The 59,915-nt window shown below is 40.5% G+C and overlaps 2 protein-coding genes across 8 annotated transcripts; one reads left to right on the plus strand and one right to left on the minus strand.

The window, feature by feature from the left end:
• The first annotated feature begins 209 nt into the window (after positions 1–209).
• On the plus strand, positions 210–20,258 carry akna (AT-hook transcription factor). Of its 6 annotated transcripts, XM_086300190.1 has the most exons (25): positions 242–256; positions 643–757; positions 6,347–6,952; positions 7,897–8,656; positions 8,741–9,044; positions 10,149–10,223; positions 10,564–10,626; positions 11,626–11,746; positions 11,959–12,053; positions 12,163–12,222; positions 12,323–12,441; positions 12,558–12,729; positions 13,210–13,379; positions 13,486–13,638; positions 13,797–14,037; positions 15,176–15,279; positions 15,467–15,732; positions 15,824–15,968; positions 16,495–16,647; positions 17,074–17,213; positions 17,466–17,591; positions 17,772–17,882; positions 18,067–18,165; positions 18,411–18,555; positions 19,040–20,258. In XM_086300190.1, the coding sequence occupies exons 3-25, from the start codon at positions 6,586–6,588 to the stop codon at positions 19,290–19,292; spliced, it is 4,242 nt and encodes a 1,413-aa protein (XP_086156316.1). In that variant the 5' UTR covers positions 242–256; positions 643–757; positions 6,347–6,585; the 3' UTR covers positions 19,293–20,258. The 6 variants fall into 6 exon arrangements, with proteins under 6 accessions (XP_086156320.1, XP_086156315.1, XP_086156318.1 ...); XM_086300194.1 differs by having other exon boundaries at positions 210–757; positions 18,736–19,084; XM_086300189.1 differs by having other exon boundaries at positions 211–757.
• On the minus strand, positions 20,018–59,681 carry stxbp1a (syntaxin binding protein 1a). Of its 2 annotated transcripts, XM_086300195.1 has the most exons (20): positions 59,541–59,681; positions 46,772–46,821; positions 41,765–41,846; positions 41,593–41,669; positions 40,500–40,578; positions 39,740–39,843; positions 37,001–37,149; positions 36,814–36,898; positions 36,199–36,329; positions 35,999–36,106; positions 35,846–35,906; positions 35,636–35,701; positions 35,476–35,556; positions 35,196–35,334; positions 34,681–34,790; positions 32,746–32,847; positions 31,827–31,912; positions 29,141–29,295; positions 27,997–28,154; positions 20,018–22,025 (listed from the first exon to the last, which is right to left on the minus strand). In XM_086300195.1, exons 1-19 carry the CDS (start codon positions 59,575–59,577, stop codon positions 28,045–28,047), a joined length of 1,812 nt encoding a protein of 603 aa, XP_086156321.1. In that variant the 5' UTR covers positions 59,578–59,681; the 3' UTR covers positions 20,018–22,025; positions 27,997–28,044. The 2 variants fall into 2 exon arrangements, with proteins under 2 accessions (XP_086156321.1, XP_086156322.1); XM_086300196.1 differs by lacking the exon at positions 27,997–28,154.
• Between the last annotated feature and the right edge of the window lie 234 nt (positions 59,682–59,915).

Below are 59,915 nucleotides of genomic sequence, written 5' to 3' on the forward strand. Positions count from 1 at the left end.
GCTCCTCACTATTGCCTGTCAGGTTTTCACTGGTCGCAACAAACGCTTTTGTTCAACCACTGAGTTTAGGCTAGGGTGGAAAGCGTTATCATTGTCGTCAATATCACCTTTTAAAAATGGCCAAGTTATGCACGACGTGGTTAGAAGAGAATAAAATGCCTGAAGTATAAGCTCAGGGCTAATATTTCCCCATGTAGTTCGCCTCGAGTAACTGTTCTTCCAGCTAAATCAGTGCCACGCTCCTCCAACGTCCAAGGTTGATAATTAGCCCTATAATTATCAGAAAATTCAGCTTTTCTTTTTATTGGAGAAATGAGTGTAGCAGTGTAACTGCGTCGGAATTAACCTGTCAACATAATGTAGCTGAAAGTGGTCGGAGTGTGGGTTTTTTAGGTTTGCTTTAACTAGAGAATAAGGAGTTAGTGATAGTAACGATAACTAAGTTCTAAAACTGGCAGTGACTACTGTAGAACTAGCTTACATTTACTAACGGTTTACTCTCAACGTTACTCTAACAGCGACGAACCGTGAAGTGAGCTGTTTAACCGTTTTCTAAAACCCCCAGAACCCTGTTTACTGATGGCGGTTTGTTGTGGTGTGTGTGCCATGGTGACACAGGGGTGGGTCTTTTCTCCTCTTTAGTTTTGCTGTTTTCAAGGCAACCGACCCATGCTGTGAAATCTGCCCATCATGAAATCCCTCAAGTCTTTTTGGTCATCTCATCTCCAGTATCGACCCATTACTGTGTTTGTACGAGGTAAGTTGTAATGTAATGCTGTTAGATTTCTTCACAACGGTGGTTCTTGCTCTGTGGCTCCCACAGCCCACCAGACTGGCTGGTAGTACTTGGTTGTTTGTATATCTGAACAAGTTTTTTCTTTATAGTACTGGAAGTCCTTGTTGTAAAGCAGAGGTGGTTAGGGGGGAAAGGATATTGATGCTGCCTGAAACTGTGGATCAAAGGAAGACTGTAGATTTCTTACCTGGCTTTCCCAAGGCACGAAGTTATGTTTTTACAGTATCTCTACAGAATCAGCTCCTTTTGGCAGCACTGATATTTGGGATACAGTGAACAGCAAAGTGGGGTGATTCCATGCAAAATCAGTTGCTCCTCCCAGTTGAATTCTCACGATTAGCTGTTGTTTTTAACATCCACTAGAAGTGTCACCACCTGAACCCAAACTTTAGTTGTTTTTTTTTCTGTAACTGTCATGGAATATATGATAGTGTTAATACTGAAAGTGCGTTCATTTAGTCTCATTGACATAGAGTAACAGAAACAAGGATTGGTACACTGGATGTTGTATCTTTTTATCTGATAATTCAATCGTGGAAATTTTAAAAGTATATTTTGGGTAAACTTCCATAGATCATATCACCATGTGCACGGTGGCTGGTTCAAACATGTTTCATTTTTGCCTAGATTTTTAATGCAGGATTACGTTCTTGCTGTGTTTAGGCAATAGCAAATTCTTTGTTAGGTATATAAAGCCATAATCATGGTTAGGGTTCAAATACACTAATTGACTTTTCATTCAGAGCTCTGTTTTCCAGTTTGCCATGGTGACATGCCCCCTCTTTGTCCTCTCTCTGTCCCCTCTTTTGAATGAAAGAAGTGTTGAAGTATACTTCCTATTGTTTGCTCTGAGGCCAGGCTGGAAGAAACCAATAAAAAAGGCAGTGGTTCCTCTCTGACCTCTTAGTACCATCTGCACCAGTATGTGCTTTAAGTTCTTTGGGGAGAGGTCTTTTGTCTGTTCCTGGGGTTAGACTGAAAACTAAAGAGGCCAGAGCATTTTTTTAATCAAGGCTATGAAATCAGTTGGTTCAGTCAGTTCTTTTAAGTCACATTTCAAAATATACTTGTATAAGAAAAGCCTTACCTGATTTTACTTGATCTTAAGTCCCTTAACATTTGAATTCTGTAATTATTGCTGTTGTTATTATTATTAACATATACTGCTATACAGCTATACTGTACTGTGATTTCTTAACAGTTGGTTTTTAGCACTGCATATTATTATCATTTTGCAAACCTTAGAGACACTGAACAGCAAGTTAACAGCACTACTGGGGTGATGTGGCTTAGGCTGTAGAGTGGGCCGTCTACTAATTGGAAGGTCAGTTGTTCGCTCCGGGGCTATTCCAGTCTGCATCTAGATGTGTCCTTGAATCCCAAATTATGCACTCCTTTCAGAGTGTGTGTGTGTGTGTTTGTGTGTGTGATAAAAGTGTTTCAGTCTGTTCATGGGTTTAGCTTGTAGTGTAAAAAAGCCCTAAAAAAAAGTGTTTAGTAAGTGTAGATGAAAATTATACATGCACCAGTCTATTTACCCTTTTGTTCTGCCAGAGGAAGCTGAAAATGTTGTTAGTATGTCAATATTATTGAACTCAGAGTCCGCTGGGAGTATGAAGTAAGAAGGTGCATAAAGATGGAAAACATTGTAACGTACAGGTTACGTGCAGGTAAGGCAGAGTATTGAGGCTGGATAGTCAAAAGCACATGGTCAAAATTAGGTCCAGACTTGTTGCCAGTTCTGCCAAAAAAAATCGCCTTTTTGCTTACAAAAGTTGCCAATGTTTTGCTCAATGAATGACAGCGTATTTTGACACTGCACAATTTAGTCAACCAGTCAACAGTCATTGTGGGCAGTGTATTATAATCTCATAGGAAGAAGTTTCCTAGTTCAAATCCCAGCTGGTGTCCTTCTGTGTAGAGTTTGCCTGTTTTCCCTGCCTTTTTGAATTTCCTCTTGGTACTTTTGCTTCTTCCTACGGTCCAAAGACATGCTTTGGTTAGGTTAATTAGCACTTTTAAAGCACTGAATGAATGTATTGTTAAATATGGCTTGTAGTCTAAAGTCCAATGCCAGAGCATTCCAGTTCAGTAGTATTTAAAATAACAGTAAAAATATTAAATCACTCTCTTGAGCGGCTCCTTCTGCATATTCATCCTGTGTCCTCAGTGCTCCCTGTGCCTCCTAAGGAGATTAGCTGCCATATCTTATTCACTAGGTGTTCCTAAACAGATCGGTGCTCTGTGGGGCAGCTCCACCTACACTTCTGTTCACTGTGTGCTCAAAATTCAGCAAGTGTCACTCTGTGAAAACATATATATTCCCTGTTGATTTTATGACAGCTTTTCTTCTTCTGTTCTCTCCTCTTCCTCCGTATCATCTATCCTTTTTTTCTCTCACGCTGTCATTCCTCATCTCTGTCCTTCCCGAACATCCAGCTTACCTGTGCATCATACATGTATTCTTGGCTTGCCTCACCATCTGGTTGTGATTAGTTTGTCTGTAGCACCGAGTTTTTTCAGTCTCGTGTTCTGCATGATGATTATTGTCTCTTTACAATCGGTGAAGCCCCCTGTCAGGGATTTAGAGCAGCTTACCCCATCCCCCCCCCCAAATCTGGCAGCTGAGTTAAATACTTAGTTCTCCTGGGCATGAACATGGAGTTATGAGCAGAGTAACAGGTGAGTTCTTTTTGTGCTTCTTTTTCCTCACCAAAATGAAGCTCCTATAGATACAGATAATGTAAAAGCTTCTGAATTTAGGAATTACATTTTATGCTGTCTTACCTCATTTTAATTTTATTATTATTTCCTCCCATTACATGGATAATTATCCTGGAAGCTCTGTATCTTTTTAGTTTACTTTTCTGGGCTGACTGCATGATTAGTTGAATTATTAAAATTCATAATAATTGTATTTCGACCTCAGTCCTCAGTAGGAAATGTGTTCTTTTAATAATATTCCCCACCTTCTTTTTCTCCAAAATGGTTGTAACTAAAGATCTTTATCTGTTCATCGTCTCTCTACTGACATTTGTGATGAGGTAGCAGGTAAAGTTTTTCTGATGATTCTTTCATGTAGAACCTTTTTGTACATAAATGCTGCATGAAAGGAGAGCTGTTGCTACTGTGTCAGCTAAACCGTCCTCCAAGCACTTTGCAGTCACATCAGGGTTTTTGCTTTATCTTTCTTCCCAGTGAATGTGCAAATCTTTCTTGACATCCACAGTTTTATTTCTACATCACATTTCAGACACTTTAAACTGCAAGCTATTGCTAAAGCATCAGTAAGCTTGACTTTCACATACAGTTTTCTTAAAAAATGAACAAAAATGTAATTTGACCACATGTTTGCATGGCTTAAATAATAGAATCTCATTTTGTGTGTAAAATCTTTGGTGAAGAAATTTTTATTATGGCTATGAATCTATTAAAATAAAATGAGCACTAAACTGTCAGGTGATACATATATTTGCATCACATTAATTTGTGGCTTGTGCAGTTTCACTTCAGCAACAGCCTGGTGGGGATTTGGTCCTCATTTGCCTGAAAATTCGTGTTTGTCCAAGAAGGAAGAAACCTTAGAAATAATACCATAATTACACTGTGCGCTCTAAGCAATTCTATTCTGAAATGACTGTTGTTGTAAACCTACCTCTCATGTTGTTTATGCGCAGAGCTGCGTGCTCTTGTTCCTTGTGGTCTAGTTTAAATGCATGGTGAGTTTGCCATGTTGGCCTGTGTGGAGAGTCGCCAGTGATTTGTGTATGAAAGGGCTCAGCGTGATGCGAGTCTGTGCATGCGCGTCTGTGGGTAAATCTGAGTGTGTTTGTGTGTAACGTTTGTATGTTAGTTAAGAGATGAAAGAAGCACCAGGCTTCATAATCTTCTTTTGGTAATCTGGGATATTGATGAAAGAAGCAACCAACCATGGTTACCACTTTTCTTAATGGAAATGTGAGTGCTGTAGAGTGTGTACTTTACTTGCGCTTTGTTTTAAAATGTTAATTGCAAGACTTTGCTTCTGTCATTGATGCATGTTAAAGTCCATGACCCGGTATGCAGTTGTTATTTCCTGACCTGCTGGCTCAAAACCAAAATAATCAAGCTACATCATCATTATGAAATAGCTGTTCTGTAAGTGGAAGTGGAAGTAAGTGATAATTACACAGTGTGACTTTGCTGCTCAAGCAATCAAATCCAAATAGCTTAAAGTTTAAATATGCATGGTCTTGATGTTCTTTGAGACCTGTTGGCAATTAGGAGGACTGCACCACCAAGTTGAACTCAGTTCTGCTCAGTATTAATTGTATCTTTTTATAAGCTTATTGTTTTGGACCTCCACAACGGTCCCAGTTTCTCACGTGGCCCCTTGGGAAAATTAATTGCCCACCCTTGCTCTAGCACATTGAAATGCAGCTTTGGGAGTGAGCCACTGGCTGTATAGCTGTCAGAGATGTTTAACTGCACACTCTGAAAACACAACTTGAGCTCATGTTGTGGAGTTGCCATAGTGAGTGTTGCAGCTCCAAGCTAATTCTTGGGAGACTTGCTATGTGACATTTTGAACTAGCAGACTAATCGAGGATCTGTTACCTGTATACTGTGTTTGTTTCCTGTGAGTTAAGCAACTGAGATGAATTCAGTAGTGTGTGTAAAAGCTGTACGGTGTGAGCAGATGGTACAGGATTTGAGCAGGGGGCAATAAAAAGAATTCTAAATCAGTGGTGTAAACACAAAGTTCATGTCGCCTTAGAAACCGGTCCATACGTGCTGCATTGTAAATATTCTCATGATATCCTAAAATATCACGAGTCAGTGTTTGAACTGCACATTTTCAAAGGAAATAGTCAGTCAACTAAGCTTTAAATAATCAGGAGCCTTTTCTTAAAGGTAGCAGCATCTAGCTGGTAGATTATATGTGTATTCCCATTCTGTCATCTATGATTACATTTATGAACATTTTTAATTATGTATATAGTAAAGGTATTAAGTTTTGAATTTACTGATTATTATTATCCTGGTCAAGTCTGTTTGTCTGTCTCAGAGTTTGATCAGTGTTAAAACAGAGTAAAAAAAGTCGTGTAGATGGCATTAAAAGCTCTCTCCAATGAGTTTGACTGTATTGTTTAGTACAATGCAAATAAAATAAAATACAAGCACTGATAAAGAGAACAGAAAAGCTTTTAGACTGAAGGATTAGACAATTTAGAACTTTAATTTTTGTTTTTTGTTTATTTTAATTGGAAATAATTGCCGTTACCTAAACCAAGCAAGTAAGCAAATAAAGAGTGTCGTAATTTCTTTCTTTTTTCATGGCTTTATTGTGTTTGTTATGTCTAGGATGTTTTTTGTTTGTTTGTTTGTTTTTTATCTGTGACATGATTTTTTTTTTTGTTAAATTATTTCAATGGAAAATAGATTAGGAATTGGGGTTAGCCTCAAATCTTCTGCATTAACAAATCGTGCTACTCAAGGTGTGTTAACCTTGATTCATTGCAAAGTGTTACATGTAGTGAAATAAGTATCGGTTGCTTGTTTGTGTTTCAGGTATTGCATCCAAATGCTTCCTGTTCCTCAGCACTGAAGAGTAATCACTGAGTCTGTAGCTGTTACCTCTGGACTGCCACCAGCTCAATGACTTCTACCGCAATTTGTAAACTTCCTCCACCATGGTTTTGAAAGTGGCTACAGAGCCAAAGAAACTAAAAAAGATGCTAAAGGTTCCCAGGCCTGGCTGAAACAGTAACTGAAGTCAAAACAAAGAACTGAGGGAGGCTGCAAGGTGAATGGAAACAAGACAGAACACCACAGCAGGGGTTCTGTTCTGGACCCCTGCCCCGGTCCACTCCTCACCTAATAGCACTGCTATATCAGAGGATGAGTGGGATGAAGAGGATGAAGAACAGGCAGAAGAAGAGGATGACTTTTTTAGTCAAATGGATGAGAATGGTATCATTGGACTGTCAGAGGCACTTGAAAATGTGGAATTGGAGGAATGCAATTCAGATGGGTGCCCTGGATCCCTCACCCCAGAGGAGGCAGATTATAGTGTGGCTGAGAGGGACACACCGTCTGAGGAGATGATCTACAAGCTGAGTAAGCATCTGTCGCACCATAAACCAACAGAAGAAGATACAGGAAAACTGTCATCCTGTGAGCATTCATTTATAATTTATTAACTTTTTTCTTGACCTTCATTTCTTAGTTTCCACTCTAAAGCACTTGAATACACCTAATTCTGAGACCTGTTTGAATAACAATTGAATAATTGTTTTCATTTTTTTTGTTTTCTCATATTTTATATTTTCTAAAACCTAAAAATAATATGCTTAAGATGATAGAAAACAAACAAATCCTGACAACTGAAAAATGTAAATTCTGTCTTTGTTCTCGAGATACTAATTATTTTGTCATCAGGTGATTAAAAGAGGTCCCTGCTTGTTTGGTTCTACTGTAGAGAGTAATTTACAATTGTAAAATCTTTACAAATACACACAAAATTTTGCCTGTCTCCCCGTCATATTAGTCTCTTTGGGCAATTTTGAGAAGTCAAAACAAAACGGGATTTAGCCAAATCTAGTGAGTAGGATTGTGGTGAACACTGACATTGTTCAGAATATTTCCCTCACACACCTTGACACATAACAGTAACACTTTTAAAAGGTCATCGTGAACAACCGAGTGAATCTTGAATAATGGCATGGATCCCCTTGGTTCTACTCCTCACATTATGTGCCACCTTGGGCTTTAGACAATAAGGAACAAACAAGCAGTTTAGTACAGAGTTGTGGTCTGAGACAAAGCTCTCGTCACTACTGATCCGTGAACCTGTCTAAAGCAGAGAAAGCTAAAAAATTGCAGAAGCGCTGGCGAGGTTTTTGGGGAGGAGGGGTCCCCAACATGATGACCTTAAGGGAAACTGCCAAATTTAAAATAAGTTTGGTTGTTGATGGCTGGAGTCATGGAACTGATTGCGCTTGAAGACCAAAGACGGTGCACATTTGTGTGATTCATTAAAACTACACAGTCCTTTGTTGCGCAACACATTTTTTGCTTCCTTATTATTTTTTCATGCCTTCTTCTTTTTGTAATTATAGATGAGTTAAAAACGTGGTCAGAGGATATGGAGGTGAGGCGGAGAATGGAGGAGCAGGTAGCAGAGCATCTTTCTGAGTGGAACAAACACCACGACACGACGAATGATGACAAAGATGGAGAAGAGAGAGGGAGGAGTGATTGGAGTAAAAAGAAATTTGAGCACACTAGAACATCAGGGGAGCTTGGAAGAAAGCTGGCAGGACTCGCTGAAGGATATCGTGATAAAGAAGAGAAAAAAGAGATCAGCTCAGGACAATCTTCTAGCGTTCAGCTGCATGCTGTGGACAGTGTCTCCTGTCCAGCCTCCCGTTCTGCCTTACCCCATCGTCTGCATTTCACTGCCGAGGAATTAAATACTGCCCCAGGAATTGAAGCTGAAACCTTTCCAGAAATAAGCTTTACAGAAAGTTTTCAAGAGTCTAACAGTAGCCACGTGAGCCTCAACTCCAGTCCTCGCTGTCCCGAGATAAAGCTCAGGGCTTCGCCTCAGCCAGCAGCATTGTTTTCTGAACAGGTCATCTCAAATCATTACAGGAGATTAAGTAATGGCCCTGGAAAAGAATCAGGAAAGAGAGATAAGGAGCATAGTCACCCCACTCCCACACCAAGAAAGATAAGGAAGCACTCTCCTGAGGCTGCATATTCAAGAACTCATTCCCCCGGCACAGTCAGGCCCAACAAACAACAGAACACACGTCGTGACAGGGACGTGGTAACGCCTAGAACCAGGAGCAATGCTGTTGCAGAGGACGAATCTAGGTAAAACACATTTTATTAACCATTTTATTTGGGCTTTCTTTTTGCTCTTTTCTATTTTCATACATCACAATTCTCTTTTTCCAGAAAGGGGCCTCTGAGTTACCACACACCAGACTTCTCGAAGGTCGAACCCAGAGTTCATTTTCCCAAAGGCGGCTACAAGCCCCCCAAGAGCAGGTCCTCGTTAACGAGGAAGTCCTTATCACCCGAGCCACCTATAGTCTTCAAATCCCCTGCTGATATAGTGAAAGAAGTCCTACTGAACACCGCTGGTGAATCTCCTACCTCGCCAGATTCTGACGGACAGGCAACCAGTGCAATCAACGCTATTGTGCCTCAGGAGTTCAGATGCCACCAGCAGGCCACCACACTGGTCAATCAGCTTCAGGTACTAGTAGAGACTAAGAGGTATTTCAGTTTGGAAGAGTTCTCTGTAAAATTACTTTAAACCACTAAAGTTGATTGAGATGGACAGAAGATATCTAACTTGTCCCAGTATTAAAATCAAAGTTGTAGTAATGATGGCTGCATTCTGCTTAGGGGAGGTTCTATTTCTGTGAATACAGGTTCACTGACAGGGTCTGCTGGGACACGTAATTGAAGCTTCAGTAATAAGATCTGTGCTTTTTGTACTATAACAAGTCAAAATGTCATGAAGAAGTCTGAGTTTTTCCAGGTTAGTGTGAATGCCAATACTGACTGGACTTAAAGTACGAGCTTTCATTTCAAAAGGCGAAAACGTCCCACAGGACGCACTTAGAATTTAATAATGTGTGAACATCAAACATGGATATGCCAGAAGGGACTAATATATTTAGAAAAAGTCTCATCTCAGCTCCCAGCTCAAGGTTTTAAAATGGGAAAAATAGGGGAAACGCATTTAAACACATGGCACATGAGACTCGTAGTTTTAGGGTGCCCCACTTTATTTCCTCTTTGTTTTAGTGTCACGGTTCAAATCAAACTCATCACAGTGGTGGAATCTGAATAATGGAGACATTTTGTTCATTTTTTTATTGAACGTGAAAATAAGACACCGATTTCTCTTCACTTAGTTTTAACTATAATATAACAACAATATACAAATACATTTTCTAGAATGAATTTTGTTTAATATTATTACCCAGAATGTCACTGTCTGCTGTAGCGTTTCAGTTACTATACTGAAACTGAGCATTAAGACATCCATCCATTTATTTGGACAGCCAACAAAAGCAACAAAAGCAAATCCAAAACCAAAGTACACAGAGATATTTTGCCTGGCTGTCCTCATATGTTCAGCTTTTGTTTACGTTTGACAGCCTCACAGGATGAATTAGACTAAACTGGACCTAAATTCCGCTCCAGTCTTTTAGTCCTCTCTTTTATCGCCACCCCCATTTTTGCTTTATTCCCTTTCATTTTCATTTGTCTCACTTTTTTTTCCCTCATGTCACATTTCTTTTGCACTGCTTCTCCTCACTTCCTTCTCCTTTATTTCCTCTGGCTGCAGGAAGACTACGACAGACTGCTGACTAAGTACGCTGAGGCAGAGAACACCATTGATCGTCTGCGTCTGGAAGCCAAGGTAGTTAATCTAGAGATCCAGCTATAATTTATCACCTTTTAATGGTGTGGATTGAAAAACAGTACATCTCACTATCATATGTAATTATTAGTGGTCTAACCATTAAGCCACTATAAAATATTAAAGTTAATACCAAACTTCAAAGTGATATACAACTTATTTACTTAAATTTTAGGCATTTATTGAATTTTTCTTGTCAACAAAGAGTAATTATGTGGCTTTCGATAGTTGAACAGCTGTGAAAGTACTTTCAAAGTAGAGCTTAAAATTTGAATCATTAGAATTATGAAATAAATTCATTATGTCACAACATTTATATGTCTATATTTCATTTTTGCAGGACAGAAATTTAGAGAATCAGCATCCCAGGTCCAGGCAGGCTCAGCGCATCATAGACAGAGCAGTATGTCATACAAATGATTACAAATCTCAGAAAAGTGGGATTTGAAATAAATACAGAAGAGGCAGGAGTAGTGCTGAAGTGTTCGGAATTGGGTCATTTAAAGATTTGGTGGCTCATTTCTGTTTGTGCTGCAGCGCTTCACATTCAGCACTAATTGAAATCAGCTTACTGAACTCCTCACCTCCATTTTCTCCCATCTCATTCATTACAAACTGAACCACCATCTGTTCTATCCTCCCCTCACCCAGGCAGGGTGGGAGGAGTTCCTTTACAACAAAATTTGCAGATATTTGTTAGTAAGTATTTTTTTCTGATTAGACATATGTTCCAGTAGATTTACCTTTTGTAGCTGAGCTTATAACCAGTTTAATAAGAAATCTGACTGGTTCCAGTCTGATTGATGATCTGAATTTAGGTTTTAAGTGGGGTTTTTGTCTTTCTGATTAATCTCTGTTGTCTCTTAATTGTATATTAAAGTGTCCCTGTAGGTGCCATGCAGCTGTTTACTTTTGCAATATGTAGGCTGTGTGTGTGTGGGGAAAGGGCCTTCTGAGAGCCGTTAAAGGTCATAAAGATTTACAGCTTTGAGTGACTGTCAAGCTCATTTTCACACTTTGGTTGGCTGATGACTGACTATGTTTAACTCATTTTTTTCCAAACTCTGTTATTCTCCCCTGCCCTTAATTACCTCAGTACCCTCCTTATGTGTTAGTCAGAATAGTTGTGAGGCCTTAGTGAAAGCTTACAACCTGTGGACACTAGATGGGAGTGTTTTCCTGCTGTGTGTATACTGTTTTTTAATCTGACTCGCTTCACATTTCTAGAATGAGAAATTAGAACAAACACTGATCAAAACCTGCTGAAGTCTCATTTTGTATGGGTAAAAGTACTATACAGTGAAACAGTGTGTCTCTTACAAAATGTAGAAGTCCACATACAGACAGGCTAGGTATTAATTATTGAGAACACGTTTGTTTTTGTTTTTCATGTTTCTTCCAGGTTAACCTGTACTCTGACCCACCAAATCCCGGCCACTGCGTGCAATCAGGACTAAACTGCGGTGCTTCAAAGTTGCTAAAATTAGATTTTCCTCGGGCTCAGAAACCCACGACAGATCAGGGTATCTTCATTTTATTTAATGGTTACTTCTTTGCTGCTAAATCTTGTATTAGTCAGTATCTTTAAACCGGGCAGCTTGCACCACAATTATCTGAATGGAGAAATGACTCTGCAGATATTTAGAATTTTTGGGTGAACTGTCTCTGGCTTTGATGATTGTATACAACAGGCATTGTGTGCATTTTCCTTCTAATCTGTTTGTCCATGTAACAGGAAGTTCAGCTACCGGTCCTACCGAACCAGGCTCTAAGCTTGGACAGCAGCTAGCCAATATTCTGTTCAGCCAGGCCAAAACATTTCTGCAGCAGGTAACTGGCCAATTAAATCTTTAGAGATGAGAATGATCCGATTTGCTGGCTGGTAATAATGGTCATTTAGGAAGTTAATCAATGATAAACCTTTTGATTTTTCATTCAGCTGCAGACGTTTGAGGATCTCCGTAAAAGCAAAAAACTTCAACCTTTTGAACAAACTGAGGTAAAAGCAACAAAAGCACAGCAGAATTCTCTAGGTTTTTAAACATCACATCTAATGGGAACATATATTGAATGGAATACATAAAAGTTCTTTCTTTTAGGGTATGGCTCAGCTTGCCGAGGGGCTCGAATCTTTGGAGAGGGGATACTTGTTGGCGAGGGATGAGCACAAACTCCTGCAGCAGCGAGGCATAGAAATCAGCCAGTTTGACCCAGAACGGTAATGTTGATGTCCAGCATTACATCTGAATACATTTTATATTTTGCATTTATGTGTGCTCATTACTCAGTTGTTTTGATTCATTTTTCTTTTTTAACATGTATGTTATGCATCAGGGAGTTAGAGGGGCTGATCTTTCAGTGTGGGCTGCGTACGGACGAGCTGAAGGAGCAGGTGGAACAGATGCAACCGGATCAGCCCACCTGGATTACTCCCCCCTCTCCACCTCCTCAACCAACCACACCATCTGCCCTCTCTGTGGATGTTGTAACCTTCACTCACCCACAGGTAGCAACAGCATCATTTTATTCTGTGTATGGCCGGGATTATTATGACTCTGTGAGCAGCGTGGGAAAATTGTAATAAACCTAGTCTGTGTGGAGGAGGTATGTGTTTTTAGTGCCCTTGTAGCACAGTGAGTGTAGGGAATTGCATTCATTCACACTCTAGTTACAAGGCAGACATCTGCAGAGTGGTTGATTACCACAAATCAGAAGGTCAGTGGTTAGATCCCAGCTCCTCCAGTGTACTGTTATATGGAACTGTCCTTAGGCAAAATGGAAAAAGCTGAAATTGCACCTGTGAGTGCTGTGAGTGTGTTATACATAACGTGTTTAACTGCTTAATGTGGTTTGTAGTGGAAAACTTGCATTTTTATTTCACAAAATTGGACTATTTTTGGTTTATGATGAAATCCCTGTTCAGGACAGGATCACAGCTTTACCAGACTTTATCTTGTCAATTACTTTTCTCTTTTTCTCTTTTGAGGTCCTGCCTGTGCCTCTGCTCTCTGGGGCAGCGGAAGCAGAAGTGAGCTCAGCCTGTAAAGAGAACGATGAAGAGAAGTCCGAGGGAGAGGATGAAGAAACTCTCTACCTCAATCCTCTGAAGGGCAAAATTAAAAGTGTTGCAGAGGACTTTACCATGGCAGTGAATCAGTGAGTAGCTATATTTAAATGCATCAATATCATGAAATCTGATAAATAAGGAGCCCTGCAGCTGGGACTTTTTAATTATTTAACTGTTTTTCCTCCATCTGTTTAGCTACCGAAGCATCAAGGAGCTTCCCAAACTTCTAGAGCGTAGCCTGAATGAAGCAGTTCTCTCCTCTCCTGCTTTAAGAACTAACATGCAGTCTGAACACAAGGACAGACAGGAAACTGGAAACAATGAAGTCTGGAAAACTCTCTCTCAGAGGTTAGTCTCAAAGTAAAAGGCAAGATGGTCTGCATTTTCACCAGCAGCAGTTTGTTTTTTCTATTGGACAAAAAATTGAGTAAAAAAAAATACACAATTGGGAGGAAGCTAATTTCTCCGACCACTGGACTAAATTCTCTCCAATTATCTGTTAACAGGAATGCACAATCAGACCATCAGGGCTATTCTTCTGACGTGAACAAACAGCAAAACAGCAGGTCCAGTCCTCGCCCGGCCTCCAGCCGGCTCATGATGTTTCCTGTTTTTCGTCAGAGTAACATAAAGAGGGTAGAGGTGGGAAAGTCTCACAGCAGCAGTCTGAGTAGCCTCGGAGATGTAAAAGTGTCAGAGGTGAGGAGCTCCGAGGTTCAGGCTGGGGGCAGGAGAGTGTTTTCTCAGGTCAGTGATATTGATGGTCACTTATCCTGTATCAGTTCGAGTAAAACTGTTGCTTTATTATGGCCTGTATGGTGTATGGTTCTACCAAGCTTGAGTGAAAATGGGCTGATCATTTTTGGATTTGGAGCTGATAAATACTGAACAACAGTTAAATTTTACTAAAAGGAAGAACCTGGTTACATACACATATTGTTGGCACTATTAAAGCAACATACTGTCATATGTCTACACTGGCAGAATACTATTTATTGCATTAGCATTTTTAGCAAATTAGTTAGCTAGGTATAGCCTATTATATATTGTTTTACTCATGCATTTTCCTTGTGCTAATTAATATATTGTATATAATATTATTATTACTAACAAGCTGACAGATCAGCGCTAGTGATGTGCGATACCACTGATTTCCTTTCCGATCCGATACCAAGTAAAATTCAGGGTGGTATCGGCGATACTGATCCGATACCGATACTTTGTACAAAAACGTATTTTATTTATTGTATCTTTTATTGTATCTCAAATTACAGCTTCATAATGATTAAAGGGCATCAGATTACTTGTTCTTATCACTTAATAATGCACAATTATCATATAGAAATAAAAAAACTGAAGTTGTGCGCTATCGGAACATGTTGCCTGCCTGCAGCACTAAAGGACTCCGTGAGAGACGTCTGTCTCACCCTAGCAGCATCTGTCCCTCTCCTCCTCTTCACTTCGCCTCAACATAAGCTCGTCATATTCTGTGATTTGTTTTTGCATAGGCTTAGATTTAACAGTGTCAATTAATGACCAATCAGTGGTTTCTCTATGGGTGACTTCTTAAATACAGCTGATATATAAGTGCAAAATGCTCCCTATATCCTTGGACTAACTCAATCAGTGTATATGTGCACTATTTGAATTGCCTCTTTTTAACATGCCAAAGTTTAATTAGTTTCAAAGTAGCTAAAAAAATAAACTTTATTTAACAGCAGTCGCCTCAAGGTGGTTTATGCTATGAGATAAAGACCCTACAATAATACTAAAATATTTCTGTAATGATTAACAAAACACTTTATTTTACTAAAGATTTGACATATTCGTTGCAGCTGCCTAGTGTGATGATCAGTATTAATGTTGTATAACTTCTGTTTTGTAGGATGGTATCATCTCTCCAGAGACAGACAGCGGGTTTGTTGGTTCAGAGAGCAGCCGTCTAACTCCTGCAACTTCCAGTCCTCTCCACCAGAGGGCATTAGAGAGGTGAGTCCAACTCGGCCTCCCTTCCTCCATAGTGATTTACTGGACTAATAATTTCAGCTCAGGTGCCATCCCCCACCCCATAACACACACAACACATTCTAATGTGATTTTCTATTGTTTTAAAGTGATTGTTTTTTTTTCTTTGATTAAGTCTTCTGTGTTTTTGTTTTTGTCCATTATGGTGCAGCGGTGTTCCAGTGCCTCAGGAAGGAAGCACGAGTCTTCAGACAGGCCGAGTCTTTGCACCATCTCATTTTTCCTCACCGTTGCACAGTCATACAGCTAAAGACCTGATTATGAGCTCCCGACTTAGCCTCAGCCTCGACCAACCACAGAGATGCAGAAGGGCAGTGAGGAGACGCACCTCCTCCTGCTCTCCAAAGCGCTGTGTCAATCTGAGACAACAAAGGGTGGCGAGTGGCAGCAGTGAGTTTGGACTTGAAAGTGACGGCAGTGAGTTTCCAATTTGATTTACTTAGTAATCAGTAGTGCTCTCTCTCTCTTTTTGAGTATTTAAGCTGCTGACCTCCCCTTATTTCTACAGCTCGCATTGACTCTGAAGGTGAAAAGACTGACCAGTACAGCAAATCTATCAATTTCCTCGACAGCTCACACTCAAGCTCTTCCACCACTACTCAGCACCACCTTTGCGATTCTCCACGAGCAAGGAGTTCCAGTCAGAACTGCATGTGAGTGTCTGGATGGGACTTGAAGCAAACAAGTCAACAGTACAAGTGGAGAATGTCCCAGAAACACAAAGCTCTGAGAGTGAGGCAGTAGATAGTCACTCTACAGTGTCGCTGTGAATCCTAATGATTTCTGATGAATGACAATAACTGTTGCTACAATAATGCAGTAACATGATCACGCCAAAAACTAGTTGTAATGTTTTTATTATAATTTTCTTTTATGTATTTTATTACAGAATCGCCTGCTGTTGAATCAGGTTGTATATTAGGAGCTTCTGTTTCCTGCACGGTGTGGTGTTTCTTGTTTCTTTTCAGAATGCGAGTGCACCTACATCAATATTTGCCATCCATTTTTTACCAGCTGAATGGTTTAGTTGCATATTTTCCACAGTAAAGCATTTTAGAGGTCACATCACAATATTTGGCCACAAAACTTGGTGTGGTATGATAGTGCATTAGTTCAAGCTTACATATGAACTGCAAAGGTGGATTATTTTGTAAAGATCCTTTTTCTGTTTTCCTCTAGTGATGCAGTCCAGATACTGCAGGCTGAGGTAACCAAACTGAAGGAGAGACTAGAAGATAGTCTGAGAAACAAGAAGCCTATCAGCTCTATTAGATCAGCTCCATCAACTCAGGATAACAGCTCTAATCAAAGCTCCTCTTCATCTTGCTTCAGGTTGTTTTTGTTTTTTTCTTTTCAATGCTCCACATAAAACCACAGAGTCAGTCTACTGTGATGGATTATACAGTCACTTGTCTTTGCTGCCAAGTAGGAGCACTAAAAACCTGATTTGTGTTTGCTTGCTTTGGGTGATATTCCCAAATTTTTCAAATTATTCCAGATGTCTAACAACATCTGGAATTTATGACTTTTTATCTGATGTGCTGCACTTTTGACTCTGTCTAGAAAGGTGCTGTATAAATAAAGTTTTATTTATTTATTTAATAATAATAATTGTGGATGCATAATGAACTATGTGATCTTATATTCTACGGCCTGATTTGGAAATTTCATAGTTATGTCACAAGTGAAGTTTTAAGCATTTATAGCAGACTTGCTTTTTGTTGCTTGCTGTTAATTTAGTTTTCTTCCACTTCTCAGGTCTAGAGAGCAGCGGAGTGATGTCAGTGCAGGGAAAAGAGAAACACAGATGGTGGACGAGGTTGCGGAGGAGTCCACACAGAGACGAATAGCCAGGAGAAAATCTGCTATAAACCAACAAGAGCCACAACATGATTACTGTGAGTTCATCGTGATTAACAAATGATCATTAAAATCAAGGAGGGAGACGGAGTGATACCAGTTTATTCATTTCATTTAGCCATTATGAAAGCTTGTATGGTCAAACCGAAGCATGTTCACTCACAGGGACTAACAGTGTCGTCTCCTTTAAGGTTCTCATCCTGTTTTTGATTCTGAAGCCTGTTATGCTCATTAACTCCTATTTTTAATGGCAAGCCCTATCACTTATTGAGTCAGTGTTTTATTTTCAGTGACAAGATCGGCGCTGCAGCCCTGTGCACCACAGCCTCAGGTGTCCAGATGCACTCAAACATCTGCAGCACTAGACAGCTGCTCTTCCCACACAACTACTGTCTACAGCAGGCGAACACAGCACAGTAAGAACACCTACCACACCACTGGAGACACAAAGACAAATTCAGTCAAATACAGCTTCAGAAATTTGAAATTGCAGTGGGACCTGTTCAGACATGTTAAATAAATCCATGTAGGTTCTCAGTCATCTACACTGCAGTCTTGAGGGTTTGAGCTGAGGGAAACCTCTCTCTGTATTGCAGGGAAGCATCCTGTTGTTTCTGTGTCTGAAAAAGGAGATGAACCTGACAGCAGAAGAAGTCAAGCTCCTGTTTGTTCTCAGTGTTTGTCATTTCACAGAGCATCCCCTGAACGTGAGAATGAATGCCTGGATAAACATGTTTGCTAGCAAAGAGGGCAGAATCCAAGTGTCTGAAGTGCACTTTGGTTAAAAACATCTTTAAATTAATGTTAAAGCTTTATCTGGATTAATTTTATGGTTTGAATGAGTCGATCAGCCTCCATAAAGCCTCTTCTATGATGTCTCTGTACTGTCAGGACCAGCTGGTGGCGGTAGAGAGATGCTCCATTCCTCCACTTGCTGCCATCAATGTCCTCTCTGCGGACGCCTCGAATCATACAAAGTCATTAAGCCAGGTTAGAGACCATGAGATGCGTTTCAGATGCACAGAGCACTGAGGTTTAAATCCTTATCAGAAGAAGGATGTACTGTTATCTTTGTGTGGCTAATCCATTATTTCACCACACAAAGACAAGAGTTTAGTTGTGTGGAAATTTATGCCCGATTTCCACTTGACTCATAAATTTAGTCTGCAGTAAATGAAATGAGTGCAATTATTTTAAGTGTTAATGGAGCTCCTGGCCTGCTCTGTGGTTCGCAGACAGTCACAGACTCTCCGACACTTCCACACACATAAAGTACCAGCCAGCCGAGTCCCCTGATGGAGCAGTGGGGAGCAGGTTCTTTGCATCTGCAGCTCCACCTGCACTGCTGCAGTGCATGCCAGTGTGCCCTCCACCACTCCTGTAAGTGCGCTGGTCTCATAGCTCACACACTCATCTGACACAGTATGCAAAAATCCTAAAAGCCTAAAATTTTCATTTTCTGCTTCTTTTTTTGTTTTGTTTCCCAGACTTTTAGATTAACATGCAAATAACAGATTTCATTTATATATCCTTATTTTCTATTTAATTTTAAATTTAAAGATGACAAACTGTGTCCAGAATCCACACAGCATTATCGCCTCAGTCTAAAAACACAGAAGGAAGATTTCGCTGGCTTGACTGGCCAGGTCGTTCCCTAAGTGCACATGGCTGCGCTGAAGGGAGGTTTTCCCTCTCAGCTGAGAGGTTTGCTGGATGAGGATTTGGGGCAAAATAGTGCAAGTTATGTGCAGTTTATTGAACAGTTTCTGATACATAACATTTTTCATATATAGTTTTGAGAGAATGTTACATAGAAACATCTTGTTCTGTCCTGATCCTTACTTACTTTTTACCATCTCCTCAGGTTGTACTCGTCCCCCCTCTACGTCTCTCCTAACAGAACTCCGATGTCTGCCGAGGTCACTGGTCCTGGGGAGGTGAGGAGGAGGACGAAAAGACGCTCACTGTCTGTTGACAGGGAGCGCTCGTTGGACAGCTCACTGAACAAAGCCATCAGAGCAGCTCGACACATGAAACACACCTCCAGGCACATGGCTGGCTCGTTGGCATCTGGACTGCAGTACCAGGAGCTGCTCACTCAGTCCTGCAGCTACTAGTGTGAACTGTCATCACAGGCACTAAGACTGAGAGTCATTAACTCAAAAGCAGCTGCAGAACGAGGCACGAGCCAAAAGAACTGAGTCGGACCAAAGTGAATATCTCAAATCCTCTTTGTAAGTTTTCTTTGCTGATGTTTTCAAAGATAGTTCTCTCCCCCGCCCTGCTCAGGTGGCCAAAGCATGTATTTTTATCTGCTGGTAAACATTACAATAACTCTGTTTACACTATTATGTCTTATAGATCATATTTATTTTCAAACCTATGACGTACTACAGAGACCTGTATATTCTCATGAATTAGTTCTGCACTTTGAGCCATTTCTTGATCATGTGACACTAGTTTTCAGAAATCTGAAATTAACCTCAGTCTTATTTTAGTCGCTGTAGAAATTCATTTTCTGATGATGTAGAAACTCTTTCTGCTGTAAATGAAATGCACTCATGAGCCATGAGCTCAGTTTTAGATGGTCATTCTTCAAACCATAATCATTTGATGTACCAAGGGCCTCAGATGCTGGATATCAAAGGTTTTTTTGTCTGTATAGATGATATATTTTAAAATGCGATGTTCTAGATATGCTTTTTGTACTTTTTTTTTTTATTTATTGCTCATTTGTGCCGATGTCGATCCAACGTCATTTTCACTACTCCGTAATGAAAAAAAAAAAAAGAATGACTGTGTGTTGTTGTTTGTTTTAGAAATAATAGAAAAAAGTTCAGTCTTTCAGTATAATGGAAGCCAATTTATTAGACAACCTTAGTACATATTAGGTACACATGGAAGTATTGTTTGTGCTTCAACACTCGCAAACATACAATCCCAATAAGTTAAACAGTTTTTTGGACAGACTAATGTTTCAATATTATCTTCTCTGATAAATAATTTTGATATAAATCAACTGATTTGACAGCGTAAACCCTATACAACAGCAAATTATAATAAAAAAGAAAAAATAAACACAAGCGTTTGCATCACAGAAAACGCATCATAGTGCAATATACAACTGTTTGGCCAGGAAAGAGGCAATAGAAGGAGGAAAGAAAAGTGGCGAGGGGTTTCCAGGGTTTTTCTTTGTTTTGTTTTTTAAACTTGCAAAGCCATTCACCATTGGAGGGTTTTACATTGCACCAGAGGAGGAAAACAGACAAAGAAAATATAGATCTTAGTTCTTTTTCCCAGTGGACCACTAAACAGCTACAGCTAAAACACCACAAACACGGCGGCTTCACATTGGCTTTTTTTTTGTTTTGTTTTTTCGTCAAAGGAAAAGTCACTACTTCACAGTCAGAAAAATCACCATTCAACAGTGAGACGCTAAAACAGCAACATATAGCATATACACAACACTACTCAGTGCATGGCCCAATTAAACATCGTTACTAACCAATGATAAGACTTAATCTGACAGGATACAATACTGAAATACAACTGGCCCTTTTTGGAGGATTATTTATTAAATATCAGCAAGCAACGGCCTTTTTGACATTGAAACGTGACGTCTCTGCAGAGGAAAGGAAAAAGATTGTGGCAAGTAAATACTTTACAGTCTCGGCAGCTGGAGGAGGGATGATTCTGGCTTCTAACAGAGTTCCCTCTTTTCCGACTGACTAAGTGGAGCTCTTAAAATGAATACTTAAAACCAACAGATCTTGTTTTGAGTATCAAAAACTCAAAAATCAATACATCCCTGAACACTTTCTACTTTCTTCTCTGCTAGCCTGTAAGCTCAGTAGCTGGGACCAAGTTTACTTGAGCATACAAACTCAGCGGCCACTTCATTAGTTACACCTTGCTGACACAGGTTTGGACCCCTTTTGCTGCCAGAATTTCAGCAGGCCGTCTTGACCATGCCTACATGCATCAAGCGTCTGCCATATGACCTACTAGCAATACATTTGTGTTAATAAGCAGTGAGAAAGGTATCCCTAATAAAGCGGCCAGTGAAATTGTCTCTTAAACTCTTAAAAATCCTTGAAGAATAGTTTCCTTTTTGTGATGCTCAAAACAAAAAGTTTTTTTTAAGCGCCATATTCAACCACAACATTTACATGCGGCTCTCGGAACATCCACACTGGATACAAACACAGTCGAAGCATGCTACTGAATACGAACATCTCAAATGGGTAAGGGAAGGGTGATAGGACAGACTCCTCTCTGATGAAATATATCTATGCATATATCTATAAATTGCATGGTGACTGATATATTTTTTACAATATGAACCCCTCAGGCTGCACATCCCTCCTCTATCTGCTAAAGGTAAAAGTCACACCATGGAGGTAACCGAAAGAAACGAACAAGAGAAATCATCTACCTTTTACACATCCTAGCAGGTTTCATAGCGTACAATATTACATTTTGGTCATTTCAATTTTAAATGGCCTTCTTTTCTGATATTTAATTAATTTTAAATACGTTTATTTAGTTGCATCCATTGTAAAATATGAGAATACTTGCAACAATTTTATTCTTTGATATAACGTATCTCTCTTTTTTTTTTTAATTGTCTAAATTTTTTCTCTTCTCAAGCAAGATGCATACACAGTTAATGTGTAGGATTTGGTTGGGAATGATGTGCGGGGGGGGGGGAGATGATGTAAGGGGGTGGGAGTAAGGTTAAGAGGAGAGAGACTGATTGGAGGATTTTTAGCTCGTCACTTCCTCGTCTGGTTTGTTCATGGCCTTGAGCTGCTCCAGCAGGCTGGTGGGAGTGAAGATGTGGGTCGATCCTGGAGACACGCACACGCATAAAGAGACACACAAACACAGCGTGTTAGATCTGCACGATTGGAAGGAAACTGATGAAAAATGTGTTTTCAGCTTATGTTATGAAGCCTACTTTTTAGACGAGGACAACCTTACATAACGTTGAAAGTAAAGATAGATCGTAAAGTTATGGAATCGTAATTTGTTAGTCAGCAAGTTAAAATGGATTATTAATATGTATTAAAAGAGTCTTAAAAGTGTTAGGGCGGGGGGTGGGTGGGGGTATTTTCACTGTACTCAAGTGGAGGTTTAAGTGCTTTTGGGGGTTTCCGTTCCTTTTTTGTCTTGAGGAAATTCTTTGTATTCTTTTCTGACACACACATTAAATGCGAAGGGGAAAATAAAGCATTACGCTCACATCACATAAGTCAGAAAATGAATTAAAGGTTAAGTAACTATTTAAACCACTTCAAATTTTGTATACTGGCTATTTTAAGAATAGACTAAAACCTTTCTGGGTTTAGATTGTTTTGCACATTAAAGTGGAACTATTTTGCTTCTCTTTATTTTCTGTCATATATATATATATATATATATATATATATATATATATATATATATATATATATACACACACACACACACACACACTGTTACAATTGACATTACATTGAACTGGACATGGACAAACTTTCAAATACTTCAGTATATGGACAAGTAATCCCTGTAATCTATCCTGGGATGTAGCAGATGTTAATTGGATGGTATTTCCAAATACAGTCACAGAAACAAGCTAATTTTGTTTAGCTTTCTAAAAGTACAAAACAGTGGAATTTGAGGCCAGTATGAAGCTGAATTTTCATTGTGGAGCCAGAGCTATAAAATAGAAGCTGTAATATTATATCACTGACACTGGATGTCTTGTATTGATGACTGCTCCAAAGGCTAATGCTAGGCTAATGTGGCTAAATTAGCTTTCTCAACAATTGTATTGTGTGTATCTAGGCAGGCACTTATCCTACCGATAGATCCCCAAAATTGTACTGGAGTAACACAGTGTGTCCATCAAAGTATGAATTTTGTTTTAAGAATCAGAAATTTAATTTGTAATATGTTTAAGAGATGAACTGAGGAGCTGCAAATAGTACCAGTATAAGATACAAAGATTTGTTTTTTTAAACTGTTAGTAACATAAAACTGTTCTTGCATAGTTCCAAAATAAAGTGGGAATGAGCACAATAGGTCCCCTTTAGTTTCTGGAATTTTTGTGACCTTGTGCAGGAGTATGTAATGCACTACTCTACTCTAATACACTCTCACTCCACAAGCATACAGTCAGATACCGAGTTATTAGGCTGTGTTATAAATCACATGCAGTTGAACACAATGGGAGCACACAGGCGCCACACAACTACTATGACTAAGTTAGCTTAAAGCAGCAGGTGGGCTAGTTGAAAACCTGCAACACCAAATCTGTATTGAGGTTTTGCAGACACGTGACCGCGAACCACACAACGTTAACTTGTCTGCCATTTTGGATGTGTGACAATCAAGGTGACAATGTAGGAGTAAGTGAGAAATGTCACACAGGCCTAGCCACCAGTTTGCAGCTATCTGGCAACCGAAAAAAAGGAGTATTTCTCATCTGGTTCCGAGTGCTTGCTGGAGGTTAATGGCAGACATTGGGAAAATGATTGCTAAAGACTCAATCAAACAGGCCAACAACATGGGTGAGTAATCCCTGGGTAACCACCTACTAGCGGAAAAATGTGTATTCCCTAGCTAGTTACTAGCCTATTGCTACAGTTGTAGTTTGAATGGAAGCTAGCTACTACTCTTCTAGCTGTAGCAAAACTGTGACAAGTGTGATGCAAGAACAGCTTTTACTTTGAAGTGTAAATGTGAACCTTCTTCTGGCTTCCTTGTACTTTGTCAAAATGATCTGCCGCTAGGCTAGTAGTTAATGAGTATTTCCAGCCAAACTTGAAAAACTAAAGGTGACTGTGGGAACCTGCTAGCAAACAAAGTTTTTGTTGCAGCATTGTCTTTGCAACCAATTTCACCCAGCAAGCACCAGCAACCTCGAGAAACCATTGCCATCCAGTTGGTGGAATATGCATTTTCCCCTATCAGTCCATGACTGTATCACATCCAGTATGATAGACAACTCTCAAGCAATGTGTGCATGACATCATGTGACAAACCCCAATATGCACAATCATGAAAATGTGCAACCTTTATTAAAAGGGCATGCAGACAGCGGAAAAGGTTATAAGTATTTCAAGAAGTCAAGTCATGAAATCCAAAACCAGTGAGCTGACTCCGCTGTCTAACTTAGATTTGAATGGAAATGTGAAAATCAGTAATTCTAATGGCTCAAGGATGGACAGCTGAAGACACATTTCAGACATTGTAAAACTTGAAAGGTGCAGGACTGGAGCAAAGCAAACATTTACTTGTGTCTTAATTCCTGAACATAAGGAGGGTAAACATTTGATTTGATTTACTCCAGACACCAACAGTTTTTGACCTATATTGGTTTGTTTCTGTTGCAAAGCTGCATGTTTCTTCCAGTTTGGCTTGATTAGCTGCTTTACCTCTAACACGTTAACCTGATCCGACGTGGGGGCACGTGAAATGGAAGCAGTTAAAGGCAAAAAAATTGAACAAAATCCCCCAAATAAACAGAAGAGAAAGAGGCAAGTCCATTTCATATTGGGTTAAGGTGATGCGGTGGTTGCAGGAATCAGAGATCGTAGGTGGGGGTTCAAGGGGGTGAGTGGGTTAAAGTTGGGGTCAGGCTAGAATGTCGAATTGGCTTCGCCTGCTTCTCTGCTGTTCCCAAAACACACAGCTTGGTGGGCCATTTTTAGCCCCAGAAACAACACTGTGATGTTACGCTCCAACACCAAAAATTACTGGCATATAATAGCACAGTAAAACAAAAAGACTTGTTTTAGGAAGTAATGGCCATTTTTGCTCAGGAAGCTTTGAATGCAGCAGCATGTGGGGAGGGAGGCTTCATACCGCTTATGGTGAGAGCTGTGAGAGCTTACTGAGAAAACCTTAAAAAAAGCTTGGTTTGTAAATGATATTGCTTTAGCAGATTAGTCATGAGATGGATGTTCAACATTCTAGTCTAATAAAAAACTGCATTATATATTAGCTTTTTACTAATTAATAATCATGAAATAACCAGTCAAAGATATTAATAGAAAAGCATTATGGAGCCATGTTTTTTGGTGATCACTAAGGGATGTAGTCTTTTTATTAAAAGCTCGTTAAAGCATAAAATGTTTTCTTTTTTAACCCTTTGTTCAAAGCAAATCGAGCATCATCTTCTCTCAACAGCCCTGGTTTCACTTAAAAGTATAATGAAAAAGGTCACGACTCCACCCATATGAATACCAGAAGCCACACCTGGTTTAAGTTTGGTCAGTGTGCACTTCAAGGTCATCTCCTCGTGTACCTTTTGATCGCTTTCAGCACCGGTCCCATTTCATATCCCATCTGAGTCCCATCTGACCAGTTGCAATTTTATTACACAAATTTAAACTGGAGGGTTAAGATACAGTTATGTGAAAGAGAAACCGTTTACCAGACTCTATGTGGTGTTGTTAGGAGCAGCTCATGATTTAGCAGCAATAACTTGAAGTAATAATTTTCTGTATGACTTCATCAGTCTCTCATATCACTGTGGAAACATTTTGGACCACTCTTTACAACATTCATGTCACAGTGCTAAAGTAAAGTCCAGGACCCCAGACAACAACCCCAAATACAAATTAGAACAAATGGGTTTGTGGTGCAGGAAGGTATTTATAGAAGTATGACTGGAAGGGGTGTGGTCCAGCTGGAAAAATTCACATAAATTACTTTCAGTTCACTCGTAAGTTCCCAAACAAATGATGGAAGTCCACTGCTAATAACACTAGCTTGGCCAGAGGTTGCAATTAGAGAATAGGCAGTGACTCCTGGGCCTGGCAGATGCACTGAATAGTGATGGCTGAGCTTGGAAGGTAGACGGGAGGAATCGTTATCTAATGTAACAAAATCGATGCCACTGGGAACACCCTTTATGGTGTACAAGGATGGTGTGCAGGAGACGAGGTTGGCAGCTGCCTCTGCCTTCTGATGGTTATGTCAATCAAGGCTAGGTTATCTAGTTCAATGACAATGGATCGCTTGATCAATCACAGAAGAGCCACAGTTACTGCAGATTAGATTTAATAACAACTGAAACTGACTGGAAAGAGTTTGAAGATACTGACTGAGTACCTGAGTGGACCTGCAGCTGCAAAACAAGCCAAAATCATCACTCCTCCACCACTGTGCTTGATAATTGGAATGAGGTGGTTGTGTCAGTATGCCAAACATTGCACTGTGCATAGAGTCCGGTGAACTTTCTTTTTTCACATTACTGTATTAACACACTGGAAAATATCCCGATGCACCAAATAAAAGACAGAATGGAACTATCTCCGACCAATATCAACAGCGGAGTAGGAAATACTGTAACACTGCTCGAGGAGACCACCCTGAAGGGTAGACTCACCAAATTGAAATTAGGTATGGTATTTAATCTTTATTAAATACACCTGAGCTTTTGGCTAATTTTATGCAGCTAAACTTTTTTTTTTTAAATCTTTAATTCATTGTTTGGTTCTCCACACATGTAGGTAACAGGATTTCTGTTGATTGCTGAAAAGAGCAGACTCAAAAGCAAAGACTTTAAACTCACTAATTTATCCATCAGTGTGTGTGTCCAGGTATGATGTTGTCTGAAAGGAGCTGCTTTGAAAGCATTATCAGTTATTAATATATATGTGCTCACATAAACAAGGTGATGTGCTGAATACTAAGACAGAAGATGAGTATTTTGAAGATGTGGATAGTGCCCTATGTTAGGAGGTGTTTTTTTGGGATCTCTCTCTTTTTTTAGGTGGGTTGCTAAAGCATATCAGGTGGAACAATGCTACATTCTCAGACTGTCCGCACAGAGGAGTTGTGACGGTAATACAGAAGGCAAATATTCATATGAATGCATATGAACTTATTTTTGGTTGCTTGGTTTCCTCTGTCACCCAGCTGCCCTGCTTGTCAGCAGATCTCCATCATCATGACAACATTCGCTTAAAGTCCAGCATCCTCTGCAGACAGGTCATGAGCCATGTGAGCATGTGATGGTGAGCTGAGTGGACAAAGTCAGGCGGTCAAAACAAAGAAAAAAAATACACAAGGATTAAAAAACAAAAACACACACACAAAAAAAAAACCCAGAAAAGAAATGATAAAGTGTGTCTCTGAAACCCAACATCAACTCAAGGACCAATCCGGAAAGAAACCAGTAACAAAAAAAGGTGTTTGTTTGGTGTATGTAAAGGGCAAATTATAAAAATAAATCAGAGGAACTGATAAAGATGTTGGGGCAGATTAAATCTGGAGTGAGTTTTAAACAAGATCAAAGGGCCTTTGGGTGCCCATCACGGGGCGATTTAATCCACCCTGCAGAGATGATGGGAGGAGGCAGCAGGGATGGGTTCACGACCTCCTCAGGCATGGCCGCTGATCAGCACAGAGTTCAGGATACAGGAAGTGTGATACGCATGCCATCATCACATCAGCGTTGTGAGGATGTGAGCTAAGACTGCTCCAACAAATCTTAGAGTTAATTTAAGTAGTTGAAATGTTAAATGTTTATTGCACTGGATTTGTGGATAAGCTGAGAGACTTTGCGAGAATACACCTGTTTGGAGTTATGGTTTCAGTCTGAAACACATGACGGAGTCGCGGTTGAGTTACTGATACATAGGGAGTCTGATGGAGCAGTCCATGCAGTGAGGAAATGTCGGGGGCATCCATCCCTGAGGAAGTGGGGAGGAGGAGGGTGGAGTTACATAAAACAGTACTGAGTGTTCAAAGAAGAAGGAACAAGGAAGAAAGCCCTTGTGCTGTGAAGGTTCAGAAAGGGCTTCTTTGCACGGCTGCCTTTACTTTTTTCTGTGTGATTTCTCTCTCCCTCCCTCCCAATCTGTCTCTGCCTCACTCGGCTGAGGGCTCAGGGTCCTCAAAGGACACCCTAGTGGACTCTCGGAAGTCGGGATGCTGCAGGTCCTTTAAGAATTTGGTGGGGGTGAGCATGTGGGTGGCACCTGTGGAGGAACAGAAGTGGCTTCACCACTCGTCTCACAGCACATGCCATGCCCCTGCCCTTCCTTCACTCGCTCTCTCCAGAAAACAAAAGGATCAAAAAACAAGCAACCTGTCATACAGAGCACACACACACACACACACACACACACACACACACACACACACACACACACACACACACACACACACACACCAAGTAGCACAAACACAAATAAACTGGGAACACAGACACAGAGAAAGACATGGCGTGGCTGCAATTTAAAGACAACAGTTGTTTTTAAAGACAACAGCAGAAGCAGAGCACAACAAAAGACACTTTCAGTTAACATAACAATATAACACAGACTGGCTGGCAAAGCTTCAGGACATCAAATAAACAGTACACAGGAACATGACACAAAGGGGCTACTTTAACACAAAATGCTGCACACAATAATCTACCTGCTATCTGTAATTGCATCCTGCAAAAAAAGCTGCTGCAGTGTAAACCTGTCGATGGGAAATTTCTGTGACAGCAATGTGTGACGTGGGATGTATGCCGCCCTGTATGTGTGTGATGAAATGAGGTCTGCTGCGTTTATAAAACTTGAGCCTATATTTCTAAATTTCCATTTTGTTTCCACAGGCTGAAAAAAGTAAAAATACTGAAATGAAGCCCAAAATATGAAACCGCATTTAATGTTTCAGAAAACTACGTTTATTAGTCTATTCCAGTCAGATTTCCCTCTATACTCCAGACTTTGTTTCTCCGCCTGCCCATCTTTAATGTTTTTTAGCCACGTCCCAGGTCACAAGTCATCTGTGCCCATCAAAGACCACACACTGAATCTTCAGCCTCTCTTTAATCTGAATTAGGACGCAGCTTTTCCCACCTCTCGTGAAAACATGCCCACTCAGAGTCACACCCACTTTGTTTTCAAGGCGATGGATGTGTCTCTAACTACCCACCCCAGCAGCCTACACTACCCTCTGCAACACTACTCACCAATGATGGCTTCCCACTTCCCATTGGCCTGTGTGACCTCATAGGCGCAGCGCATTTCGCTGAAAGACACGCCGCCGATAATGAATACCATGACACGTGGCCCAGTGCGGTACTCTCCGGGTGTCTTGTTCTTGTGCCAGTGGCCGTACCGAGCACTGCCGGAAAACAACAACACAACAATGAAAGTACAGTATTAATACATTCTTTTGTTACTTTATTTTTGTGAAAATGTACAAAAAGAGAAAAAAAAGACAAGAAATTATTCACACAGCAAAAGGACAAGGCCATCAGTCACTTTTAAGTATTAATCCCATAGTAAAGATAACAACAGAAAGCATAACTGAGTGGATCCCATCCTTATGCAAAGGGGGAGCAGTTCATTTTTGTCCACCGTGTTTATTTAATCCTGCTCCTTTCTTTTTTAATACTCAGAAGGTCTTCATGAGTCTAATCCATAGATATAGCTCTCCAGGAAGCAGGGGAATCCAAAGTTTCATCCACAGACTGGTAGTTTATCCATTTTCCCCAGTACTTTTCAAACCTTACACTCACACGTGTCAGAGAAAAAGGTCAACTGTTCCATTTCACAGATTTCATGAACTATTTTTATCCTCTCAGGGGTTGTTGAAGATTCTTTATTTAACCACGTCTTAGTTACTGCTTTCTTACTTGCACTTAATCATATGAACAAGTATCTGTCTTGTTTTTTGAGGTCAAGTGGAACATTCTGCTAATAAATAATACAAATATGTCTTTATCTCTGCTACCACATCCAACTAGTAAGAAAAAAATCCCAGAAAATATGAACACGATCTGCACATATATTACCACACATTCGCCAACACTGCCCATTTTCAGGTATTTTACTCCATTTTATTCTTTTGGACAAAAAAAACTTGGTGTGCTCTTCGTGTCTTTATCCAGACCTCTTCTGATAGCTCTATGTTTGCTCCTTTCTCCCAGCTTGATTTAACACACATTGGACGAGACTTCTCTTCAATTATAAGATTAGGTTAATCCTAGATATTAGCTTTCTGGAAATATTATTTTCATTTATATCAAAAATGAATTTAATACTGTCCTTCCTCCCCTGTGGGCTTAATGTTTACAGAAAGTATTTGTATTTCAAATCAGGATAGGTAAATACTTCTGCTGTGAGGGAGGTGAAGAATAAGAAGTTATTCATAGTTAAAGAAAAGATAAGCGCTGGACTTTTACAATGTAGGACCAGAAAAGTTCTGGTAGTATTACTAGCATTAGTTAGGGTTGATTTGGATAAGCAGGAGTTGGTGGCCTGTAATTCAGCGTTAGGAGAGTGTTAGGAATGTGTTCACATGTTGGTGCCATAATCTACACGCCTCTGGCGGCCGTAAATAAACGCTGATTAGTGCATCAGATAGCTCAGGAACTATTTGGCATTTTGGCCAATTTAAACTTGAAGACATTCGAAGGATGGCTGAAGGGCAAAGGACCACAGTACCGTTTTGCCCTCCAGTGTCCCAGTCGCTCTCCACCTCGTGCAATACAGTGAAATTTTAGAGATTTTCCACAGCAGGCAGGAACCTAACCAGACTAAGAAGAACACCGTGAGAGGATAATATTACTAGCTAGAATAAGAAAAACAAGAGTTGAGGTTTTAGAGCGAAGGAAGGGAATGAGCTGCAGACAGGTGGCTCGGTTTGTACCTGCATCACATCACACATAGGCAATTTATGTTCAGAGCAAAAACCAAATAAGCAAGATGAAGTAAAATTTCACCTGCAAATACTTTCTGAACGTAACAGCTGTTATCTGATAGTACCCACAACAAGGTACTTGATGCTGGGTGTGTGTGCAGCTGTGGGGGAGGGACAGTAAAAGAGGCAAGAGAGCATGCAGGATATGTCATGGTCCTGTGACCATGACTCAGTGACTTTATGTTTATGTTCTTTATTGTTATTACTTTCATTATTATTCTTGGGCTGTTTTGGGATGGTTTGTGTTTGGGATTTTAGACACTGGGTTCTGGGTTTGTGCTCCCTCTGTTGGTCCCTGGTGTTAGTGTTCCCCTGTCTCGTCAGGTTAATCAGGTCCAGCTGTTTCCCCCACCTGTGTGTGATTTCCCAGTGTCTCTTTGTGTACTTATAGTGTGTGATTTCCTCTGCTCCTCGTCGCGTCGTCTGTGTTCATACCCGGTGAATCCCCTGCGTGCTCTCCCTGCTGGTCTCCCTTCATGTTCAGGTTTGCCACTCCCTTTGTGTAGTTTCTCCCAGTTTAGTTCGTCCTTAGTTCTGTTTTGCCATCTCCACTTTATGTTCAGTATTGTCAATAAATCACCTTCACATCTGAGTAAGTGCTGCATCTGAGTCCTCCTTTCCACTCTTCCGCTGCCCCGGACCGTGACAGGATAAGCAGCATCCACACAGACTGGACCAGAGTATAAGGAGGTATTGCTGAATTTATACCATTTTCTACAAATCCAAGGCAGTGAAATAACATAATCAGGAAGTAACTGCAAGAAATGGTTGTTTCTCCATATTAAGGTAAAGCAGCAGCAGCAGCACATCCCTGTTCTTGTTTCTTTTCAGTCCATCAGACTCATCTTCTGATACAACACCTCCATTTCTCTCTTCATAATTTGAAAATGCTACAACCATGAAATGAGATGCTATGTTGTTTGAAAATACATTTGTGTGTGTGTATGTACCTGACTGCAGTGGTGCTGAAGGAGGCAGAGGAGCGGGTAGAGATGTAAGGATAGTGCTTGGTGTCCAGTTTATCGTCAATAGCATCCTGCAAGAGAACAAAAATAAAACATATCCTTGTTAGCAATATTGTCTCTGTCTCTCACACGTACATGTACACACTTGAAATAGGCAAATTCACATCTCTTAGCAACTTCCACTGCAGAGGTCCACTGCAGAATTAGCTTTGCACAAATAAAGGGGCTTAATATATTCAGGGGTGCACATAAGTGGTCCGCAGGTGTGTCAAAATAAAAGCCGCGCACCAGATAAGAAGTTGCAATGCGCGGTTGCGTACATAAGATTTTCTGAGGAGGACAGACATTTGTTTAGAACTCTTAAAGACGTTGAAGAAGCTCCTTTAAGCAATTACTTTGGTGTTCCTCCACCTCCACAGAAGTGTCAGAAGGAGTCCGAACCGCAAAAGAAGCGCGTACTCTCGGAAAAGTGGTTCCAGGAGGTGAGCTGGGTTCAAACAAATGATGAACGCACAGAGATGTGGTGCAGAATATGCCGTGAAAATCCCACTCGAGTGGACAAAAACAGTGCCGTTTATATGTACGCAAACGCGCATTGCAACTTCTTATCTGGTGCGCGTCTTTTATTTTGACAGCGAACGCGCACCTGCGGACCATTTATGTGCACCCCTGAATATAGTAGATGACAACTAGGTGTTTGACTGAGACTGTTGTGGATGTATGAGAAGTGAAAAGTATGTAACAGCTACTTTTTAATACATAATTTAGTAATGACTGCATCTATAGTTGAGATGTTTTTGAAACTAAAATACTAAGACACTTCAATGAATCTGCCAGACAGCAGGTTATATAAAGCTCTTTAGTTTTCTTAACACATAATAAAATAAAATGCCTAGAAACACACCTCCATGATGTCCTTGATCAGTGGTGTCCAGCGGGACAGCTGATAGGTCTGCTCGCTCACACGCTCCTTCCTGTCGACCTTTTTCCCTCTGCGGAGGGTGGACTGAGAAAAGAAAGAATAGATGAGGAAGTGGAAATAAAAGACGCTTTCCTTGAGCACTCATTAAAAACAGCACAAACTGATCTGCTAGACGTTAGATAACGAAAGCTTAATGTCCTGATGCTACATGCTAGTCATCTTTCACTTTCTCTCAGAGCTGATGTGAACAGATCTCCAAATGCGTTCATACATTCAGAGTAACGAATAGGTAACTAGTAGCTTTATTCTTGGATTGTATTAGAGTAGCTTTGCATGAGTCACAGGTCAGAATAATCTGCACTTATCTTAAAATGTCTACATTTAAAGACAGCTTTCATCTGATTGGCTACCCCCACAGAAACAGAGCTTAAATAGCAGGTTGGTGAGGCTTCTGTGCTCACAATCAAAACTTTGTGCTTGAGCTGACCATATTAGGAATATCTGCTCTCATCTGCTGAACAGCCAGAGGTGGAAGAACTGTATGAAACTGAGTGTTTAAAGCAGTCTGAAGCCTCAGCTATGAGCGATTCCTTGTACATATGTCGATCTCATTAAAACTTTAGCTACGTTTATTATGAGCATTCACACTTTAGGTAGCATTTATCTGACATAAAGTAGTGACAGCATTATAGCCCCTTTAAGCAATAAGCAACACATGCAGCAGCAGCAGACTAACCAGGCTATTCCAGACAACCTTCTCCCGAGCCACACTTTCCAGTTCCTCCTAGGGGATCTCAAGGCATTCAGAGGACAAACAAGATATATATTTTTCCAGTGTGTTCTGGGTCTGTCAGTTGAGCGTGCCCACCAAACCTCCACAGGGAGACACCCAGGAGGCATCCTAACCAGGCCCAAACCACCTCAACCAGTTTCTTGGAACACACATGTGGCACAGAGCACAGCCTCTGCTCCACAATCCCTCCTGAGGTCTGAGCTTCTCAGCTGGGCTTATCTCAGTCACCCAGTGGAGGAAACTCAATCCACAATCTTACTCTTTCAATCATTACCCATACTTCATGACCACAGCTGAGGGTTGGATCTCTCAACACAGCAGGTCACTGCAAGCCCCATTACTGCTGACACAGCACCAACTCACATTCCACCTTCCCGTCATTCCTGCATAAAAGCCCATGATACTTGAATTCCCTTCCTGGAGGTAGCCCCCCACTCCCAAACGACTGACGACACCTTGAGAGCTCCTCCATGAAAATCAAAAACAGGTTTGAAGATAAGGAGCAACCCTGATGTTGTCAAACACCTATTGAAAAGTGTACCGCCTGAAGCCCCATCAAACAGTGCTGCAGTACAGTGGAAATAACCTGGATTCAAAACGTGACAACATAAGAAATTGCATTTGAGATGTCCCCAAAATGTGTCACGCTGTGATTTCTGTGTTGGTTAAGGGTCAGTGATACAGATACAATGATACACAATCACCCACCAGTTATATAAGTAACCAAATTAACAATTTAATGTAAATAAAGAAAAGCCTAAATACAATATTTTCACAATTCTTTGTTAGCCTGCTTTATTTCACCCAACATCTATGAAGTGTGAAGTAGTTTGACTTCCAGCATCTTAGGCTTTTTTGTCCAAGGGTCAGACTGTCCAAATGAAAAACATCACACAGTTTGTGCTTTAAAGTGAAACGACACAGACAGCTTCTCTGATGGGAAGACTTGTGCTGTGACAGATTACATAATATAAGCAAATTTCCATTACAGTCTATTGGCATTAATATTAAAAGGCAAAAACTACAATACAATTACTTAAAAATTAATTTAAGGAAAGTATTCAAAGTTTAGTTTATAAGGAATTAGGAAAGGATGAGTAAGCTGATAATAAGGAGACACTCACATCTGTGATGATGGGGACGCCCAGGTGACCCATGTTGGTGATGATCTCACTGTCCTCGGGGGGAATCTGAGCATGCTGGATCAGCTTGTTGAGGTTCTCCTCCGTAATGCCTAAGCACACAAATATACACAAAATATTAACAAGATTTGTAAAACAAAGATTGTTTGTTTTGATATCACCAAGTTCCTGCATGTTGCTTCAATAAAACAACCCACAACATTGTTGCATTCATTTTTCTTTTGTATTTTAAATGTTAAATGACAATTAAAAATATTTAATAACGCCACATTTTCATGGCCCACTCACTCACATTAAGTAACACACAAGAATGAACGTACTCTACTTCCCTTAGATTCAAAATTCAAACATCAGCTAAAGCAACGGCAATTTATACAGATGTATAAAAAATGTTTAAGACAATAATAATAACACTAACTTGTATAAACAGTTTACTAGAAAGTAAATAAATATTTCTGTCTTATTTTCATGTGATTTATATTCAGTCTGTCGCTTACCGTTCTTAAGGAAAATGTAAAGCAGGATGATGCGGATCTTGTCATATGTGCTGACATTGGCATCCAGCAGTATGGGCACAATGGCCCTCATGGGATCTTTGATCTTCTCTCCCTCAGCATCTGTGCCCATAGCCAGATCCTGCAACAGAAAACCTCTCGTTTACGTCTTACTTTAAAACCCCAATCGCTGCACTGTGCTCTTTGTCCTCGCCTCTGCTACTTCCACCTCCTATTCCCTCTGGTTTTCTCTCCTCGTCCCCTCTTTCTGCTTCCGTCTCACCTGTTCCACACGGCAAAGTTTGTCCACTGTTCCCTGGTAATGTTTCATGCAATCCTCAGCCAGCTGCAGGTGAGTGGAGTACTGAAAAAGACAAAACAGGTCAGCGTATACACACGCACACACAAAGAAAGGCATGCACAGACTCAAAAAACACACAAACCTTGCTGAGCTCCTTCTGGTACTGAGGCATCTTCTTCAGCATCTGGGAGAGATCCCTCATCGTGGTCTGTTGAAACAAAAACAACACTAAGTTACACGATTAATGTCCAATAAAGCGGCGATGACGTAAACCACAGGACACCCCTAATGTTTTCACAAAACTTTACATTCATACTCATAGCATCACCTCCCTCCACAGAGTCGGCTTTACCTTCTCTCCGGTGTTCATCCTCTTGCTGGAAGAAAAGTCTTTCAGCTGGCGTGTCACTTCCCTAGTGACAAGAAGACAGTAACATATGAGAATTATTTAATTTGATATCAAAAGCCTGAGTGGAAAATAAAGAACAGAATGAAAAGTACTCACTGGGACACCTCGGCTATGTGTTTGTGTCTCAGGCTCACCCACAGGTCATCGTCTTCATGCAGAAGGACCTCTTTCTCACGTGAGTCTCCGATGCCGCTGGTCTCATATCTGGAGAAGAATCAACCAAACAGCAATGGCCAAATTGACAATAAAAGCAAATGATGCTCAAGTAAAATTTAAACAGCAGCGTTTGCTCATACTTGTAGACGTCATTTTCAATGGGCAGCAGGTCGTAGCCCATAGCCTGAAAGGTGAGCTCGTGCAGGACAGGTGAGACGGGGTCAAATCCCCGATCCAGAATGATCAGCTGTGAGCGAGCCTTATCCGGACCCTACAGAGGGAGACGCACAACAATTAGATAATCATGCATCCGGTCTCGTGTAGAATTCAGCCGTGCAACTGCAACTGCATGCATGATTATTTTGCATTACACACAAGTTTTGTGTGTAAACCTTTATATTCAGCCATGTGTTTTAAAAGCTTCTTTGTACATTAATTTAAAAAGATTATTCTTTTTGATACAGCTTGTATTATTGTATTATTCAATAACAAAAACTCTACACATGAAGGTTTTAGTTCTACTTTTAAATCTTTCAGATTTTCAGAATGCACTTCTTAAAGGAGTAAAGCCTGGAGAGGATATTTTAGTGCAGTGGTTTTACTGATTACAGCAAACGGAGATCAAGTTAAGCTGTAACCTGATCTCATGGACAGCCCTGATACAGGTTAAAACAACGAGAATATGATGTGCTAAGTGAAAACAATAATAAGCAGGATATTTAAAGTGACAACATTTTGATTTCTCGTGAGCTCACCTCTCCCATGGTGGGGTCATCAGCCTTGTATGCATCAAGTTTGTCCTGAACCAGCTGGGCCAGGGTGGCGTTGTCCTTGTACTCCCTGTCAGACACGGGAAAGTGGGAGGGAAGATAAATAAAGGAAAACAAAGCATGACAGATGTAAAGACATTTTACGTTTTACAACCGCCCCCTGTTTGCTCACCCTCGGTATCTGACAGCAGGATACTCTTTCAGGGTGGCACAGAGCGTCGCCAGCTGCTCGGCCAGCCTCTCCATCACTGGGTTCTTCAGCTGGGTCTTATGAGGGCTGTAGAAACTGTGAAAGGCATCTGGATTGTCCAGAGAATACACCTGCACACACAAATACAAGGAAATGTCGTTTTTTTTCTTCAGCTAACTGTGCTGACATGAGTGTTTCTAGCTTCTTGAACTAATTTGTCTGATATACTTTTTCCTAATGTGCATAAGAAGATTTTTTTTTCCTTCACTCCTAAGTGTGTCTTTGCTTCCCTCTCGGGCGTCTCTCCCTCACAGTGATGATGTGTGCAAGAGAGAGAGAGAGCAGCGAGGAAAAGCACAGCTGTGTTTCTTCATGCTAAGCTTCTCCAGAAACAACTTCCTTGAGAAGCATTAAACTGAACTGCATTTCCAAGACAGAGAGGGAGAAAGGACCCAAGGCTTTTAACATCTGCGTGTGTGTTAATGCGTTTCAGCTGTTACACAAATCGACTGTTTGATCTCAGTTATCGCTTTCATGTTTTCTCCCTCTCTTTTTTCAGTCTCTACCATTTCATCCCCCTGCACTTTAATGTCTTCTCGACTCGATCTTCACCACATCATCCTACACCCTCTCTTTTGTCTTTTACTGTTCCATTATTTCACCTCCTCCCTCTGTCTCTTTTCGTTTCTATCCTCTTCCTCCTCTCTTTTCTCCTCTCCTGCATCACTACCACTCCCTTCTCCCAACCCATCTGTCCACAGTCACATGACCACACTCCTGCGCTGCAGAAGGGCCCCTGCCTCAGAACGGCCACCATTGGCTGCAGCCCACTGTGTGGATGTGAATCGCCCAATTGGGCAAGTCTGTGGGCGGGACTATGAGGCAGCATTTTTGCCTGAAGCAGAAAACCACTGACTCTGAATTAATCATAGTAGACAAGAGGGAAGCAAAGCATTGTGGGCCAAGAAGCATCTTTAGATTGTGAGAGCAAAGGACAGACAGAAAGAGAGAGATGCAGTAAATAGAGGGGTGGTTGCTGGAGGGAAAAATGGGGTAAAATGGTTGGAGAAAAGGATGGAGTAAATGCAAATGAGAGGGAAAAAGCAAAGATAAGAACGTGCACCTGACTTTAAAAAAAGAATCTAGAAAACAGAGAGAGGCAGAGAAGAAGACAAGATGGAGGCAAAGGGTGGGGAAGCAGGTGGGAGGGAGAGAAATCAGTGTGATAAATGTGAGTCTTTCTGGAACAGTCTGGCAGTAAACAGAGAGTCTGGTGAGTCAGCAGCTTTGTGCCGAGTCTCCACCTGAGTGCGTTTCTCTGTCCTCTCGCTCTGCCTCTCTTTAGCCATCCTTGACTCTTCCGACCAATAACCTCGCTGTTACTATTCCTGCCCACATCCTTTGCAGCATTTCTCTCCTCCCACCTGTCTTAATCGATCTCTGCAGCTGCTCTTGCTCAAGCTTTCCATCTCTGGATCTTTCTCCCTCTCCTTCTCTCTCTCTCTGTTGTCACTAACAGACAATAAAACTCAGCTGGGTTTCAGTCATTGTGTAGGAAAGTGTGCTGTGAAATAGCACAAGAAGGCATTAATGGCACAAATCTTGATCTAAATTGATCGTTTATAAAGCCATGCATGTGCATGATTTCTTATATTATAACCTTAGTCACTGCAGATTTCAGTCCCTTTTGAAAAGCCTGATTTCTAGTCCTACACGTAGGTGTTAATGGATGCAGAGTCCCAGAACCATCTCTATAAATGGTAAACAAAAAGATTCATTAGCTATGTTGGACCAAAACCACTGGCTCTGGCGTTTTAGGCAATAGTTAAGGACAATAATGCATATTTATGGACTTTGAGTGGAAGTTTTTGTTCTGCACAGTTCTAAGAGTTTGAAAATGCAGATGTGCTTTAAAAAGCTAAACTGCAATTAGACAGCAGGATTGGGGATTTCTTTTCTTTTGCCCATCACATGGACTTTGTTACCCGAACTGCATGCTCAGGTGTGGCTGGTCAGACTGCATGTTAAGTCTGACTTCATTAACCATTTTCATGTCAAAAATGCTCTTTTAAGTCCCAAAGGCATACAAGCACAGAAGATACAAGAAACCATCCAAACTGCTTCACGTCCAATAAACTGATGAGTTGACTGTTCTCCCGGGTGTTACAATAAAGCTTAACATCCAGGCATCCATTAAAGTATCTTAAGATAATATTTTGATGATGATGCCATCAACATTTTTAGGGTTAGTGAAGCTACATGATATATCGTAATCTGCTACCTCATGGTTAGAACTATGGATAGGTTCATTTAAACACATCAGCATAGAGAAGATGTCGGAAGAGGGTTCTTAAAAGACCATTCAGGGACAAGCACAGAGAAATGCTGTCATATTGCCCCAAGAAGTAACCAGAAATGGACAAAGCTGCAACGTTTGAATTACTTGCTATGAAAAGCTCCTGATGAGCTGTCTGTATCCTTCAGAAGCAGAGAATGATGTCTTAATAGTTATTGATGCGATTGTGTCTATTCAAGACAAGAGGCTCCTCCAATGCAGGACACAGTTGAAGTTGAAATCAGGGTCATCATCATTTAACAAGTGGGCACAACTTTAATACTGATTATACGTATTGGTATGCAGAATCTTTTTGTAGAGATTAAACATGCTTTTCTGCATTTCATTATGCACCATCACCATGCAGGGCTGCACAGTATGTTTACCTGAGACTCGTAGGGCAAGAAGGCGATGTTGATCTCCGTCAGAGTCTTGACGACTTTGGAAGCCCGGCTCTTCACCAGCTCATTAAAGAGAGGATCGGGGCATGCTGGAAAATATCACATGATGCTTAGTTTCAGTCACATTCACAGACAAATACACTTAAACACCAGAGTTTGAATCGACCTATGATGTCTCTAAAAGATCATCTTTGACTAAACTTCTTCATATTACTTTGACAGAGTGCTTCAATGGAAGCTCGTCCTTCATTTAACATGATGCAGCTTTAGATTCTTCCACTATAAAGACACCTCTAAGGCCAAGGTGACTCTGTTAAAGGGAAACTGCAACATCGTAGCCACTCAGTCTCTTATTATGAAGCTGTAACCCCCTGTAATAGTGCAGGGATAAAGCATATTTAAAGAAAAATAACTACTTTTGTATAGTTCTACTTAATTTGTCTACAAAAAACTGTAAATTAGGGGAATATTTGATTATTAGTACAAAAAGATCCTCTCTTACTTGACCTAATAAAACCGGTTCACATGTGTTTCAAAACAAGAAGACAATAGGTGACTATAAGAACTTTGAGGAAACTGTGGGATTAGACGTTGTAACAACATCAACATCAAATTCGTTTTCGTATCTATGAAAGAAAAAATTACAACAATTAAAAAACCCCTCAACATCCAAAACAGTCTTGTTTAGCAGCATCAACACTATATCAAATAGAAGGTTGTCTGTAAAGTCCTTGTGTGTACTCACAGTCAGTGAAGAAAACATGGGCTGCCTTGTATTTAGATGAATGAGGGTCTTTGAAGTCTGCAATGACGGTGTGGACAGACTGAAGAGAGAGAAACAGGTTAAATGTGTTGCGATGAAAGTTCTGTATTTTAATCTTCAAGATAAGGTGAAGCAAGGATAATCCTTACAATATGTGCATTTTATAATGTGAGCTTCTCTGATCAATATTTTGGTAGCTAGTCAAGCTGCAAGTGTCAGTCTTTCCCTTTCAAACCATGAGCTGCGTTTACATTCTCCAGCGTCCCAGAGTCCGCACTGGCCTGGCCTTCCTGCCTTGGAGAACCCTACCACATGTTACATTTTGAATATTCACTTTCATTTTCCCAAACCATTTGCTAATTTGTGAAGTTATTTTAGTGTAAAAGTATAAGATTGAAATTCATGAATCTAAGGAGCGTGGAAAGAAAAGCGACTGGACTTTTTTATGTTTCTTGAAGACGTTTCAGCTCTCATCCGAGAAGCTTCTTCACTTCTAAGAGAAATGAATGATTTTTTTTTCTCCAAGAAAAATTCATCCATCTATCGCTGCTAAAGTATGCTGATTCTGATTCCAATTATCCCAGTCCGGGTTGCAGGGGCAGCAGTCTGCGCCAAGATGCCTACATCTCCCTCCACCAAGCCACCACTTCTAGTTCTTCCAAGGGAACATCAGCCAGGTAAGACTCACAATCTCTCCAGAATGTCCCAGAGCTGCTCTGGGCACTAATGCTTGGTATTCAGGAGCATCCTAATCAGATACCAGAACTACCTTAACTGACACCTTTCAGTTGAGGGATAACCGTTACTCTGAGTCCCTCCCTGATGACCAAGCTCTGCAGCCTCTCTCTCTCGTGGTCTGCAACATTCAACTTGAGGTATACTGTAAACTCTGTACAACTTTCAACAAATAAAGGAAATTTGGATGTAAAGATAGATCATGGAAACTAAGAAGCATGAGCGATCTTTCTTGACTAAGTCAACAGCTTAATATGGCAGCTTGTCTGATCTCTCTTCTAAAAGTGCATACCTGTTGACAGGGATGTGCCTCTATAGGTAAAAGAAGGAGTATCCCTACCTTCTCTGTGGGTGTAATCAGGTAAATGGCCTCCAGGCTCGGCAGTGGCTCTCGTCGTTTCATGATGTCCTCCACAACTACAGAAACAGGCACAGACATGTTAAAGAGTTGCTGGTACGAACAAAATAAGCCTCGCAGTTCAAAGAAATAGTTAAATGTGATGGGCTCTTACTGGTGATGCCCTCTGTCATGATGTCTGTCATCTTGCAGCAGGATGACAACATCCTCATGCTCAGCTGGTCCACAATCAGAGCCTGGCAACACACGAAGGCAGTAACTACTTATTACTCTCATTACATGTAGCTGACAATAAAACAGTCTTATTCGAATAATCCCTTACAGACACTGTGCAGTGATGACTCAGGTTTATTCACATCCAGGCTTCAAGGTCTTTTGTGTGTCTTAGTTGTTCTGGCTTATTTAATGTGCACCACTGTGATGAAAAACATTTTCCATTTGCATATTTACGCATCAAGATATATATTGTGTATAGGTTTTGTATCCATTTGATATTTTATTGTCAGGTTCCTGGGTCTCCTGACCCAGCATGTTTAGTTCTTTGTGATTTTTGTATTATTGTACTTGTGTGAGTTATTCGATGGTTTCTACAGGGAGTGCAGAATTATTAGGCAAGTTGTATTTTTGAGGAATAATTTTATTATTGAACAACAACCATGTTCTCAATGAACCCAAAAAACTCATTAATATCAAAGCTGAATGTTTTTGGAAGTAGTTTTTAGTTTGTTTTTAGTTTTAGCTATTTTAGGGGGATATCTGTGTGTGCAGGTGACTATTACTGTGCATAATTATTAGGCAACTTAACAAAAAACAAATATATACCCATTTCAATTATTTATTTTTACCAGTGAAACCAATATAACATCTCCACATTCACAAATATACATTTCTGACATTCAAAAACAAAACAAAAACAAATCAGCGACCAATATAGCCACCTTTCTTTGCAAGGACACTCAAAAGCCTGCCGTCCATGGATTCTGTCAGTGTTTTGATCTGTTCACCATCAACATTGCGTGCAGCAGCAACCACAGCCTCCCAGACACTGTTCAGAGAGGTGTACTGTTTTCCCTCCTTGTAAATGGTAAATGACCTGTATTTATATAGCGCTTTACTAGTCCCTAAGGACCCCAAAGCGCTTTACATATCCAGTCATCCACCCATTCACACACACATTCACACACTGGTGATGGCAAGCTACATTGTAGCCACAGCCACCCTGGGGCGCACTGACAGAGGCGAGGCTGCCGGACACTGGCGCCACCGGGCCCTCTGACCACCACCAGTAGGCAACGGGTGAAGTGTCTTGCCCAAGGACACAACGACCGAGACTGTCCAAGTCGGGGCTCAAACCGGCAACCTTCCAATTACAAGGCAAACTCCCAACTCTTGAGCCACGATCGCCCCATTTGATGATGGACCACAGGTTCTCAATGGGGTTCAGATCAGGTGAACAAGGAGGCCATGTCATTAGTTTTTCTTCTTTTATACCCTTTCTTGCCAGCCACGCTGTGGAGTACTTGGACGCGTGTGATGGAGCATTGTCCTGCATGAAAATCATGTTTTTCTTGAAGGATGCAGACTTCTTCCTGTACCACTGCTTGAAGAAGGTGTCTTCCAGAAACTGGCAGTAGGACTGGGAGTTGAGCTTGACTCCATCCTCAACCCAAAAAGGCCCCACAAGCTCATCTTTGATGATACCAGCCCAAACCAGTACTCCACCTCCACCTTGCTGGCATCTGAGTGGGACTGGAGCTCTCTGCCCTTTACCAATCCAGCCACGGGCCCATCCATCTGGCCCATCAAGACTCACTCTCATTTCATCAGTCCATAAAACCTTAGAAAAACCAGTCTTGAGATATTTCTTGGCCCAGTCTTGACGTTTCAGCTTGTGTGTCTTGTTCAGTGGTGGTCGTCTTTCAGCCTTTCTTACCTTGGCCATGTCTCTGAGTATTGCACACCTTGTGCTTTTGGGCACTCCAGTGATGTTGCAGCTCTGAAATATGGCCAAACTGGTGGCAAGTGGCATCTTGGCAGCTGCACGCTTGACTTTTCTCAGTTCGTGGGCAGTTATTTGGCGCCTTGGTTTTTCCACACGCTTCTTGCGACCCTGTTGACTATTTTGAATGAAACGCTTGATTGTTCGATGATCACGCTTCAGAAGCTTTGCAATTTTGAGACTGCTGCATCCCTCTGCAAGATATCTCACTATTTTTGACTTTTCTGAGCCTGTCGAGTCCTTCTTTTGACCCATTTTGCCAAAGGAAAGGACGTTGCCTAATAATTATGCACACCTGATATAGGGTGTTGATGTCATTAGACCACACCCCTTCTCATTACAGAGATGCACATCACCTAATATGCTTAATTGGTAGTAGGCTTTCGAGCCTATACAGCTTGGAGTAAGACAACATGCATGGAGAGGATGATGTGGACAAAATACTAATTTGCCTAATAATTCTGCACTCCCTGTAGTTTCGATCCCTTGCCCTTCATGTTTCTCTGTGTCCCCTCTGTTCTGTGTCTGTGTCTGCATGTTTGAGTTCCCCTCTGTGTCTTTCGGTTCTTAGAGCTTCGGTTCTCCTCAGCTTTATGGTTTATGTCTGTGTTTCTTAGTTGCTGTCTCCACCGTGTCAAGTTCGCGTCTCTGTGTTATACTTCCTGTTTTACTTTGATGGTCCGTGTCTTATGTGAATGCGTCCTGCTTTGCTTGTCTCGTCAGTCCTGATTTCTCCCAGCCATGCCCTCCTTCTGTGTCTCATTCCCCTCATTACTTCCCAGTGTATTTAAACCTTTTGTTTCTCTGAGTCAGTGTTGTGTCGTCCCTCTTGCTGTGTGGAGCTCCCTGTGAGTTTTGGTTTGTTGTTTCCCAGTTTAGTTTACTTTGTATGCCCGTTTTTCTGTGACCAGCAAATAAAGCTGTGGTTTTGAGTTCATTCCTTGAGTCTTTGAGTCGTGCACTTTGAGTCCTCATCTCCTGCCTGCCACACGGCGTTTCATGGCATTTATTATATTTTCTACTGTTGTCTTCTAATCTCTTTTTGGAAAACATCTAAAAAAGAACTATTGAAAATGTAATCTCCTGGGATGGTGAGAATCATTCCTTCCATTGGTCTGCCCAAAAGCCTCTGTTAAATGACTAATAAAGACCGATTCTAGAGACATTCAAATATTTGACTAATAGATTATTTGGCTGGGTATTTCTGCACAGTCTTTACTCAGACATGTTTAGCAAATGAGCAACATCTGAAATGGATCCATTTCATCCAATGAGCCAAAATAGTGCAGCTGCTCGAAAAGAACACATTTAGTTGTGTCTCCATCAAGAGTTGACGAAGAGTCTGGAAGGCCTCGTGGTATGGTAAATGCTGCTGCACGTCTTTTAACAGGTGTATGTATAAACACATCACTCCAGTTTTAGCAAATTTACACCAGCTCCCTGTAAAGTATCGTATTGATTTTAAGATTCTTTTACTTTTAAAGTTAAATAATATGGCACCCAGTTATTTAAACGAACTCCTCAACATGTATGACCCCAAAACAGCACTGAGATCGTCTAGCCAGATGCTCTTAGCACAACCAAGGTCTTGACTGAAGCGCAGAGGAGATCGGGCCTTCGCAGTAGCAGCACCCTGGAATAATCTGCCAGAGGAGATTTGTACTTCAGAGTCTATTCAGTCTTTTAAATCGCATCTTAAAACTCACTTTTTTACTTTGGCTTTTAATTCGAGTTCAGTATGAGTACCATCAGGTCTGTTTTATGTTTTTATTGTTAATTCATAGTCTTCTCATTTATCTGAATTTGTTTCTCTATTGTTTTCTCTTGTTTTTAACCGATTGTGAAGCACTTTGGTCAACACTGTTGTTTTTAAATGTGCTATACAAATACATTTTGAATAATCTATGACTATTAAACAGGATTAATGTTATTATTTTACACTAGGTAGCGAGGGCCAGTATTTTCTTTGTCTTTAGATTTTGTTAAAACCCAGTTACATCCAACACGTCTGTGCATGTAAGGCACGCAGTGGTTTTTGTTTTTCAATTTTTTGCCATTCCATCCTATTATTCATCCATTCATGAATAATATGTTTTTCTTGTCATAGGTGTTTGTCTGAGTAAAAAATGTAAAGCAATTATAAAAAGAAACAAACATTAACAAATAAATCTTCTACGGAGCCCCGCAGGGGACATGGGAGAAAAAAAAATTAGGGAGAAAAAAAAAATTAAGACGGACTTTTGCGAGATCTCGCAAAACAAACTCGGGATCTCGCAAAAGTTTTAGCCGCATTCTTCGGAGGCCGCCAGCTCGAAGCCGACCGGGAGGTCGAGGCACGATGTGCCGGGAAAGCGGTGTTCCTCCCGGCTGTAGTAGGTCTCGACCTCCCGTTAGCTTCGAGCTAGTGGGTGTCAGATCTCCAAAAACGTCGGAGCATTTTTGCAAATATGTGATGTCTTGTAAACCGAGCAGGTATCTGACGTTTACACAACTACATTCACGCCTCAAAATATCTTAAAAGTGTATTTTGTGACCCAGAAAGAGTAATATTACAACTAAGTAGCTGCCGCCATTGTTGGAATTCAACTTTTGCGAGATCCCGAGTTTGTTTTGCGAGATCTCGCAAAAGTCCGTCTTAATTTTTTTTTTTCTCCCTAATTTTTTTTCTTCCATGTCCCCTGCGGGGCTCCGTAATCTTCTAACCCCAAGACATTAACTTTACTTATAAGTTTAAGATAAACAGTTCATTTACTGCACATTAGAAAAGCTGGAACAAGACACTGTTTGGCAAACCCTATATTTAGTCCCACAAATTTCACCAGTACATTTTTTTCTTTCTTTTACTGACTCAGGTCTAATTTTGAAACATAAGCTACAGATTCAGAGCAAAGTCCAGTTATGCTTCTTTGAAGAGAACTGCTCAATGACTATATTAGCAGTTTTTTTAAAGTAATGAACAGGTACAACCCATTCCCAAAAAAAGGTTGAGACACTATGTAAAACAGAATTTATAAGAATAAAATAATATATTTATATTTTACTAAAAAGAATAGGTCCCGCTGGCAGTCAGTTCTACAGCCGGAGTCTAGATAAAAGCTTTCTAATCATCTTGTTTGTTGTATATCAGGGCCCTACACGTGACCCAGAGTGCTGTCCTCTCACCTTCCATTCTCCCTTCTTCTTCACCTTCTTGATAACATCGTTCATAATCTCTGTAAAAGAAAGAAAGAAAAAGAATCATCACAAATCAGATGGGCTCGTTATCTAAGCATTCACCCATCATCCTCTTATACTTATCTCTATGACCTGAGCAGAGATGTTTTAATTCATTTTGTAAGTAAAGAATACACAATCATACAAAGAAAACACAACACACACATTCATGTACCATTTCATCACAGCAAGCTAATATTCACCCTCGGATCAGACAGACTGATGACCTGTCCAGTGTGTGAGACTGCAAATATGTAAAACTCTTAACTAACAGACTTTGGAAAGCACTGACAATAAGGCAGTGAATCTGGAGGTGGCAGATTTAAAGATGCTACGATTATTGTTTGTCAGCGACAACGAGGAACAGGATTAGAAACAAGTACGTTAGATGGAGAGTTCTGTTTGAGCGGTTTGGATACAAAGTTAGAGAGGCAAGGTTGAGTTGGTTTGGACATGTGCAGAGAAATGATTGTCAACGGATGTTGAAGATGGAGATGCCAGGCAGGAGTAAAAGAGGAAGACCTGAGAGGAGGTTTGTGGATGAAGGAGGACAGAGGGTTGGTGTCATGTGGGAGGATGCTAGAGATAGGGTGAGATGGAGGCAGATGATGTGCTAATGTGACAACGAGCAGCTAAAAGAAGATAAAGACAAAGAAGAAGCCAACTCACAGACTTTGAAAAACAGTAATTTATTGAACAAAAGTCAGATTTATTGAAAGTTTTCTCGGAAGAGAGGATTTTTGTACCTTAATTATAATTCAACGGAAACTATTAATTTCTGAAGCAAACCTCCTACAGCCTGGCAGAAAGTGCATCTAGGAAAGGGGTGCACTGAAAGACGAACCAAGAGCATCATAATAATTCAAAATGTTGCATTATGATCATTTTATCTCACGTTTTTTGAATTATTAATCGCTGAAAGTTACATTCGATTAGCCACACAGCCTTTAGTGTGTATCTGCCCAAAGTTAACATGAGAGGGAGAAACGGCAAGAAACAAAATGTTTGTATTATGACAGTAAATCAATCCCAACTTTAAAAATAGACATTTTACTACTACACAACAATTTTTATGATTAATAGAAATTGTGCAGATTGGGTATGAGTGTCAAACTCTTACACCGTGAGAATCACTGGAGTAAAAATCAAGTCTAAAAACAGGAAGTTTGAGTAACTCTTGCCGTATGCTGGGATAGGCTCCAGCTCCCTGGCAACCCTGATAAGGATAAGCAGAAGACAATGGATGTATGGATGGTTAACTAAATTAAACTAAGCCTAAAATAACTGAACCCTGAACTGTTTGATTCTACTCATATGTATTTTAAAATCCAATAATGCTACTATTACAATAACACGCACCATGCATTCATGCCTCCAGTGAGGTTAGCCACCACAGATCTACATCAGTGAATGAATTCTCTCAATGATGAGTGTCTACAAAGACGAGGAAACCCAATAAAGGAAAGCCAGTATCCACTGTGAGGTTATGGCACGATGGCCCTGTTTGTGCCACAATACTGATATTGGCTTGATCAGTATGCCAACCATCTGCCAGCCGTATTAGGATAAATCCATTAAGGGTGAATTACTGTTGAACATCATGTTGGATCACAGTGAATATAAACCGCTAAGCCCTCCCGGCCCCAGCTAAAACCTGCGACCACACAGATACTGATGGATTACCACAGATTAAAAAGGGCCTGAGCAAAAAAAAAAGATGAGGGATGCAAGTGTTTGCTGCCTCGAAAACAATAAGCAGTATGCTCCTCAGAGTCAGATGATGACGCTTTTCAGACAATTGGAGAAATATGCCAGAAGTAGGATGGAAGCATAAAAATTGGAAACTAAAACCAATTATAGTATAAAAGAAATCTAGAATGCATGCAAATAAAGGTCGACTAAAAGTAAATAAGTTATCGTATGTACTATAGCTGAAGCAGACAGAGCTCAGCCTGAACCTCCTGTGAGTGAGACGAACTGTATCTGACCTCCAGTGGGACAGATGGTCTTAATATAGTAGAAATATTCTTGCTAAATGAGAGATTCCCCAACTCAGCTTCAGTCTATTTCCAGCATTTCCTTTGTCCTGTTCTGTTAGCTGCTACGTCAGCCAAGAAGCACTGTGAGTACAAACTACAACCTAAAAAACCTTAAAAAACCTGTGACTTTTACACAGCTGGGGAACCGGGGCTGTCACTGTGCTGACTAATTGCTGTAAAACACTCCAAGTAACAGCTGCAAAATTAAAGCAGGCTCCTTTTCATTCCTGAAAAGTTGACTTGTGTTTCATCCAGCAGCGGCTCCAGGCCACAGGATGAGACACTTCAGAAAACAAAGCAGGACTGAGGATATCCGTGACTCGTCCTCCCTTTTCCTCTGCTAATCTGTTTCCTCTTTTTCCTCTGATAAATGAGCTCAGATAAAAGCAGCTCCAATTATTAAGATAAATTGAATTTTTAACTGTTCTTCGTTTTCTTCCAGGGTCTAAATTCTTTAGTCCATCGATCTCTTAAACATTAATGTCGATTCACAACAAAAGCTTTACTTCAGCTCGATGCTTTAACATTACACTTTCCATATGAACATCTCTTCCTTAGATGCGTCTCAAACCTCGTTGCTGCCATTTCTTAGAAGCCCCCATTGAACCCTTTTTTGGGAGCCCTAAATTTCATTCCTGGCATTTTCCCAATTACTGTCATTGCTTTTGAAGGTAACGTTTTAATATTTATCCAGTTGAATTTAGGTTTGTAAAGGTGAAAAGGTTTGAATATGTTTGCAAGCAGAATATTAGATTAACATTAACTGCAAGGCAGTATATTGATGACATTATGATTGGAGGTTGAGCCCCCTAAAGGTTTAAAGTAATCTCCCCTGGAAGCCCTTCAAGTCCAGTATGGAGGTAGAAGAGTTATAATAAAAGAACTGAACTGAATTACTAAGGGGTTAACAATCCATAGAGGCCAATGTATTTTTGTTACCGAACTATAAACATGCTTTTTAATGCTGAGAAACTGAACATTTTAACATGGGGCTCTATGTATCCAGCACAAGTCACCTCAGTACAACAGTGTCTGTACTATCAAATCAACATCTCTGTGGTTCTACTCAGTGAAATATAGAGCTGAAAATCAAGTACACAACTTTTTCTGGATTATGTTCTGTTAAAAATGATTATAATGTTGATAGATACTAAACAACAAATACACTAATTCAATTTATCTTCTCTTCTGTTAGCTTCAGTTTTGGTTCATTTTTTTTTTTCAGTTAAAAGGATGACTAATGGGATTATCCTTCATAAGGTTGAGTGAACTGACCCAGGCAGTCAATAAAATAGAGAAGTTAACTTGATAGTGAATGGACTGCACTCTTTTCTAACTGAAGACTGAAAATAAGTTGGGGGGAGGCGTGACTGTGGATTCTTCCTTTCTGACCTCCTGATAAAGGCACAACAGGAACACACCGGTCAGAAAGAAGGGAAGGGACCTGAACAAACACAAGCAGCAGCTGTGTCAACCAAACATGCACAGAAACACATACACACACATCTCATCTCATATCCAGTTAAACAGGATACAATATAATCACGTCAGAGCAGGGACGAAAGTTCACAATTTCTTTGTCAAACTACTCAAATATAAATGAGACTATGAAGACTTTATTAAATATACAGTTAAGACATAAAACTAAAAAGACTACTAAAATATTACATCTTCAGCACCTCAGCAGACACTTGTTTATCTCAGCAGGTTGCAAGTTTTTAAGAGTTGTGGCATTTTCTTGCTCTCCTACGTCATTAACAGGATTCAAACCCCCCAAAATCTTCTGCTTTTCCGGTAAAGGCTCAGTTATCTTTTGTTTATATTATTAAGCACCCTTGTGGATCAAATGTAGTTTTGCAAATTATCATAATTTGTTTCTAATATTTTTGTAATCTTCAGAAATGATTGTAATCTTTTATAGAAATCACTTTTAAATGCTTAATATGCGTATTTTATTGTTTTTATTTTTTTGCCTTTGTGTTATGTTTTCCACAGTTTTGATCAACACCTGCTGCATTTATATTAGCTATGCACACAAACTGACATCACTCCTCACTCTGTCTTTAATAAGCAAATTTTATAGAGACCACCGCTGGATATACTGTTGCTTATTTACACGTACATAGTTTCATTTTTAGACTGAACTAAAATCACTTTCACTTTTCTGATTGGTTGCCTCTCACAAACAGAAGGGTTAACAATTAACTATAAGAAATATGTGTTTCTTATAGTTAATTGCTTGATGGGGGGGGGGGTTCTTGAGGTTTTAGAGGCTAAAGGAAAAAAGTAAATTTTTGTTTCTTAAATCTTGAAATTAAAACAAAAAAGTAACAATTTCAACACCTTTTTCAGTAGAAAAAAACTGAAGTAGAACAAAGAAGAAGAAAATTAAAAACAAAAAAAATTCTAATGGAGCCATCTGATTGTTGAGGTTTTCTCTCCATTATTATTTATTTATAGATACATAGATAGATAGATGGGTGTGTGTAGATGGGTGTGTGTAGATGGGTGTGTGTGTGTGTGTGTGTGTGTGTGTGTGTGTGTGCGTGCGTGCGTGCGCGCGCACTTGAGTACCTAGATCCTGAAGCCTGGTTTTGGCTCAGTGGGATTAGTTGTTTGTATTCTGACCTAATTTATAATTGTGTTTAGATGTTTAACATGTACAAAATAAGGGAAAGCATACGTCTTCTCTATAAACCCAGACAAACTGAACACAGTTAGCCATATCAAGGAGCAGTACTATGAGCAATGATATTGCCATTGTGTTGATGTACTCTCCAATCCCCTAAGCCTCGACTTGGGCTGACAGTTTCTCCCTTTGCCTCGTGGTTCTCCCCCCTTCAGGGACTTTCACCTATGAGTACATGACCCATTTTTTTTCTCTGGATCTCAGCTTCACAGCAGCATCATTCCCGAGGGAATGTGACACGCTTGATCTTAAAGAGACACGCAGACAAATCAGCACGACTCACACTGAAATGCAAGCAAAGCCTTCACCACAACCCAAACACACAAAAGAAAAAATGAAACAGAGCTTCATGGTCAGAGTCTCACCATGTCATAGGTTTTGTATTTTTAAAAATCAAAGAGTTTTTGTTTGTACATACACTTCAATAGATTACATTAACCAAAAGATTAAAATAACTCAATATTAATAAAAAAAATAGCTTTTCAATGAGGCTAAATGGTTTCTATGTTCCATCTCTTCCGTACACCTTAAGCACCGATATTAACCAGATTTAACAAAACCTAAAAACACTCCATGAGATAACTATTATCTGTAAATGGCCTCTTCAGATTCATCTGCAGTTACGTAACACCCTAAACTGGCCCCAGCCGGCACAAAATGGCTGTAAGGAAAGCAGAAGAAGAGGATTTATGACCTTCAGTGGATAGCAAGTCAGAGGTCAGAGGTCAGGAGTGCAGTTCACTGGAGCAAAATGGGGAAAAAAAGAACGAATGCAGGAGAAAAAAATGAAACAAAAACACAAAGATACTCGACTGGAGGTCCACTGAGAAATCTCCAGAAATCCCCCCGCCACAAATGCTATCTCGGTGGACTGATCTCTAAAGACGTGTGTGGGCATTGATTCACTCTCATGTAGTCTACACACGTGCACCTCAAAGAGTTGTCTGTCACCTCTGTTCCCCTGACAGGAGGAGTGTCTTTGTGGGAAACTCAGCTAAAAGTTACTAATGCAGTAACAAGAACATGAAAGAACATACAAAGAACTCTTCACTGATACCCCGAATTCCTTCTCTGCACTGACGCTATTATAAGCATTGTAAGCTAGCTGCTGTGCAGCTTCCAGAAATCAAATGCAGCTCTAAGCTGATACTGTCATGGTCCTGCGACCATGACTCAGTGACTTTGTGTTTGTGTTCCTTATTGTTGTTATTCTCTTTATTATTCTTGGGCTGTTTTGGGATGGTTTGTGTTTTGGGATTTTAGATACTGGGTTTTGGGTTTGTGCTCCCTCTATTGGTCCCTGGTGTTAGTGTTCCCCTGTCTCGTCAGGTTAATCAGGTCCAGCTGTGTCTCCCACCTGTGTGTGATTTCCCAGTGTCTCTTTGTGTACTTATAGTGTGTGATTTCCTCTGCTCCTCGTCGCGTCGTCTGTGTTCATACCTGGTGTAATCCCCTGCATGCTCTCCCTGCTGTTCTCCCTTCATGCTCAGGTTTGCTATTTCTTTGTGTAGTTTCTCCCAGTTAGTTCATCCTTAGTTCTGTTTTGCCATCTCCACTTTATGTTCAGTATTGTCAATAAATCACCTTCACATCTGAGTAAGTGCTGCATCTGAGTCCTCCTTTCCACTCTTCACACGGCCGCCGCCCCGGACCGTGACAGATACCTTGATCAAGGGCAAATGCACAAAACGCCACATCTGCAAAGATGTGGCACCAAATTTTTATCAGGCACTGCAGGTCAGCGAAAACCAGCTGTCCAACCAATGAATGGAATAAATGGAAAGATCGGAAAGGAAACACTACACACCTTTAATGAGAATCTGATATTACTAAACTGCTTTTGTGCAAACACACAGTGCTGACCTACTTAAGCCAGCATTTTTTCCAGTGCAGAAAAAGCAGCAGCTCTTTGTTTTCACGATCCTATAGAAAGAAAAAAAAAAGCGTGACAAGCCCTAAGAGAACATCTCATACTGATTTTATTAGACTAAGCTAATCATGTCTTACCCGTACAATGTTAAAATGATCATTTTGTTATACAACATGTCAACACATACTTGGTTTTGTATTTTTATCATATTCCCCCTCTATTCTGTTCCTAAAAAATGAAACTGATGTCTCGTCCCTAATACAGCATCATCATTTCTATTATTGGATATTATATCAGCCTTTATTACTATAAATCTGTGGTTGAAATAACTGTTTTGCAATAATTTTCTCTTTTTGCATTTCCTTTCCTTTAGTCCAAGTTCAGTCAGTACAAGACTGTGGCAGGTTTAATTTGCTTTACATTAACTTATTGTATTTGAATCATAATTAAAGTTTAGGAAAATCAGCTTGAATAAAACAATATGATTTCTCTATTTTAATGTTTAACGTATTTTAACTTCTTTTTTTTTTGCCATGATCAAATAGCCATAGTTAAAATGTGTCTGTTTCTCTGGGAAATTGTGAGATTTTTCTCTTGACCCATTTTGTGACTTCGTGCAACATTAATAATATTTAACCTAATTTCATCCAACCTTTGTCACAAGATATTAATTCTAGTTCTATTGCAGAAACACAAGTGCAAAAATTTAAGAGAGTAACAAGCAAGACAAATTAGGTTTCCTGCACTCACCAGAGAGAGAGCTAAGAAGATGGTATATATATATATATATATATATATATATATATATATATATATATATATATATATATATATATATATATATACACAATTTATTTTAATCCTCCTACAGTTAATTTAACAAATTGACAAATTATCATGAAGCCATGCCATCTATATTTCTTGTTTTTGTTTACATCGCTGGAAGAGGAGAGCATCCAGGCTCTGGTGCTGTGGTGATCTTCCATAAGAAGATATTTCTGTAACGTGGTGTTAAATATGTCTCCACTGTACGTGTGTATATGCATGTAAGAAAAGGACTGAGTGCTGCCGAGAAGAGTGGGAGGTAGAGGATGTCTGCCAGCTCTGACACAGCACTCATCCTCAGCAAAAGAGAACGGAATTCATTAAGATTAAGAGCCACTGTGACCCTGCATTACACAGCTCTATTTCAGCCAGCTCTTCATGCTCTATTACTGCAGTGACATGACATTTCAGAGTGTGTGTGTGTGTGTGTGTGTGTGTGTGTGTGTGTGTGTGTGTGTGTGTGTGTGTGTGTGTGTGTGTGTGTTTTACAGACGCCCAGGGGCTGCAGGCACTGCGTCAGACTGGATCCAGACGTGTGTGTGTGATGCTGTGGCTCAGTGATGCTTCCAAGGTCAATAGAAGGCGCGTGTGTGCAAATATGTGCATAAAAGTCCTTTTCTATTTCACCTTCCTCCTTCCTTTTATTCACACTACCCCAAACAGAGAAGAGTAAATACAACATGCTTCCAGAAACTTCCAAGGAAGAGTGAACTGACTCTGTTTGACATTTTGGGATGTGAGTATATTCGAACTGGAGACAAAACACTTCCTAGCTTTGCTTTGAAGTCTTTTAGCTCTCCATCACACCATTTCTGAACATATAGCTGGCGCAAAATTGATGTGACACAACTGATAAACATCAGCCACTGCCATCAGCATTGTCAACCTGGCATTATAATACATCTGTGCATCCCTACAGCACGCAGCCTCTTGAGTTACTTTTTAGTTTGTCTTAAAAAATAAAAGGCAACATCAGGGCTCATTTTTGTATCCATTTTGCACCCAGTGGAGCAACAAATTTTAGTACCGTTTCATTTCATTGAGCACAAACAGACGGAAGAAGTGACAAGTGAATGTTTTGAGTGGTAAAAGCAAGCAAACTGGCGAAACGTATATCAAAAATGGTTGCCTGGCTTGCTAATTACTTGATCAAATCTCACCAAAAACTACATTTTTTGATCAAAAACCAAAAACCATTTTGAGTTGTCACACCACTGAGCAGCACAATTTTATATCTTCTGACAATAAACAACCTGATAGCTAAAAAAAACCCTGCAGGGTCACCATTGTGACACACTGGAGGAGATCCTTGAAATGATCTAATAAGAGCAGCAGCAGCCCTGAAAACAGTCTGAAGGCAGACAAGAAGACTACTTTAAAAGGGAGTGTGGTTACCACAGACATAATAGAAAGATACTGAAGTAGCAAGTTTCATTAATTATCTAATTATTATTATTAAATCCTTTTTTTTTTAAATGAGACAGCCACATGATAAATATCACATAATCACAAATTAAGAAAATGTGTGCATAACTAGTTGCAGACAAAGAACCTGTTAAAATATTCCAGTTAAATCCAAAATTGTAACTTTGTAATCTTTTTGTAGCTCGTTCTATTCATATCCAGTTAAGTATTTGAATACAGTTTTTCAAAAATCAGTCTGAACAAGACGTACAGTTAATGCTGAAGCGTCCTGACATTGTAAGTCCTGTGTTTAAATCAAAGGCTCAGATGTAGGCAGGTAATCTTTGCAGTAAATAAACATCATAAAATGCTGCTCTCTTCAGTTCGCTGAGGAGTACCACCCCACTTTTTCATATTAGATGCAATAGTGAGCAGATACAGAAGCATGCATATGACCAATGTCACCACAGTCAAGCACAGACTGAATTGTGGATTATACACCGATCTATTTGTATTTATTTCTATAAAAATATCCAATCTTTGGCATCAGTTTTCTTGAAAGGTGTTCCACATGATTTTTCAAAGTGAGTCTAGCTTCCAGACACAGTTCCAGAAGACTTGAGGTCTTATGCTACCTCAGTGTGCAACTTTCTCTTTTAAGGAGGCTGTCGCATTAATTAAACCTGAAATGGCTGCATGGCGATGACGAGTATGTATGCTGGTGCCAGTCAAACAAAGTGGTTCACAAACGTTTTCTGGTGCATGGTACTTCAGAAGGAAAAAGAAGTTTACATCACACATCCCGGAGATTTTATCCATTATAAACAATAAAAAATGTCTAATTTTGCTTTTGAAAGACTTTTCCGGTTCACATGTCAATATATTCCTAGTCAAGATACTGACCCCATATTGCTCCCATCCATCAGAGTGTGTGTGCGTGCCTGACAATGTTAGAAAAAGACCTGTATGAATTTGTATGTGCAACTGGGTGAATGGGACATATATTAGAAAAGGCACTGTATAGGTAACGTTTAACGTATTAGCTGCTAAAACTTTTGATCACTTTCCCTAACAAACTAAATCATTCAACTTCCCTTTTCATTTTTCACCTGGTTGTCTGTGTGCCACCTCTGGGGCCAGCCCCGCAGTTTGAAAACCACTGATTTAATAACTCTCCACATGCTTTACAAGCCAACTTTGAGCACAAATGCACAGGTAATGAGAGGTGAATAAATAATTGTAAAGCTGTCTATGGTTACAGAAATATTTCAAAATTAACTGGATTTAAAGGATTTAAACAGTCGTCTGGTGATGTAAATTGATTCCAAGGTCAGTTTCTCAGTATATTATGGTATTTATCATGTTACACAATAACATATAAAGTACAGCTATGAAGCATTTTAGCATCTGCTTGAATGACTGAATGAAAGGCGGAACATTATTTGTCTGGGTCAGCAGGTTTTCCTTGAAAACCTTCAAAACATAATAAAACCCACTGCATCTGACCCCATAGACATCACCATAAAGTATATAGCTCAAATACAGAACACCGCCTCGCTCTAAACACTGCGTTCCTTCAGTTTGAGCAGCTCATCTCTTTCTAAATGACTCAGGTCACTGCTGACTGATGAGGTCCTCGTCACTCAGCCTTATTCTCCTTCTGCTGCTCTCTGGCACTGATGTTCATATACAGCCATGAAACGGGGAGGGTGAAGCTCAGCTTGCTGCCCATCCCCCCCCCTCCCTTCATTCTGGCTGCTACATCAATTGCTGCAGAGAGAGAGAGAACGACAGAGAGCCTGCGATGGTGTCACCCTCCCTCTTTCACTCTCTGCCCCCACCAATCACAGCCCTCGCTTCACCTTAGCCAAACGTAGAGCAGGTGTTGCCTCCCTGCGTCCTTGTCTTTACTGGGAAACATGCACGCAGTGTTTACATTGCTCAGGAAAAAGATGATTCACTCGGCCTGCCTTCAGCTTTTCACAAACTGGGTTATGCAATAGCCAGTTACAGTGTTTAAATAATTAAAGAATGTAAAACACGCGCAGATAATTGGCATATGAAGCTGCATTGTGTAATGTAGTAGGGCGTGCAGATGATATCATTTCTATCAAAACTCAGTCTTCTGGCCTTGTATTTAAAAAAAATGTAGACTAACTTACAAAAATGCAGGTCTGGGCTGAGCTCAGCCACAGTGCAAACATCCAGCATCAGGCTCAGAATACTTTTTATAATTTAATACTGTACTCTTGGATTCAAAGTAGATGTGAAGTTACTGATGATCGAGGCTCCTCTTTGTGACAATGCACAAATCCTTTCACTTCATGTCAAAGAACAGAAAAATATACTAATATATATATATACACTAATATATATATATATATATATATATATATATATAGAGAGAGAGAGAGAGAGAGAGAGAGAGAGAGAGAGAGAGAGAGAGAGAGAGAGTGTGTGTGTTTAATGGGATGGGGTGGGTGTGAGCCAGAATTCTGCAGCAGCACCAGTGAGGCAAATATACCTTAGAGCACAGCTGGGTGTAGCTTAAGAATTTTCAGATTCCAGCAATGTCATGACCAGAAAGTGACACATTAGCTCCTGGTACAGAGCAACTGTGTGGATTTGTATTAGTGAAATGTGACACCGAATCAATACTATGAACAACAGACGCCAAATGAAGCAAATCCTGCAGCCGGGGTAGGGCACGGTACCAAAAAAAAGAGGAGAGAGAGAGAATGAGCAGCTTGGTGTAAGAATTTAGGGACGAACTGGATACATGGCTTCACATTAAGCCATCTCTATCAGGTTTTATGGGCTCGTTCCTGAGCCTTTCGACGACCACTAACACTTGCACCCAGTTGAACCTCCTGCGCCTCCACCATAGTCAGGCCTGTTTCATCACAGCACACCTACCGCTAGAGCACCAGCCCAAATGTAATGAGCCGAAATGACACAATCGGATACTGAACCTTGAGTTAACAGTGTCCTAATGATGCAGGGTTACACAGACTGCCGGTGCCGCACCGACTCTACTCAAAGGGCACGATGACTAAAAGCCGTCCGCGGAAAAATATACAAAAAATGCGGAATTTCTTGCGCAGCGCCAGTTTTAAGGCAACTTTCACGACTCTGGTGCACTCCGCCATTAACGTGAAGCGGAGCATAGGTGGTGCTCTCCGGCTGAGAAAGGGTGTTTTACGCAGCTGAATTATGCTCCATCGGATGGGGTGAGGCACTGCTGCAGTCGGGGAATCCCACGGATCGAGATCGCTAATCTTCATTCATTTTGCAATAAACAGCATCGCATTACATTGTGTTGGCTATTATTAGCTCGCCAGCGTGTGAACAGTACGTGCATCCTGCATGTTGTGGCACAATATTCAGGCAGAAACAGATCGGGATGCAGCTCACAGGCAGAGGCAGATTAGTCCTTAAATAAACGTAAATTGTGTCTAAAAGGGGCGCACACGGGCTTCATTACTCTGTGGCTTCTCATCCCACCGGAGGAGGATGCCAACATCTTCTATTAGTGGGCTAATCATCGCTTGTCAACAGCGTTTTATACGCTCTGTCGCTTGAAATGCAATTGCGCATCCGCGCCGCAGGAGACCAACGAGACGGAGCAGCCTCTGCAGGGCATCCAGTGCTTCCTCACTACACCTCTGCGGTTTACATCGGGATACAATGGAACATCACCTTCACCGTTATCATCGTCACCACTCAGATGCACTAGCAGCCACCCGCATCCTGTCCCCCCCGCTCCCCGGCCCTTTTCTTTTTAAATATATACTCGCTCTCTGGCATATACACAGCTGAATCGGGGTGCAGCAAGACCATATCCCGCACAAATTCTGAGCACCATAAATTAGGAGAAAAAAAAAGTCTTACTTTCGCCGACCACCGCCTTTAATCCGATAGGTGCCATGATGCTGCCTCTGAGTGCTGGACCGACTGATTACCCTCTGCTTACTCTCTCTCTCCTCCTCCTCCTCCTCCTCCTCTCTGATCGTGTCACACCGCTGCGGAGGAGCCTCCACTTGGAAACGTCACTGCGTATCCTTCCGCATCATCCACACTGGTGATGTGCGGACGTTTGGCTACAGCTGTGTGTATTAGCTCAAACTAATTCCTACTAAAGACATTTATTTGTTAAGCCTTACCCGCTCATTTGTCCAAATAGAATTTAAAGATTCCTGCAAAATACCCTTGTTTTTCACAGAACCTGAAATAAATACATGATAAGAAAATAAAGTAACCCTTCAT

This window comes from Aulonocara sp. 'chitande type north' Nkhata Bay, linkage group LG7 (assembly GCF_057382095.1).
Source record: "Aulonocara sp. 'chitande type north' Nkhata Bay isolate Kocher_YH1m ecotype deep benthic linkage group LG7, A_spYH_male_GT1.1, whole genome shotgun sequence".
Lineage (NCBI taxonomy): Eukaryota > Metazoa > Chordata > Actinopteri > Cichliformes > Cichlidae > Aulonocara > Aulonocara sp. 'chitande type north' Nkhata Bay.

Coding starts and splice junctions, on each gene's coding strand:
- stxbp1a (XM_086300195.1), bottom strand. CDS start 59,577: ATGGCACCTATCGGATTAAAGGCGGTGGTCGGCGAAA. Junction 41,847..46,771: donor AGAAGAAGGGAGAATGGAAG/GTGAGAGGACAG, acceptor GTGTGTTGCCAG/GCTCTGATTGTGGACCAGCT. Junction 29,296..31,826: donor TTCAGCACCACTGCAGTCAG/GTACATACACAC, acceptor GTTTTCCGGCAG/TGCTCGGTACGGCCACTGGC.
- akna (XM_086300189.1), top strand. CDS start 6,586: ATGGAAACAAGACAGAACACCACAGCAGGGGTTCTGTTCTGGACCCCT. Junction 12,730..13,209: donor TAACCTTCACTCACCCACAG/GTAGCAACAGCA, acceptor TTCTCTTTTGAG/GTCCTGCCTGTGCCTCTGCT. Junction 18,556..19,039: donor GTGTGCCCTCCACCACTCCT/GTAAGTGCGCTG, acceptor CCATCTCCTCAG/GTTGTACTCGTCCCCCCTCT.